At 39.5% G+C, this 72,089-nt stretch overlaps 1 protein-coding gene and 1 pseudogene across 4 annotated transcripts; both read left to right on the top strand.

Moving 5' to 3' along the window:
• Window positions 1-25,553: 25,553 nt before the first annotated feature.
• LOC104244912 (uncharacterized) lies at window positions 25,554-31,691 on the top strand (annotated as a pseudogene).
• A 5,072-nt stretch (window positions 31,692-36,763) lies between these two features.
• Window positions 36,764-43,133, top strand: LOC104244910 (pentatricopeptide repeat-containing protein At4g39530). 4 transcript variants are annotated; one of them, XM_070156709.1, is made up of 4 exons: window positions 36,764-39,585; window positions 39,881-39,981; window positions 40,962-41,081; window positions 42,498-43,133. In XM_070156709.1, exons 1-2 carry the CDS (start codon window positions 37,028-37,030, stop codon window positions 39,933-39,935), a joined length of 2,613 nt encoding a protein of 870 aa, XP_070012810.1. In that variant the 5' UTR covers window positions 36,764-37,027; the 3' UTR covers window positions 39,936-39,981; window positions 40,962-41,081; window positions 42,498-43,133. The 4 variants fall into 4 exon arrangements, with proteins under 4 accessions (XP_070012810.1, XP_070012811.1, XP_009798732.1 ...); XM_070156710.1 differs by having other exon boundaries at window positions 42,480-43,133; XM_009800430.2 differs by lacking the exons at window positions 40,962-41,081; window positions 42,498-43,133 and having other exon boundaries at window positions 36,764-39,612; window positions 39,881-39,972.
• Window positions 43,134-72,089: the final 28,956 nt, after the last annotated feature.

Genomic DNA, 72,089 nt, shown 5'->3' with positions numbered 1-72,089 from the left:
GGGTAGTGCACGCATAGGGCATTTTCAAGGTTGCTAGAGCGCTTTAGGCTACGACCAAGGGGAGGGAATTGGGTAGTAAGGATATGATGACTACGCGCTAACGTCATGTGTAGCCCCTCATTGAGGAGTGACTACCGGGCACTGCGTGGGGTGATCCTGTAGGCTAACTAACCTAGGACCCCTCTTTCCCAATTCCCGATGTCTAAGCTTTACTTTTTCTCAATATATGCAACTTGTTTTCTCCTTTTGTCTCATTACTTGAGTCATACAATGTCCAAAATATGCCTTTATTTGCAAGTATGTGTTTAAACTATTTATTTGTTAAAATGACTAATTCATATAAGTATAAGTTCGGTCGGGACCCACCGTTGTGAATCGCGAGGGATGCCTAACACCTTCCCCTCAAGGTTATATCGAGCCCTTACCCTAAGTCTCTGGTTGTGCAAACTAGTCTAAGAGTTAATCGCTCTATGTGCCCTAACGCACCATAATCCATTAGGTGGCGACTCTTCAAAAACCCAAATTCCCAAAAGGAAATGAGTTATTACCCCCATGAACGTCGGAACCCAGACTTCTCTCTCTCTCTACGGAGGGAAAAAAGGGGGCATGACAATATGGCGACTTTGCTGGGGATATTTTAGGCTCTTACCATAACGAACTTATCTTTTGTGAATTAGTCCAAGCATGCCTTATCCCGCACCCTTTCTCCTTATTTGAATTTAACTATCTATTTTCAAGCATTTATGATTTATTTATTCCTGTAACTGACTTGTCCCCGTGTTTTCTTTTTCTGTAATTGTCATTCAATTATTTAAATACTGCATTTATTATTTTTCTTACGTGAAAATACTTGACTACATGCAATTTATTGCTACATAAATCATGCTCCGCATCATATTCCACTCGTGCATATTAAATATTATAGCAACGCTTGATGGGTGGTTGCGCTCTTCCTATTTATTACCCTTAAATTCGGAAAGACTTATTTGCGGTAAAATTAGTCGATCAGCGGTGCACTCGACGGTTCCGTGACTTCCCCCTCAAGTTATCCACTTGAGGGTACCAGTCTAACCCCCCATAGTAACCTTACTCTGATTGAAATTATGCATGCATCATGGTCAAACCTAGTCGGATTAATATGTTGTACACATAATAATCCTTTAAGACGAGCCTTATCCAAAAAAGTCCACCGGGTATTTCATAATCCCAACGGACACAACCATGTTTTGTGCATTAATTTGGAGAAAAAAATGCTAATATGCTAATCATGAATGTATAAATAGTCAAGTCTTGTAGAGGAGAAAGGCCTAACCCTTTTGATTTGCAGAAAATGAGCCACGAGGTCCCCAGATTCGGTATGGTTAGCAACATCCCACCATTGCTGCTAGATTGGTGGGTGTATCTTTCCTCAAGTGACAAGAAACACATAAGAAAGTACCTATGTAACTTGCCTTCTCTACTAGACATTGAGCCAAACAAAAGATTGATCGAGACTGCCACTTTATTCTGGGATAGTGAAAGGGCTGTGTTCCGTTTCGGCAACATAGAAATGACACCACTTCTAGAAGAAATTTGAGGGCTTGCTGGATTGACTTGGGATAGCCCCGGGTTATTGGTGCCGGAGAATTGTACTGGTACAGGTTTTTTAAAGATGATGGGGCTGAAGAAAAATTCTGACTTGGTATGCCTGAAGGAATCTTACATACCCTTCGAATATCTATACGAGAGGTATGGCAATACCAAGCCTTACCGTACCTACCATGATGAGCTCTCTCTCATTTCTTTGGGCCACATCCACCGCAAAGTGTTCGTGTTCATTGTATGCTTCTTGGGCTTGATAGTGTTCCCAATGAAAAAGGAAAGAATCCACACTAGGTTGGCCATGGTCACCAAGACTTTGATGGAAGGGATTAACGTACAGACATACATCATAGTCCTCATGATCATAGCCGACATCTACAAGGCTCTGGAGCACCACCAAAGAGGGGTCCAGCATTTCGAGGGTTGTAACCTGTTGCTGCAGTTGTGGTTATTAGAACATCTTCAAAAGGGCCAGTATCGCCAAGAATTTCTGCGAAGGGCTTGGAATGACTATATTGCCTTCCACCACCCGAAGCGGATGACCTACACTCTGGACAGGTTTGCTCAGCCAGAAAGTGCCAAAGAGTGGGTAGAGTTCTTCGACAATCTGACTAAGGAGCAAGTGCAATGGATGTTTGAATGGTTCCCAACAGACGAATTCATCATCAGATCCAGGGATTTCCCACACCTCGTGTTGATCGGGTTGAGAGGGATATACCCTTATGTCCCTATCCAAGTTATGAGGCAAGCAGGCAGGAAACAGGTAGTACCAAGGGTTGCCAAGATAAGTCATTTCAGAACAGACTTTTAAGATGATGACGTCCTTTACAAGTTCCAAGCTCAGCACATATGGCACTGCAAGATCATTGTTGAAAAGAACACCATCGAGCCCGACAGGTATCATGCAGGGTGCGAACCACTCTACCCGGCATGGTTAGAAGACAATCTGAAGGGATTGGTAATTCCAAGAGCCGGTTGAGGGAATAGAATCATAGACGAAGAGGCTAAAGCTCAAGTCAAATACAACAGGCTGCGCAAAAGGGTCCACGACTCTAAGAATGAGCACCGGGAAATACATGAGAGGAATGTGAGGTTGATCGAAGAATGAAAAGAAATGGCAGTCACTTCCAACAGGAAGTTGGAATATCTGGAGCGAGAAATAGTGGAGCTGGAAGGTAAAGTCATAAAGAGGATTGAGGATTGCCAGAATGCTGAAGGAGCTGAAGGAGGACATCTGGCCAGAGCCTACTTGTTGCTGGGTCTGCGCAAGCTGGGGGACCTATATGATGGAGTTAGGAAGATCGAATCTGGGGAAGGTCCTTCTGGGACCAAATAGGCTAGGTTTATTTGCTTTCCTAAAATGTAATAAGGTCAAGTGTCAGTAGTGACTTATTTTTCTATTATCTTAGTGTCATTTGGGATTCGTCTATTTTTTATGTTATGAAATGAAACATTTATTGGCATTTAAGTTCTCCAAATCTATTTGTCGCTAGGCCTACCTCGGGCACAACGAGGCTCCTAAATTAAGACACGAATTTACATTTCCGCAATATGTGTTTAAATACTGCAAACATTTCAAAATCCTCATTGACTTGCTACCTTTTGTTTTTCCTTATTTTGATTATTCCCATCCCCGTAGGTTGGTTCACTCATACTGGCCTCATCAGCGTATCATACCAGATCTAGAGGCCATCTACCTCCTCCTCCTCCAATCAATACAAAAGACAGAGGAAAAGCAAAAATGGACGATTTAAGTGGTATCCAAAAGGAGAATGTTGAGAACGCAGAAATTTTAGATGGACGGAGTACTCCGGCACCAAACGACCTAGTCTTGAGATTGGAACAAAAGATACTGGAACTGCGAGGAGAACTTGAGTAGGTTTGCAACTTGGCAAACTTGTCACTCACTCTGAATGTCCTTGACATCAACAAACAGAACACAAAGAACCCAGCACCTCCCCAAAACATACCACAACCCATTCTCGATCCTCAAAACTCCACCAATAACCATCATTACAACCAAGTCCCTGGCACCCATCAAAGCAACCGTATATATATAGAAGTTGTGCCTCACTCTACCCAACCAATCTCCTATACACCGGAATCCTCCAAGAAGGACCTACTCATTAAGAACATGGCTGAAGAACTCAAGAAGTTGATGAGCCGAGTTTAGGGTGTTGAAGGCAACAAAGGAATAGAAGGTTTGAACTATGAAGACCTATGCATACAGCCAGATGTAGAACTTCCAGAGGGGTACAAACCTCCCAAGTTCGAGATGTTCGATGGTACAGGTGATCCCAGGGTTCATCTGAGGACCTACTATGACAAGCTTGTTGGGGTAGGGAAAGACGAAAAGATCCGAATGAAACTATTTATGAGGAGTCTTACTGGGATGCTTTGTCCTGGTACATCAACCAAGATCCCAAGAAATGGTCCAATTGGGTGAGTATGGCGTCAGATTTCATGGACCGATTCAGGTTCAATACAGAGAATGCACCGGATGTTTTCTACATTCAGAATCTTAAGAAGAAACCTACTGAGACTTTTCACGAGTATGCTAATCGTTGGAGGTCGGAAGCGGCCAAGGTCAAGCCATCTTTGGACAAGGAACAGATGAACAAGTTCTTCGTCAGAGTATAGGATCCGCAATATTATGAAAGGTTGATGGTTATCGAAAATCATAAATTCTCTGATATTATCAAACTTGGAGAAAGAATCAAAGAAGGAAACAAGAACGGGATGGTAACGAATTTTGAGGCACTACAGGCCACAGATAAGCATTAGAATCAGGTGGCATATCGAAGAAGAGAGATGTTGGGGCAGTAATAGTGGCTCAGGGCCCGAAATCTCCACTTACATATCAAACATCTCCGCCTACATATCAAACACCTCCACCCACATATCAAACACCTCCACCCACATACCAAGCACCACCGCCCACATTTCAACCCTCATCTCCCAGATATTCCCAACCAGCCGCTGTCCATCACACCTATAACTCTCAACCGTCTCATTTCCAATCACCCCCAACTCGTCAAAATTATCCAAGACCATGACCAAACTTTGACCGCAAGCCACCCAGACAATATATTGCCATTGTTGAGCCCATTGACTAGTTGTATGAAAGGCTAAAAGCCGTAGGTTACGTTACTCTTATTCTCGCTGTAGCATTAGAAAATCCATCCCAATGGGTCAATCCAAACAAAACTTGTGCGTACCATTTCGGTATGGAGGGGCACACCACTGATGAGTGCCGAACATTGAAGGATAGATCCAAATGTAATCAACAACAAGTTCATACAGGCCAACGAAGCCAAACCTAATGTCCGCAACAACCCCCTCCCTGATCATAGAGGTGGTGGAGTATATGTGATAGAGACGAACGAAGAATGGGACCCTGAGAGGTCGATTGGGCTTATCGAGAATGCAATAACTTTAAAGTTGCAGTCGCACTTACTCCTATTGTGGCACAAACTTAGTCACCAATCGAGGTTGAGGTAGCTACACCGGTTCCATTTGAGGTAGAGGTGGCTCCACCTGCAATCACCCTGCTCCATTTGAAGTAGAAGTGGTCACACCTTTCACTGTGATAGTATCAACCACACCTCCATTCTACTCAAAAGCAATACCCTGGGGTAGAAAAATCTGATGTTGCACAAGGAATGATAAGGACTGGAAGAGTTTATACACCTGAACACTTGGGAGGATCGAGTAAGGATGCCACTACCAGGCAGCCTGTCATTGAGACAGGGCCAGATGACCTGTGGAGGAAAGTACAAGCAAAGGAGTATTCTGTCATTGATCATTTGAACAAAACCCCTGCTCAGATATCTATCCTATCATTGTTGCAAAACTCAGAGGCACATAAGAACGCTTTAATGAAGGTGTTGAGCGAGGCTTATGTACCCAATAACATCACTGGCGGAGAAATGGCCAATATGGTGGTACAAGTACTGGAAAGTCATAAGATCATCTTCCATGAAGATGAGCTGCCACCTGAGGGGTTGAATCACAATCTAGCATTGCATATTACAGTGCAATTTGAAGATAAATTCATTGCCAGGGTCTTGGTTGACGGAGGTTCAAGCCTCAATATTTGTCCGTTGGACACTTTGAAAAAGTTGGACAAAGGTTTTCATGAAATACGGGTAGGAAGGATGAACATGAAAGCTTTCGATGAGTCCCAAAGGGCCACAATCGGGGAAATCAACCTTTGCTTGCAGATAGGGCCAACTTGGTTCGACGTCGAGTTTCAGGTGCTTGACATACCAGCCTTATATAATCTTCTATTGGGCCGACCATGGATCCATGTCGCTGGAGCCGTGCCATCTACACTACATCAAGCCGTGAATTCGAATGGAATTGTCAAGAGGTGATCATTCACGGAGATGGGAGTCACCCTATTTACACTAGTCAAACCATCCCATCTATTGGACATAGAAGAAGGCTAGGAGGGGAAACCTATCATCACATTGAACGGGTCAATGCCATCGAGAAGGATAAATGGTGGAGTAGTAAAATAGAAAGCATATTGGCATGGTCTGGATATGAACCCAGCAAAGGGTTGGGGATGAACCTCCAAGGTATCACTAAACCGATACAGCTGAAAGGTCATGGTACCACCTTTGGGCTCGGATATCAGTACACATGGCAAGAATACAATGATTGGTCGCCTCTATGGCGCGGACCGTATTACCCTATCGAGCAACAGTGCCATGCTTAGAACATGCTTTTCACCAAGCTGATACGATATGGGGGACTGCAGAAGAGGAAGCATTAGCTGGGTTAAAGAATTTGTTCTTGGAGGATGAAGACATGGACTGCAGTGCCATAATTGAGAAAGGGGAGGAGGAAGAAGGCCTCACTATTCAGACCGTAATGAAGGGAGTTGTTCTCATGAGCTGGACTACCACACCATCCCGAGCCCGCCGAGTCCCTGGGTAGCTTGGTAGATTTTTACTTCAATAGCCATCCTAGGCATTTAAGATTTCCAGTAATTTCGTTTTAAGATTTACTTGTTCAAAATAAATGCTCGATTCATCGAGCCGTACTCGTCTGTATGATTTTTCGATTTTAATCAAATGCAGTTGCTCTTTATTATTCATTACTATTTTTTACACTTTTTCTTTCTACAACGTTATTATTACTTTTCCTGATGAACCGGTGATTGTGACATATAATGAGGCAATGCAACATGAGAATAGCAATTCAAATGAAGAGGATGAAATACCCGAGGAAATTGTCAGGGAGGTTGAAAACTTTGAGAGTAAGCCTAAGTCCAATCTGGACGAAATTAAAGCAATAAATTTGGGGGACACCGAGACCGTCAAAGAGACTCGTATCAGCATTCACTTGTCACCAACAGAGAAGGAAGAATACATCCGTTTTCCAAAGAAATATGAGGACATTTTTGGATGGTCATATGATGACATAATCGGCTTAAGCACGTCTATAGTGGCTCACAAGTTGCCTACTAATCCCATGTGTCCGCCAGTAAAATAGAAACTCCAAAAGTTCAAATCAAATATGAGCCTGAAAATCAAGGAGGAAGTTACCAAGCAGATCAAAGCCAAAGTTCTCAGGGTGGTTGAGTATCCAACTTGGTTAGCTAACATCGTGCCGGTTCCGAAGAAGGATGGGAAAGTCAAAGTATGTGTTGACTATCGAGATTTAAACAAAGCAAGTCCCAAGGACAACATCCCACTGCCAAATACACATCCTGATCGATAATTGCGCCAAGCATAAACTCCAATCCTTTGTAGATTGCTTCGCAGGTTATCACCAGATTTGGATGGATGAAGAAGATGCAGAGAAAACAGCTTTCATTACACCTTGGGGGTATATTGCTACAAGTTGATGCCATTTGGTCTAAAGAATGCTGGGGCTACTTACATGAGAGCCATGACAACCATCTTCCATGATATGATACACAAGAAGATAGAGGTGTATGTAAATTACATCATTATTAAATCCAAGAGGGTTGCAGATCACATAACGGACTTGAGAAAGTTCTTTGACAGGTTAAGGAGGTACAACTTGAAGCTGAACCCCGCAAAATGTGCATTCGGGGTTCCCGCAGGAAAGTTACTAGGATTCATTGTCAGTTGTCGAGGGATCGAACTAGATCCATCCAAAGTCAAGGCTATTTAGGAGTTACCGCCACCTATGAGCAAAAGGATATGATGAGCTTTCTAGGGCATCTCAACTATATCAGTCGCTTCATAGCACAGTCCACAGTCATATGTGAACCCATTTCAAGATGATAAGGAAAGATGCCGAAACAAGCCGGACAGAGGATTGTCAAAGGGCCTTCGACAAAATCAAAGAGTACTTGTCCACACCACCAATTCTGGTCCCGCCGAAACTAGGACGGCCTTTGTTACTCTATATATTTGTTTTGGAAAGAGCTTTTGGATGTGTTCTGGGGCAATATGACGAGATAGAGAAGAAGGAGCAAACCATATATTACTTGAGTAAGAAGTTCACACCTTATGAAGCACGGTACTCTCTGCTGGAACGTACTTGTTGTGCTTTGACCTGGACAACTCAAAAATTGAGGAATTACTTTTGTGCCTAGATTACATACCTCATATCCAGGATGGATCCTCTGGAGTACATATTTCAGAAACCCATACCGACTGAGAAATTAGCCAAGTGGCAGATACTGTTGAGTGAGTTCGACATCGTCTAGGTAACTCAAAAGGCGGTCAAAGGACAAGCATTGGCAGATCATCTTGCTGAAAATCCGGTGGGAGGAGAATATGAACCCTTGAAAACTTATTTTCCTGACGAAGAAGTATTTTTTGTAAGAGAAGACATTACCGAATCATATAATGGTTGGAGGATGTTCTTTGACGGAGCTGTAAATTTCAAATGAGTGGGCATTGGAGCAGTTTTGGTGTCAGAAATGGGTCAACATTATCCGGTATCTGCTAAACTCAGATTTCCCTACACCAACAGCATGGCAGAGTATAAAGCCTGCGTACTAGGGCTCAACATGTCAATCGACATAAACATTCAGGAGCTATTGGTAATCGGCGATTCAGATCTGCTTGTGCACCAGGTACAAGGAGAATGGGCCAACAAAAATTCCAAGATATTGCCATATCTGCACCATGTGCAGGAATTAAGAAAGTGGTTCACAAAGATAGAGTTCCGACATGTGCCCAGAATTTAGAACAAGTTTACCGATGCATTGGACACTTTATTATCCATGATACAACATCCAGATAAGAATTACATTGATCATATCCCCGTGAGGATTCATAATCAGCCAGCATATTGTGCTCATGTTGAAGAAGAAACAGATGGAAAACCTTGGTTCCATGACATCAAGGAGTATTTGTCGAGGGGAGAATATCTGGAGCATGCAAATCACACTCAGAAACGCACACTCCAAAGATTGTCCAATCACTTCTTCTACCGTGACGGAAATCTGTATAAAAGAACTCCCGATTTGGGATTGCTAAGATGTGTCGACGCAAAAGAAGCTTCTAAACTGCTTGAGGATGTGCATGCCAGAACCTGTGGCCAGCACATGAATGGTTGTCTTGGCTAAGAAGATACTCAGGGCCGGCTATTTTTGGATGATCATGGAGACAGACTGCATCGAGTTTGTCCGCAAATGCTTTCAATGCTAGGTGCATGCCGATATGATAAAAGTGTCACCAAACGAGCTCAATGCAACAAGCTCACCTTGGCTATTCGCCGCCTGGGGAATGGATGTTATTGGTCCTATTGAGCCCACTGTTTCAAATGGATACAGGTTTATTCTGGTAGTCGTTGATTACTTCACAAAATGGGTAGAGACTGCATCTTACAAAGCTGTAACCAAGAAAGTCATCACAGATTTTGTTAAAGGTCGTATTTTTTGCCGATTTGGAGTTCCCGAGTCTATTATTACTGATAATGCCGCCAATCTCAATAGTGATTTGATGAAAGCCATGTGTGAAACTTTCAAAATCAAGCACAAGAATTCCACAGCCTATAGACCTCAAATGAATAGAACTGTAGAAGCCGCCAACAAAAACATCAAGAAGATACTAAGGAAGATGGTAGAGAACCACAAACAATGGCACGAGAAGCTACCTTTTGCTTTATTGGGATACCGCACTACAGTTCGCACATCAATCGGGGCAACTCCCTACATGTTGGTTTATGGTACCGAGGCTGTCATCCCAACCGAGGTAGAGATTCCTTCTCTAAGAATCATACAGGAAGCTGAACTCAGTGATACATAATGGATAAGGAGTCGCTACGAACAATTGGCTTTTATCGATGGATAGAGGAGGAACGCAGTGTGTCACGGTCAACTTTATCAGAACAGAATGTCCAGAGCTTTAACAAAAGGGTCAAACCAAGGCAATTTGCACCAGGACAGTTGGTGCTGAAGAAGATCTTCCCACACCAAGATGAAGCCAAAGGGAAATTCTCTCCCAACTGGCAAGGTCCTTACATGGTTCACAGGGTGTTAACAGGAGGAGAACTCATACTTGCAGAAATTGACGGAGAAATTTGGCCAAAACCAATCAATTCAGACGCAGTTAAGAGATACTATCCTTAGCTTATTTACATTTCCTCATCTAATGTAATTGAACTACGCTTGACCTGATTCCCATTTAAGAGGGGATACGTAGGCAGCCTTATGGATTCTGTCATATCATAATAAAATTTTCATTTCCCCTCCAAGATCAGAAAATGAGGCAGAATTTTGAGGAGGACCCTCAAAATTCTGGAACAACTCTAGCCAAGCCAACATGTGTCAGACGGTCATAAATCAGTTAAGAAACTGGGGCAGAATTTTGAGAAGGATTCTCAAAATTCTGAAGAAGGTGCAGCAAGGTCTATTATCCGCAAGCGGTCAAAAGATCATCTACCAAACTGGGGCAGAATTTTGAGGATTACATAAGAAAGCTGCAGTGTCTCTGAAATATGTTACAGTCACTAGTTCATCTAAAAATCACTTGATATATAAAATATTTTTAAAATGACTCTATTTTTATCAATAATTACATATTTTCGAAAACTCTATTTCCGTGATAGTCAGGTGTTACCCAGGGAAACTCGAAAAGGCCTCATAAACGGAGCAAAGCAAGGCCAGCAAACGAAGGCACGAACCAACCTCCCCTCACAAAACTTACAATTTTTCTTTGAACGCAGGCACATCTGACGTAGCGATAGCATCCGCAAATATATACATGTAACAAATTCGCTATCAATCAGGACATCAGACACCGAATATATCTCCAGCTAAGACATATACTACTCTTATTTGCTACTTGTTCTCTTCATGAGGCTAATCCTTGCCTCCACATTTGCATGAGGTTAATCCTTACCTCTATATTTGCATTAGGCTAATCCTTACCTCTATATTTGCATGAGGCTAATCCTTGCCTACAGATTTGCATGAGGCTAACCCTTGCCTCCATATTTGCATGAGGCTAATCATTGCCTCCGTACTTGCATGAGGCTAATCCTTGCCTCCATACTTGCATGAGGCTCATCCTTGCCTCCGTATTTGCATGAGGCTAATCCTTGCCTCAATATTTGCATGAGGATAATCCTTGCCTCCATATTTGCATGAGGCTAATTCTTGCCTCCATATTTACATGAGGCTAATCCTTGTCTCCGTACTTGCATGAGGCTAATCCTTGCCTCCATATTTTCATGAGGCTAATCTTTGCCTTCGCACCTGCATGAGGCTAATCCTTGCCTCCATATTTGCATGAGGCTAATCCTTGCCTCCATATTTGCATGAGGCTAATCCTTACCTCCGTACTTGTATGAGGCTAATCCTTGACTCCATATTTGCATGAGTCTAATCCTTGCCTCTACATCTGCATGAGGCTAATCCTTGCCTCCATATTTGCATGAGGCTAATCCTTGCCTCCATATTTACATGAGGCTAGTCCTTGCCTCCATATTTGCATGAGGCTAATCCTTGTCTTCGCACCTGCATGAGGCTAATCCTTGCCTCCATATTTGCATGAGGCTAATCCTTGCCTCCATATTTGCATGAGGCTAATCCTTGCCTCCGTACTTGTATGAGGCTAATCCTTGCCTCCATATTTGCATGAGGCTAATCCTTGCCTCTACATCTGCATGAGGCTAATCCTTGCCTCCATATTTGCATGAGGCTAATCATTGCCTCCATATTTACATGAGGCTAGTCCTTGCCTCCATATTTGCATGAGGCTAATCCTTGTCTTCGTACTTGCATGAGGCTAATCCCTTCCTCCATATCTGCATGAGGTTAATCCTCGCCTCCATATTTGCATGAGGCTAATCCTTGCCTCCCTATTTGCATGAGGCTAATCCCTGCCTCCATATCTGCATGAGGTTAATCCTTGCCTCCATATTTGCATGAGGCTAATACCTGCCTCCCTATTTGCATGAGGCTAATCCATGCCTCCATATCTGCATGAGGCTAATCCCTGCCTCCATATCTGCATGAGGCTAATCCTTTCCTCCTTATTTGCATGAGGCTAATCCTTGCCTTTATATTTGCATGAGGCTAATCCCTACCTCCTCATCTGCATGAGGCTAATCCTTGCCTCCATATTTTCATTAGGTTAATCCCTGCCTCCATACCTATATGAGCCTAATCCCTGCCTCCGTATCCGCATGAGGCTAATCCCTGCCTCCACATTTGCATAGGACTAAGCATTATCCCTCTTTGCACAAATATTGCTCTTTTCTAGTACTATCTATTTGCTTTTCTATCGGGCTAAGCTCAACCCTCCATTTCACAAGACTCAGCCCTGTCTTGTTAACATTACATTATTGCATATCATGGGCTGAAATATCAGCAATCTATCCAAGGGCGTCATAGTCTAAAAGGCATCATCCTCATAGCCTGAAAACAACATGTCATGGCGTGAGGATCCCTCAAATTTGCATATCATTATTCAAAGGCATCATGGTTCGGATGAACCATCTACATGGCCCGTGAACATCATTTCATGGCCTGCGAATCCCTCAATAAACGATCCATGGCCCAGGACATCATGGTCCAAGGACGTCATCCTTAATCGTCCGAAGACAACCTTCATGGTCCAAAGGGAATCCACATCATGTTTAAATTTTCATGCAAATACATGTCGGCAGCATCTTTTCATCTGCAGGAGACCAGCAAGCAACCGCTATCCTAGCAAGAGCGACCTCGCACTAGTTCCTTCAACTGACTCAAACCTTAACCGCTCACCATAGTCGGTTTTGCATCCCGTGTCCGTTCTTGCAATGACTTCATCGGTATATTTCGCCAATGAATCCAGAACTACACATGATCTGATTCCTCTAAGACCAGGGATGTACGCAACTCAAGGCTAGAGTCTGGCCTCTATCTTTCAAAACATCCCGTCTAGTCAAAATTGGTCATCACTTCTTTACCCGAAAACTCTTTCATCCTTTCCGGGTAAAGAGGGGCAGCTGTTGATACCCAATTTTTCCTCATATGTTTTAATATATATATATATATACTTTCAAAATAGATTATATGCAGTTATAAGCATGCATAAGCATTTTTATAATTTTTTAATAATTTTTGAACGCTCCAAATTGATTTATTTCTTTCCTTTTTATTTATAAAATTTCCAATAATTATCCTTCAAATTATTTTTGTGGTGATTTATTCATTTAAATTCTTTATTTATGCCAAAATATTGTTTAAATATTTTAGTGCATTTTTTAATTGCATTTACATTTTTAGGCTAAATTGCATATCTTTGCAATAATATTCCTACTAATGCATAATTACATTATTGATGCATAAAATAATCTTTCAATTTTTTAAAAATGTTAAACAACTATTTTAAATTATTTTAGTACACAAAAATATTTTTGGAAGTTATTTATTATTTTTAATAAATTATATAACTTTTAAAAATGGCTATTTAAAATCTAGCCTATTTTTATTTTCAATTTCAGCCCCAACCTAACCCAATTACCAGCTCAATTTCAATTAAATTACCCAGCCCAAACCTCATCTACCCGATCCGTCCCCCAAAACCTTTTAATCTCGGTCGTTGCTCATAAAGATCAACGGCCACAAACGACCATTCCTAAAATAAAGCCAAAAGACCCCCCAAACCCTATCATTTCATACTACCCGCCGCCCTGAAACCCCTCTCTGCTCTCAAACGCTCTCAAAACCTAACCCTAATAATCTCATTGACCCTCGATTATGGCCATTTTCGATGATTTCTCACCACCTCTCATGCCTCCAATGGCCTCCCTCACGTTAATCTTGCCATCTCCAGGGCCCTCAAGGGACCAGGGCTAGTTGGCTTGCATCTATGGTTCCTCTCTCGCCTGTTTCAGGCATTCCAGTGTGATTCCGAGTAAGATCGTTCTATATTGACTACGATATATGGTTTTCTAAGCAGGTTTCTTCACATCTGTATGGTTCTCTTCGAAACCCTAATTTTTTTTCTAAACCTCTTAGATCTGTACAGATCTAAGATAATTTGGGTTTGTTTCATGTGAGTTTTACAATAACCTTAAGATTTTTTACAAGAATCGTATGATTTTCAAGCGATCTTCATTTTTTCTTAAACTAGAGTTTCCGAAATTTCTTTTTACAAATTGTTTGATGACTTTTTGTGTTTAATCTTCTGCTTCTCATATATTTTGACTGATTTTGTAAGTCTGCTACAACTTTAACCCGTTTATATTGAAAGCCCTAATTCTTTTTGATGTTCTTCGTCTGGTTTCTGAGTACTAGTATATCGATTGGTTCTTACTTTGGGTTCTTGTGATTTTTCGTGACTTTCTTGCCCTAATATGCTTCTACTTAATTTCTTAGTTTGACCTTTCACTGATTCTATGTGTTTGTGTTCGTCCTGACTATTCATGTTAGGACCTGTAACATTCTCCTTGAATCAATGTCGTTCTAACTATTTGTTTTGTTAAAGTTATGTGGTACCCTGACTATTCATGTTCTACCTTATTTTATATGTTAAACATGCTGACTCTTTCATGACTTTCTCCTTGATTATTTTGAATTCCTTACTTCTTGGTTTGATTTGAACACTTTCCCTTAAACTTTCGATTCTTACCTCTCTACTCGATTTGATTGAATTGCTTGCCTTGATTAATTTTCCTTTGCCTTGTTTGTATTTTGGTGATTCTTACTAATTTGTTTTCTTAATTAAAACTTTTGTTCATTTACCCCTAATTACCTACTCTATACTAAACCTTACTTGATTCTTTTCCTTATATACTTAGCATGCTTTTACCGTTGATTTAAATTGTCCCTTGATTAAGGGAAAGACTTGTTGATTTACATATGACTTCCCTGATTGCTACTTAATTGATCTATTACCTTATTTGTTAAGCTTTTGATTACTATATAAACCCCCTCTTATTTTAATTTCTGGACAACGAACACTAGTTCATCTACACTATTATACTCTCAAAAGCTCTCTACTCTCTCCTATTGCTTGCAATTCTTATTAGCCCAGCCGGCTGTAAGCCAAGGCTGGCTACTGGCATCATCTCTACTCTGTATTCTGTATACTCTCCTCAACTAGTATGTTCTGATTCAATTCACATTCCAAGTAGTTCATCAATTTGTGATTCCAGTTCTATGTGTTATTCTACTTAATATGCAATCAGCATGCCTAGATTACTGTATCACAAAGCATGTTTAAGCTCATAGCTATTATACTGTTTGGCATGCCAATCCTGCTTTAAATAATTGGTTCACTAGCATGTCCAAGCTACAATGTGTGCTTATGATTTCACCCTGCATGACCAAATCCTGCCTGTTCTATATATGATTAGTATTTCTAAAACCTTGAATGTTTCATGAAGTGTTTGTCTAGTCCAGTTTGTTCTATTTCACTAATGAGATCCTATTTGTGTCTTAAACCTACTTGTAACTACAATCTATGTATCTGATTGCCATCACTAAGGTGCATTCTAGGTGTTCTCCCTACCTCTTTCCCTTGTGTGAGGCCTGTTCTGAAACTGTATGTTCTCCGACTTGCTTTTTGATTGTTGTAAAAATGCTCTTCATGTTTTCTCAAACTATTCCTACTCTAACTATGTTCTGATTTTCATAAAATTCTTTTTATTACTAAGACCTTCTTTCTCTGTTTACCAAACTCTTTCAAAGTCATTATGCACTCTCATATTACTCTTAGAATACTAGGTTCTGCCCTTCTGATAGGCGTACTGCCTTGAGGCCCTTTGAAGTCTCTCTGAACTCTGGCATGTCAAAGCTGGCCTTTCCCTACTGTACCTAAATCAGTTATTATTTGAGAAAAGGTCTAGGTGTGAGCACTGCCCGGGATCCTTGAGGTCCTTAGAGAACTCTGACACACCTATACATAATATTGTCTATGGAACTTTGGCATTTGAGGCTATTGGAGGTTTGGAAGTCATTTGGGCCTACTGTAGGCTCCCTATAGATTAACTCCTGTTTATTTATGCATTTTTATTTAATTCATTGGTTTGTAATAATTATTGTAAACATCATTGGGGTGATTAGTAAAAAAAAGGGTGGTAGTTATATATATGTTGGGTAAACTGGGTAGATATCATGCCTATAGGGTTATGTTAATTTCAAACGTGTTGGCCATGTTTGTTGTACTGCCACAATATTAGAAACCATGCCTATAGGATCTAGATAGTTTTAATAATAGATATCATGCATATAAGGTTAAAATTAGCTTTATATTCAGATATCATGCCTATAGAGATAAAGTAATTAAAGTTCAGTTTTCGTTACAACATGTATTCACATATGTCTTCTTAAATATCATGCCTATAAGTTCAAGAGTCAGTTTTAATAACTAGATACCATGCCTATAGGGATTAAACTCAACTCTAATAGAAATCATGCCTATAGAACTTAAAATTAGTTTAGTTAAACAAATCAGTTAATTCATGTTTGAATTGGTTTAATTAACTGTCTATTTCTTTAAATGAGTTTTCAAACACTGCCTTAATCAATACCGCTAGAAAACATGTCTATAGGATCTCAAGTTGTCCGCTTAAAAATTGCTCGTTGTTTTACTACATTCCTAATAGATATCATGTTTTTTAGGACATCACTATTATGCCTAGGCAAGCCTGTAGGGCGATTAAAACTCTGTAAATATAAAATTGCGCTTTGATATTGAAAACTGCTCACATTTACAGGTCTGAAATCATTAGGCAAGCCAATAGGTCTTTGACGCTTGGTCCTAATCCATGATGTATACTGCCTGCTCACCTAGATATCATGTTCTAAGTTTTGTTAAATATCTGAAACACTTGGTTGAGACGTGCATTTATTTGTTCTGCTTGTGGAGGTAAAAAAAGTGAGCCATTACTTGTTCCTTCTTTATGTGCAGTCCTAACTGTTTTGATTGGAGCTTAGACTTTTCTCCTTTAAATAACTTAGGAGGGTCTAGAACTGTCCAAAAGTAGAGGTCCTAAAATACCTCCAGGGCCACGAGGAAGGGACGGATAGTGCACGCATAGGGCATTTTCAAGGTTGCTAGAGTGCTTTAGGCTACGACCAAAGGGAGGAAATTGGGTAGTAAGGATATGATGACTACGCACTAATGTCACGTGTAGCCCCTCATTGAGGAGTGACTACCGGGCATTGTATGGGGTGATCCTGTAGGCTAACCAACCTAGGACCCCTCTTTCCCAATTCCCGATGTCTAAGCTTTACTTTTTCTCAATATATGCAAATTGTTTTCTCCTTTTGTCTCATTACTTGAGTCATACAATGTCCAAAACATGCCTTTATTTGCAAGTATGTTTTTAAACTATTTTTTGTTAAAAGGACTAATTCATATAAGTATAATTTCAGTTGGGATCCACCATTGTGGACCGCGAGAGATGCCTAACACCTTCCCCTCAAGGTTATTTCGAGCCCTTACCCTAAATCTCTTGTCATGCAAACTAGTCTAAGAGTTAATCGCTCTAGGTGCCCTAACGCACCATAATCCATTAGGTGGCTACTCTTCAAAAAGCCAAATTCACAGAAGGAAATGAGTTATTACCCCCATGAACGTCGGAACCCGGACTTCTCTCTCTCCGTGGAGGGAAAAAAAGGGGCGCGACAATACCAGACGGTCAGAAGTTGATTAAAAAACTGGGGCAGAATTTTGAGAAAAATTCTTAAAATTCCGAATAATGTTCAACAAAGCTCGCAAAAAACCAATGGATCATCTACCAAACTGAGGCAGAATGTTGAGGAGGACCTTTAAAATTCTAACATGAGGAAGCTGCAATGTCTCTTAAATGTGTTACAGTCACTAGTTCATTTAAAATTACTTGATATTTCAATATGTTTCTAATAGGACTCTATTTTTATCAATAATTACATATTTTCGAAAACTCTAATTCCGTAGTAGTCAGGTGTTACCTAGGGAAACTCAAATAAGGCCTCCAGAATGGAACAAAGCAAGGCCAGCAGACAGAAGCACGAACCAACCTCCCCTCACAAAACTTACAATTTTTCTTTGAACGCTAGCACATCTGACATAACGGTAACATCCGCAAATGTATACACGTAGAAAGATCACTATCAATCGGGCCATCAGACACCGAATATATCTCCAGCTAAGAAATATGCTACTCTTATTTGCTACTCGTTCTTTGCATGGGACTAAGCCATGTCCCGCATATTTACATGAGGCTAATCCCTGCCTCCATATTTGTATGAGACTAATCCCTGCCTCCCTATCTGCATGAGGCTAATCCCTGCCTCCATACCTGCATGAGGCTAATCATTGCCTCCATATGTGCATGAGGCTAATCCATGCCTCCATACTTGCATGAGGCTAATCCTTGCCTCCATATTTGCATGAGGATGATCCTTGCCTCCATACCCGCATGAGGCTAATCCCCGCCTCCCTATCTGCATGAGGCTAATCCTTGCCTCCATACTTGCATGAGGCTACTCCCTGCCTCCATACTTGCATGAGGCTAATCCTTGCCTCCATATTTTCATGAGGCTAATCCTTGCCTCCATACTTGCATGAGGCTAATCCCTACCTCCCTATCTGCATGAGGCTAATCCCTGCCTCCATACTTGCATGAGGCTAATCCCTGCCTTCATACTTGCATAAGGCTAATCCTTGCCTCCATATTCGTATGAGGCTAATCCTTGCCTCTGTATTCTCATGAGGCTAATCCTTGCCTCCGTATTTGCATGAGGCTAATTCCTGCCTTCATACCTGCATGAGGCTAATCCCTGCCTCCATACCTGCATGACGTTAATCCTTGCCTCCATAGTTGCATGAGGCTAATCCTTGCCTCCATACTTGCATGAGGCTAATCCTTGCCTCTATATTTGCATGAGGCTAATCCTTGCCTCCATATTTGTATGAGGCTAATCCCTGCCTCCATATTTGCATGAGGCTAACCCTTGCCTCCATACTTGCACGAGGCTAGTCCTTGCCTCCCTATCTACATGAGGCTAATCTTTGCCTCCACATCCGCATGAGGCTAATCCTCACCTCCACATTTGCATAGGACTAAGCATTGTCCCTCGTTGCATAAATATTGCTCTACTCTAGTACTATCTGTTCGCTTTTCAATCGGGCTAAGCTCAGCCCTTCATTTCACAAGACTAAGCCTTGTCTTGTTAACATCATATTATTGCATCTCATGGGCTGAAATATTGCCAAACTATTGAAGGGCGTCATAGTCTAAAAGGCATCATCCTCAAAGCCGGAAGACACCATGCCATGGCCTGAGGATCTCTCAAATTTGCATATCATTATTCAAATGCGTCATGGTTCGAAGGCACCATCTTCATGGCCTGAGAACATCATTTCATGGCCTGTGAATCCCTCACCAAACAATTCATGGCCCAGGACATCATGGTATGAGGATGTTATCCTTAAACCGTCCGAAGACAACTTTCATGGTCCAAAGGAAATCTGCATCATGTTTAAATTTTTGCACAAATACATGTTCGTAGCATTTCTTTATCTACAGGTGACCAGCAAGCAACCGCTATCCTAGCAGGAGCGACCTCGCTCCCGTTCCTTCAACTATCTCAAACCTGGACCATTTGCCATATCCACTCTTTCATCCATTCCGAAATCTCGTGTCCATTCTTGTAATGGCTTCATCGGCACACTCCACCAATGAATCCAGAACTACACATGGCCTGATACATGTAAAACCAGGGATATGTAGGCAGCTCCAAGACCAGAGTCCAGCCTCTATCTTTCAAGACATCCCATCTGGTCAAAATTGGCCATCATTTCTTTACCCGAAAACTCTTTCATCCTTCCCAAGTAAAGAGGGAGAGTTGTTGATACCCAATTTTTCCCACAATATTTTCAAAACTATGCTTGTGCATCAATTAGTATTTTTCATACAATTTCTACCTTTTTAAAAATATTTTAACTAATTTCTCCCAACATTTATTTTATAAAAACAATCATTAATTGCATCATAAATAGTTTTATAATAATTTTGTGGCTTAATTTTATTATTTGCATTTGTACCAAGTTTCAATTATTGCACAAATAGCCACATTTGTATTTTTAGAATGCAACTATAATTACTTTGCAATTATAGCCTATGCATGCATTATTACATTATTTTATCGGAAAATAACCTTTTATATTTTTAAAATATTACGTAAGTATTTTAAAATATTTCCAGGCATAAAAATCATATTTTACAACCTATTAGTTATTTTTAAAAAAAAATTTATCAATTGAATAGGGTATTTAACAAATGTCCCCCTTATCTTCAAATTTAGCCTAAATACCTAGCCCAATTTTAACCCCCAATTTCAAATTAGACCAAGCCCAAAGTCTACCCAGCCCAAACCCCTTATCTATCCGACCCACTTCTTGCCAAATCTTGGACGTTGATAATTTTGATCAACGGTCCAGATTCCCCCTTTCCTAAATTAAACTTAATGACCTCCCCCAAACCATTCATTTCCTCTCCTCTCTTACGCCGACATCTGATCCCCTCTTCTCTCAAATGCTCTCAAGTCCTAACCCTAACTCACCCTCATCGTCGTTTATCTACTGCCGTTCATGGTGTTTCCCCACCACCATCAGACCTCTAATGGCCTCTCCTATGTTGGTATTTCTATCTCTAAGGTCCTCGAGGGACCAGGGTTAGTCCACTTACACTTATGGCCCTTTCTCGCCTGTTCCAGGTTGTTCCGATTCGATTTCGAGTAAGATCTTCCTATGTCGCCTTAGATTTATGAGTTTCTTAGCCTACTTCTTCATCTCTGTGTTGTTCTTCTCGAAATCCAAATTTTGGCCTTTGAACTTCTCATATCTGTGCAAGATCTAAGATGGATCGAACCTATTTCACATGAGTTTTACAAGAACCTCCTGATTTTTGAATGATTTTCCATTTTTCTAAACTAGGGTTTCCCAAAAATTTCTTTCTCCAAAACATTTGATAATTTTGAGTGTTTAATATTCTATTTCTTATGTGTTTTAACCTATTTCGTAAAGGTTTGCTTTAACCCTAACTAGTTTATGCAAAAAACCCCAAATGTTTCGACATTTTGTTTGGTTTCTGAGTTACTTGTGTACTAACTTTGTCCTATGCTTTTGTTCCTGTGATTTTTCGATGTCTTGTGATTTTTTATCCTAATGTGCCTCTACTAAGGTTCTTGGTTCGACTTTTCTACTGATTCTATATGTCAATATTCATTTTGTCCATTCATGGTAAACCTTTATTTTTCTCCTTAAATCAGTGTTGTTTTGAATTCTTGATTTATCAATTTGTCTCGTTAAGACCTGACTATTCCTTTCTTGCCTTATTTTGTGTATGATACTTCCTGACTCTTTACATGATTTTCTCCTTAATTAAACCCTTGACTATTTCTGAAATTCTTTATTTTGGTGTGATTTGAACGTCTTTCCTTAATAAGGCCTCTGATTCTAACTTCTCTACTCAGTCTGATTGAACTGCTTGCCTTAATTAGCTCCTGTCATTACCGTTGACTGATTTTCCTTAATTAATGGAGAAGACTATGCTGAATCTTTGTGTGATTGATTCTGAAATTCCCAAATTGCTGATTATTGATTACTTTTCCTTATTTGCTCTAGTCTTGAACTACTATATAAACTCTCTTTATTTTAACTTCTCACACACGAACATCAGTTCAAAAACTACTACTTTTACACTCTGAAAAGCTCTTTCTACTCTCTCTCTCTCTGCTACTTGTGATCTTTGTTATTCTAGCCGGCTGCAAGCCAAGGCTAGAAATTGTGCAACATCTATCTTACATCTTGTGTTTTCTTTCTCTAACTGGTATGCTTCTAATTAAATTTTAGAATCCAAACCTATGTGTTTATTTACTGCCTTAGTTCATCAATCCTGAGTTCATTCCTGCTTCTGTTTATAGCTTACCTAGCACGTCAAATACTGCCTTATTCAAATATGTAATTAGCATGTCTCCACCTTACTTGTCTGTTCATTGTCCTGTTTAACATGTCTTGCATGTGTAACTAGCCTGTTTGATTGACTACTGTTCATCTAGCATGCCTAAACTCTGCTTTTTATGTAATCAGTATGCCTACACTTGTTAATACTTGCATAGCATATTCATCTAAGTCCTTTCCTATTCTGCCTTACTCCTGCTAAGTTATCTAGTCTCCCTAGGGTAACTATAGTTGTGTTGTTTATATGTTTTCAACATGTTTCTGATGTGACCTTTGCTTCATGTTTCAATGACCTGCATTATCTAACCTATTTAGTTCTGTAGAACCCCTTAAGAACTCTATGCACCATGTTGTTTAGGTGTTCTATTAAGGTGTATTCTATGTGTTCCCAACCCCTTTTTCCTTGTGTGGAAGCTGTTTGCCTAAGTATTTTCTAAAGTTGTTTGTTCTATGACTTTTGTTCTGATTGCAAATTGTTTTTCATACTTTCCTCAAACTGTTTTATCACTAAGTCAATACTGATTTTCAGAAATTCTTTTCACTCCTAAGACCTTTCTTTATACTGTTTATCAAACTTTTTCAAACCATTATGCACTCTCACTTACTTTTAACTTACTAAGTCCTGCCCCTCTGGTATATGTACTGCTTAGAGACCCTTGAGATCTCTCTGAACTCTGACATATCAGGGTTGGCACTTCCACACTGCACATAAATCAGTTCTTATTTGAGAAAGGTCTGAGTGTGAGCACTGCCCGGGATCCTTGATGTCCTTAGGAAGCTCTAACACACCTAGACATGAAATTGGCTATGAAACTTTGGGCATTTGAGACTATTGAAGGCTGGGAAATTGCTTTGGGCCTGCTTCAGGCTCCCTATAGCTTAATTTCTATTCTGTTTATGTAATATTGATTCAATCATTGGTCTGTAATAATTAATTGTAAAAAAATATTGGGGTGACTAGTGAAAGGGAGGGTAGTTGTATACTGTGGGTAAAGTTGGGTAGATAACATGCCTATAGGGTCCATTTCGATTCAAATATGTTTTGTTAGATGACATGCCTATAGGGGTTCAAATGCGTTTGTTAGATAATATGCCTATAGGATCTATTTTGGTTCAAATAAATTCTGCTTGCTTTACTTTTTACATAATTAGAAGTCATGCCTATAGGATCTAAATCAGCTTTAATTATAGAAATCATGCCTATGGGATCTAAATAAGCTTTAATTATAGAAATCATGCCTATAGGATCTAAAATCAGTTTTAGTTAGATTTAAAATCAGTTAACTTTAACTCATGCCTGTAAGTTCTGAATCAGATTATCTGACCTACTCGATTCTTTAATAGTCCTCAACACTGCGTTAAGTAGTATTACTAAAAAGCATGCCTATAGGATCCAAATTGACCGTTTAAAATTGTTTACTGATTTACTGCATTTCTGATTAATGATTAGATACCATTTTCATAGAATATCACTATTACACGTCTAGGCAAGCCTGTAGGGCGACTAAAATTCTACAAACTGTAAAACTACGCCTTGTTATTTGTGACTGCTTGTGTTCAACAGGTTAAAATCAGTATGCAAACGGATTAAATTCTTTTACACTTTGGTCTAAATTCAATACTGCATATTCTCTACTCACCTATATATCATGTTCTAAGGCTTTCTCTTAAATACCTGAAACTGTGTTTAAGATGTGCACTTGCTTGCTCTATTTGTGGAGGTAAAACTTAAGCCTTTAATTGTTCTCTTTAGTCCAGTCCTAATTGTTTTGATTGTCGCCTAGATTTTTCTCCTTTAAGAACCTTAGGATAGTCTAGAACTACCTAAATTAGAGGTCTTAAATACCTCAGGGCCACAAGGAAGGGACGAGTAGTGCACGCATATGATATCTTTTAAGGTTGCTAGAACGCTTTAGGCTATGACCAAGGGGAGTGAATTGGGTAGTAAGGATATGATGACTGCGCGCTAATGTCACGTGTAGCCCCTCATTGAGGAGTGATTACTGGGCATTGCATGGGTGTGATCATGTAGGCTAACCAACCTAGGACCCCTCTTTCCGAATTCCTATGTGTTTTAAATGAACTTCCTTTTTCTTTACGTATATATAGGCAAGTTGTTCAAACCTCTCTCTTGCTTCCCTTATATGAATCGTACATGCGTTTAGAATGTGAAAACATACTTTTATTTGCGAATATGTGTTGAAATTGTTTACTTGTAAAAGGAATAATTCACATAGTTTAAGTTCGGCCGGGACCCACCATTGTGGATCGCGAGGGGTGCCTAACACCTTCCCCTCAAGGTTATTTCGAGCCCTTACCCTAATCTCTGGTAATGCAAACTAGTTCATGAGTTAATCGCTCTAGGTGACCTAACGCACCGTCATCCGTTAGGTGGCGACTCTTCAAATACCCAATTCCCAAAAGAAAACGAGTTGTTCGCCCATGAATGTCGAAACCCAAACTTCCCCGTTAAAAAAAGGGAAAAAGGCGGCGCGACACCCTCAAAATATAGGTGAATTCCATCTCTATAATCGCCTCTTCACGTTCTCCAAAACTCAAATAATTAAAAAAAAATAAGCAAATTCCGAATTGGACAACTTAAATCCCTGACAGCGATTCCATAATCACGACCTCCTAATCACGCGATCGTGATGCATAAATCAGCACTACCTCCAGTCCAATCTACATGAACGCGAAAGACACATCGCAATCGCGATGTCCAACTGACCATTTCTCTATGCGAACACGGACAAGCTCACGCGACCGTGGTCTCTTCATCGTGACCACGAATAATAAAACTTGTCCTTCCAACTTCTATGCGATCGTGGCACATGCCTCGCGATCACGATTCACTTCGCTGACACCAGAAACTAGCAATCCCAAAATGGCACAAAATGATTCAAAACCACCTTGAAAGTCACTCGAGTCCCCTAGGACCTCGTTCAACTATACTAACTAGTCATGTACCTTCCATGACATATCCAAAGTCTCAAAAAACAAATAACAACATTAAAACTAAGAATCAAAGATCAATTCAATTATGGAACTCTCTTAAGTTCATGAAATTCAACTTTTGATTAGAAGCGCTGAATCAACTCTGAACCGTCCATGGCCCGAACCAAACACACGTACAAGTCTAAAATTATCATACGAACCTACTGGAACCTTCAAATCACCAATCCGAGTCGTCTACACAAAAGTCAAACCTTAATCAACTATTCCAACTTAAAGTTTTCCAATTAAGAATTACTCTTCCAAATCGCTCCTGAACCTCTCAGAAATCAAAATCAACCATGCTCGCAAGTCATAATACATCTTATGAAGCTACATAAGGTCTCAAATCAAAGAACGGAATGTTAGAACTCAAAACGACCGGTCGGATCGTCATAGAACTCTATTAGTCTTAGGTTGTGGACCAAAAGTGTAGTAATTTTTTTGTATATATTAAAAACTATTTATTTTAAGTAATATGAATGAAGGACCAATGAAATGTCTTTTCACTCTATACATTAAGGGCCACTTTGATTTTTTCCCCTAGTTGTTTCAAGTATTTTTGTGAATATTCAGATTTAAAATATATCTTTCAAACGATAAGTAACTCCAAAACGGTCAGATTGAAAATATGTCACGACTGCTGAAGCTCTTCGCTTGAGCCACCATATACCAGAAGCATTACAGGACGAAGGCAGCTGTTCTGGTTCTTCCGACTCCTCTAGTCTTCAGTTTCAGCCCCTTCACCACAGTCCACAAATGGCGATAAGAGAGCCCTCATCACTGCTTCTCTTTCTATTAACACTTTCAGCATTTTCTCTCATCCGAATCTCGCAGTGACACCAATCACGTGTACTCCCCCTGCGCCGATGCGAAGGTGCAGAGAGCCGATGGGTTCAGCTTTGGCATCGCATTTGCTCCAAGAAATTCATTCTTCATCAACAGCAGCAGCTCAGTCCAATTATCTCCTTGCGATCGTAGGCTCTCTCTTTCATCAGCCAACTCTCAGCTCGCTCTCTTCCGCCCTAAAGTTGATGAAATCTCCCTCCTCACCATCAACACTTCCAATTTCTTCCCGGTATCCCTCTCTTTATTTACCTTTTTCAAACTTTGTATATTTAGGGAAAATTGAGGGGGTGCTTTGGCAGATATGGGTAGATCTGAAATGGGTTTGTTTGGATTTTGAACGGACTAAAAACTTACTGGCATTGGGTGTTTAAACTAACTCAATGAAAATATGGCACATGTTTTCAGATACACTATTATCACTAAATCATTGTTAACTAATATACATTCTTACTTTAATTGTTCATCTAAACATGGTTAATTAGTATGGTTTGACGTAAACAGCGACTGCGTATAAGTTTGACAGGTTATTAAGATTTGAATATCGGGTTCCTATAAGCTTTCGAATAGGAAAAGTGCTATAACCATTTAGTTTACTTAGATCATAACATGCCAATTTTAACTATACCTTGGTGTCTTTTTCTTCTAATACCAGAAATACATTGGGAAGTTATTAATGGTGCTACTAGCTGGAAACATTAAATGTTGAAAAATCATCATATTTATCACGTTACAATAACAGATTTGTGGTGTTATAAATAGACTGCAAAACTATATTTTAATTTTTCTATAATTGGTGATATCCTAAAAGTAATGTTAAAATTTTATTGATTTCGAAACCCACTGGGTGCAAACAATTTCTGAGGGTCATCGGACTGGGTAAAACCTGAATTAACCGTGGTGCACTTGCGGGAAACTCCTTGCCGAGGGCCTGTACACCCCCGGGATTAGTCGGGGCTCTAAGAGACTCGGACACCCAGTGCAAATCAAAAAAAAAAAATGTTAAAATTTTATTGATAGTACTGCCTTCTGTGGTAATGTTACAAAATGTTCTAAATTATAGATCAGTGAAGAATATGTTTTTCGCTCATAAACCATATATGCCTCCGTCAAGTGTTATCAAATGCGCGCTTAAGCCCTAAAGCGAGGCTCAAAACATGTTGAGCGCTTCGCCTCGCTTAGCGGGCTTTTCAGTATTGTCATCAAGGCTTTAAGACATACTTTTCCTTGCCAATGAGCGTAATCCTGAAGAGGTGATACTAAACAATTGATATTTTACTTTATCGTAAATTTTCTTCAATTTCTTTGTCCTTATATTTGGTATTGATGCTGATTGATATTAGTCTTGGACTACACATACACATTTGTAGTTTTTCTCCATTTGCGCCTTTTTTCATTAAAGCCCACGCTTTATTTGCGCTTTGCGCTTAAAGCCCTAATAGACCTTAGAGCTTTTGCGCTTTTCGCCTTTGATAACAAGGCCGTCAACCAATGTACATAATTATAGATACAAATATTGTATATGACTATATTCTTATTTGGATTTATAAGCAACTACAGCTTGCCTTTATATAAATTCTCAAGAAAACATGATGAGAACTGGATAGGAAAATACTTTGAACCAAAAAGAAGAAAAGATAAAATAGACACACAAACTAAACAAGAACTTCTTTAGTTAAGAGGAAAAATGATGAAATGTGGTAGACTAGAAGTACTTTACCTTACTCAAAGACAAACTTGATACCAGAACCTTAAATGCTACCTCTTGATAGCATGAGTTATTTGAAGATACTAAACAGAAAGATTACAGTTTGGCTTTGCCAAAGTGCAACATGTCAATTTTCTTGAAGCATTCAACACATTCATGTTTTAGTGTCACCATTGGGTTTGTTTAAGAGTTAACAAGTTTCTCATCTTTCATGCGAATTAGCATTTATGGTCCCTCTAGCTGTGAAAGTACTTGGAGAATTCTTTGGTGAAGTCTTGTAGGCACATCTATGGCCCCTCCTTTTTTTTTGGGGGGTGTGCAAAGGTTTGTATATGCAATGCTTAAAATTTTGTGTTTTTCTTCAAAAATGTACTTCCATTAGAAATGAAGAAAATGCCATCATCCCCGTAGTGGTTTTACTCTTTGAATTAATCTCATTTGGTTTCTTAATACATTTGTTAGAAACACATTGCAGAGATTGGTAAAAATGGGACTTATGTCCATGAGTAATGCTCGACTTTATAAAATACACTTTTAGTTGTGGAAAATACTAGGAGAATTGTTTGGTGTCTGTAAGCACCATATGTTTTTCTTGGGTGCAAAGGTTTAGTTATATATGTTTGAACTTTGAGCTTTTGTTTCAAAGTCTACATATATTTAGTTGCAAAAATTATTAGGAAATTAGTTGGAGCTTGGTGAAGTCTTAATTCAAACCATTGTGTTCTTTTGTTTTGGTGCTAGGTATGTTAACATAACGTTTGAATTTCAAGCTTCTGTTTAAAAAATTACATCTTTTAGAAGTGTGGACAATGCCAACACACCTTAGTAGTATGATGTTTTAATACATTTGTTTGAAGCATGTTGTAGAAATTGACACGCACCATGTCAAGACCAAATTGAGAAGAACATTGGGAGCCATTGTTATGATATATTCAAACTATCATGCATGATAAAACAATAGTCCCTCCATCCCAATTTATGTGAAGGTGTTTGACTAGGCATAGTGTTTAAGAAACAAAGGATGACTTTTGAAATTTGTGATCTAAAACAAACCATAGAAATTTGTGTGGCTAGAAATCATCTTATTAAGGGTAAAAAGGAAAATTTTAAAGTTGAATTATTACTATACATAGAAAGGTGTCATTCTTTTTTGTACTGACTAAAAAGGAAAAAGTGTCATGGAATGAAGGGAATAGTTGTTTTATTCCATGACAGATAAAAGGTAATGTATGAAATTTGGATGGGTGAACCTTAAAATATATCCATAATGTGGAACTTTTGAAGGGCTTAATTCCGCAAGTTGAGGCAAAAGACACTCCTTGGGCATTCACCAGAATGTAAAAGTTGTATATTGGGCCAGAGATCACCATGGAGCACAAATGACCAAACTCTCCGAAACGAATTCCTTGTATCACAATAGCAAAAGCCCGAGATCACCATATATGAAATTTCACTTCTCCTTCATTTGGTGGTTCTTGTTCATCCACAATTTTGTTGTATTCTACTTCTTTTTAATTCTGTTTGAGGTGGAATTGGTTGATTCTTCTGAAAAGTCAATTTTTAAACAATGTAGCTCAGAATCTATTGCTCTTTAATTGCAGCTAACCCAAGACGGTCTCCTGGACATATCTAGCTCTTATGCCTGAATAATAGCTAACTTTTTGCTGCTAGTTACGTTAGATTATCCTACTCTTGCCTGCCAGTCTGGCCTAGTAATATACTCCTTGATTGCCTTATGACTCCAGTCCTTGTGTAAATCTGAATAAAGTGGAGTTTTAGGGTTCAGTAAGATGTGAAAGTTAAAAAGTGGACGTAGTTCAGAAATTTAAACTAATTTGTCTTTGAGATGAAGGATTGAATTTAGTAGTGAAGGCATCCTTTATTTGGATAATAAATGATTTCTGAAGCTAGTGCGACATGTTTAACAAACTGTCTTTCTTGAAAGTCTTCTATTCTAATTAGATGTCATGTTGCTGGTGGGAGGTAGCAGGTATCCCGTGGAATTAATCGATGTGCTCACAAGCTGGTCCAGACGTGACCTGACAACTGTGGAAGCTTAGGAAAGAGAGTCGGAAGAGAATGGAGTAAGTTGAATATGTCTGTAAGATGGAATATGAAAATCAAACTACTATAAAAATGAATTTGTATTACTCTAGAATTCAAGAAGATGGAAGAGTTTATGAAAAGGAGTGGAGTAAATCAGGATGACGAAAAAAATAAAAGAGAAAATACAAAAGGCTTAAATTGGTATTATTTGGAGAGGGGAAATGGAGGAGTAGCTTTCAGTAGTCATTTCCTTCGTTTCTTTTTTTCATTTTTCTTTTTAACAAGCGATAATTTCGTTAACAGAGAGTATACTAGGGGCATGCACACGATCCACAAGTATTACCTTCCTCTTTTGTTCCAAAAAGAAGGCTATAGTATGAGAGGGATGAGATATTTTTTGCCATGTTACTCTCCTTTAAAGGTGTTCTTTTGGTTTCCAAGGTAAGGTGGTTGGGATATTGGGAGTGTGAATCGTTTCCATTAATAATGGTGTCTGGGCTAGCTTGCTTGCATTTTGACTATTCACTGGCTACCTGCTACCTCCCACCACCATAGGTACTTGGTAACTCTGCCGCACCGGCACCAAGGTTTAAGCAGATTAGAAGAAATCACCTAACATTTTGTTGCCTATGCTAGGTTTGAGCTCTAATTCTCATGATTTTCATCCGACTTCATTGACCGTTAGGCTATACCTTGGGTTGCATTGGGAGTATGATTCATTTCAAATCTCCCGCCCCGACTCCTCTCCAAAAAAAGCTACACTTATTTGTTTGCTTTATTGTCAGTTAGACGTCAGTAATTTGCAATTGTTAGTGCAGCTCAAGTTCCCCATAGCTTCTATAATGCTGACGTAAATATTTAAATTCAACCTATTTCTTGCAGAATATGTTAGACTATTTTCTTGAACCTTCCCTATGTACATGAAATGTTGTTTACTGTGATAGATTCCTCGAAGTTCTTTTTGATCGAGTATTTCTCCTTCCTTTTTATACTTTTACATTTAACAAATTATAATCTTAACATGATTATGAAAGCTGCTTTATTTATTTGGTTCAGCTTTGGCTCTCAACTGCCCTTTCTTCCTGCACCTCTTTTTGCAGACTTAACCTTCTTTTCAATTTTCCATTGTTTTCCCTCTTATGGAGGTTATAGGGGAGAAGGGTGGGCTCGAGTGGGTTGTGGAGGTGGCCATTGGTGCTTTAATTGGCTATTCTTCCCTGAGTTGAGGTTTTCTCTGCCGCATCACTTTTTCTCTTACCTCTGTGGCAAAGCAAATTGTGTTTATTAACTTGTCATGAGCTTTTAATTGTACTAAATTCACTGTCTTTGTAGATTCAGTGACATTCGTAGATTATTACTCGTATGTTTCATTTAGCATGTTTGGTATATAGAGGGTTTATACTTCAATACATTTATGCATCCTCTGATCTGTATTGCTTCTACTGCACAACAGGATTCTTATGGAGGATACATGGTAGCGTTTGCTGGTCGAAAGTATGCTGCAAGGTCTTTGCCAGCTTTTGTTGCTAATAGCACATTCACTGTAACAAGTTTTACCCTGGTGAGCAAACAAGCATTCTGCAATTTCTTGGCAGCACGCTGGTCAAATTTTGTGTTAAAGAAATTTACCATGAATCCTGATATTTTTGATACAGGTACTCGAATTCAAAAAGGGTAGGCTGGAGAACTTATACTGGAAAAGAGATGGCTGTGCATCATGCTCAGGCAGCTCCAACTTTGTGTGCCTCAACAATCAGGATTGTGCCATCAGGACTAATAACTGCAAGAACAGAGGTGGCAGTGTTGACTGTAGCCTTGGGATACAACTTACCTTTTCTGGCACAGATAAGCATGAAACGGTCTTCAATTCATGGTATGAGGTGAAGAATCTCCGTCAATACTCCCTCTACGGCCTTTATTCCAATCTGAGAAATTCTCTCACAAGTCAATACAACAAATTTTTCTGATTGTAGCCGATGTTTGTTTGTAAAGTACATATTTTTACTTCTTGAGAATGCCTTCTTCTTTCTGACTTGATCATTCGCGGTGTTTTCTATATCTTGATGGCTTTGTAATTTTTATTTACTTGAATCCATCTGGACATCTTATTTCAACAGAATTTCTCTTCCCTATTTTGCTAATTTTGGCCGTGGTGGAGCAGCTCGTAATTGAGATTTTACCTTCAAATACACGATTAAGGATTCAGATGGTGAATTGTCCCCCTAGTTTGTGGATTTTCTTTTTCTTGTTTCTTCCACAGTTTTGACCAACTGTTGGATTACATGCTTTTTTGTGAGTGCTTGATCTGCCTCTTTGTTTTTCCTTGTAATTTCTTTTCGTTTTTCAGTTATCACCAAAAGCAGTAGTATTGGTTTAGCTGAAGGAATGGTTTCACCATTTCTTTTCTTATTTTTCCTTTGCACTTATTAAAGGATACAATATAATCTGTGGAGTACAGGGCTTTTGTCACACTTGAGCTCAGATCAAGTTTGTGCAGCAGAGAAAGAAAGCAGAAATGAAATGAGAAAAGAGGACCAAGAGAGAAGAGAAGAGAGCACAAGAGGAGAATTTTAAATAATTTTACAAGCCATCATCTTATACATTCGTGACAAACCATCCCCTTCTAGAACCTTGAGTCTGCGGAGTAGGACTGAAAAGTATGAACTCTGCCACATCGGAAGACTAACCAAACAAGCACAACCTTGTATCGTAAGATGGCACACGTAAATGAAGTATAAATGTGGACGTAGTCTTTGAGAATGACGACACTCTGCATTTCTTTGGAAGAGCAACTGTGATGTGCTTGACGGATATACTGCCTTCTTGAAGGGCATACTTACCAACATCATGAACATGGGCAGAGCTAGAATATGAGTTATAGGTTCGGTCGAATTTATTAACTTTGATCCAAACCTTATATTTACTTTAAATATACTAGAATATCGATCCTGGTTAAGCGAAGTGCATCAAGGACGTGGTTAAGCGAGGTGCATCAAGGACGAGGTAGGCAGAGTGTTAACGGGAGATGCTCAAATTAAGCGGAAATGACAAACTTACTTTCATAAACTGCTGAATGACGAAGGGGACAGAGATATTGTGCTAGGGGAATTGGAGCACTCCGAGAGTCACCTAGATTTTAGCTACTGTAGGCGCATTAGAGTCGAGGAGGTCGTGGGGGCTATGCGTAAGATGCACAGGGGCAGAGCGACCAGGCCCGGCGAGATTCCGATAGAATTTTGGAGGTTGGTGGGTAGAGCATGATTGGAGTGGCTAACAGGGCTGTTTAATATTATTTTCAGGATGAAAAAAATGCCAAAAGAATGGAGGTGCAGTACGATATCCAGAATTATAACAACTATATGGGTATCAAGTTACAAAGTCATACCATGAAAGTTTGGGACAGGGTAGTAGAAGTGAGGGTGAGGAGGTCGGTGTCGATATCCGATAAGCAGTTTGGGTTCATGCCTGGTCGTTCTACTATGGAAACTATCCATCTTATAAGGAGGTTGGTTGAACTATACAGAGATAGGAAGAAGGATTTGCAAGCATTTGACAAGATTCCTAGGGAAGTTCTTTGGAGAGGCCTGGAGATGAAAGGTTTTTTGGTTGCTTATATTAGGTTGATTAAGGACATATATGATGGAGCTAAGACTCAGTTTAGGACAATGGGGGGCGACTCGGAGCATTTTACGGTTGTTACGGGTTTACACCAAGGATCTGCACTCAGCCCGTTCTTATTTGCACCGGCGATGGACGCACTGACACACCATATTCAAGGTGAGGTGCCATGGTGTATATTATTCGCTGATGATATTGTTCTGATCGATGAGACGCGAGGTAGTGTTAACGAGAGGTTGGAGGTTTGGAGACAAACCTTTGAGTCTAAATGTTTTAAGTTGAGTGGGACTAAGACAGAATACGTGGAGTGCAAGTTCCGCGGCGTTTCAGGAGAAGCAAACATGGATGTGAGGCTTGACTCTCAAGTCATCCCCAAGAAAGGGAGCTTCAAGTACCGGGAGTCAGTTATCTAGGAGGATGAGGAGATTGATGAGGATGTTACGCACCGTATAGGAGTGAAGTGGATGAAATGGAAGCTAGCATTTAGCGTCTTGTGTGACAGGAAGGTACCTCCGAAACTTGAAGGTAAGTTCTATATAGCGGTGGTTAGACCGACCATATTATATGGTGCAGAGTATTGGCCAGTCAAGAATTCTCATATCTAGAAGATGAAAGTTGCAGAAATGAGGATGTTGAGATGGATATACGGGCACACTAGGCTGGATAAGATTAGGAATGAAGATATCCGGGCGAAGATGGGCGTGGCTCCCATCAAAGACAAGATGGGGGAAGCTAGACTTAGGTGGTTCGGGCACGTGCGGAGGAGAAGCATGGATGCCCCAGAAAGGAGGTGTGAACGGCTGGCCTTGACAGGTATGAGGAAAGGTAGAGGGCGGCCAAAGAAATATTACGGGGAAGTGATCAGACAGGACCTGGTGCGGCTTCAAATTTCCGAGGATATGGTCCTTGATAGGAAGTTGTGGAGGTCGAGCATTAAGGTTGTAGGTTAGGAGGTAGGAGGCTAGCCTATGTTTTGTCATACGCTGCTAGCGACTTCAGTTATGTCCATATTAATTCTTTAGGGTTGCAGGCTAGGTCGAAGGAGGCTAGCTTGATAGTGTAGTGTCTTAGGATGCTAGTGGCTCTTGTTGTATCCATATTACTCCATTGTATCTATAGTACTGTGCCATTGTCATTATTTATTGTTATTGCTTTTCTCTTTATTTTCTGGTTATTACGTTGTCTTGTATTATCTTTCTTGCTTCCTCTGCTATTACTGCTCCACCGTCTCTTTTCATCTTCTTGAACCGGGGGTCTATCAGAAACAATCTCTCTACTCCTCTGGAGTAGGGATAAGGTCTACGTACATACTACCGTCTCCAAACCGTATTTGTGGGATTCCACTAGGTTGTTGTTAGAATATCGATCCTATAAGCTTCAAAGGCTTCACTTTTAAATTCATGAATTGCTCGTAAAAGTAAGCATATAAGAATAATCTGCCTTCTTCAAAAAACAAATCAACTTTCTTGAGAAAGAAACCTTTTCCTCAAAGTTGGAGAACAATAATACTACTGGACGAAGTTTTTCCCCCTCTTGCGGATGCATAATCTATTTGAGCACTTAAAAATTCAGCAGTTTCCAAACAACTTAGAGGCTCAAGTTGACAAAATAGCTTATCCTTTGCAAGGTTCATCGATAATCCTCTAGGAGCATGTTTAAGGAAATTAATGCTCAAAGGTATTTTGTTGGATGATCTTGGTACTTTTTGGGTCGGCTATTAGAGTTTAATTATATTTTAAATTGTATGAGTAAAATAGTCACTTATTAATGCGAAAATATAATTCTAGACAAAAATATCCTATCTAACACAAATAATAACTTCAGGAACGACAACTTAACTTTGAATATTTATAAGTTCAAAATCGAGTAATTGTTTCTGAAGTTTGAATGATCTGAAGCAGTAGCTCTCAATTATTAAGTATAATGTAAATTCAAAAACCATGAACTATTATTAGATTTTCTTGATATTTGCACTAGTAAGAGTTCAAAAACCAGTAATCTTTTTTGGATTTTGTATTTAAAGGTTAAAATTTACTGAATTATCATGTGAATTCAAAAATCATGAATTATTCTAGGGTTTTCTTTGATTTGACACTAATCAAGGTTCAACATCAGTAGTTTTTCCTAAATTTGATTTAAAATACTAAAGTAATAAGCTTATCAACTAAAGAAAAATATATAAATTGAAGAGAAAAAAAGATTAGGATTATGATTTTCTCAATTATCAGGATGAATGCTTAATGTGTCCAATATAATCACACCGATCTATTATCCATTGATCGTGGGTTCTCCTATTACCGCAATTATCTCTCGATCAAAAGTAGTAATTTTCTAGAATTATTCTCTCGAACTAACCCTGGCTAACAATTCAAGTGACTCACAAAGATCGTGCCAAAGTTTCATTATCTCTAATCCCACTTTTAAATCCAAGTAATTAATCTCTAAACTTACTCAGAAGTGACACTGTTCCACAACAACCTAATCAAGTATTCTTTTTCAAGCAACACATAATAAATAGGCACAGTTAATTGATGGTCATTCAAAGCAGAACGTAGTTGAATAAATAGATTATAAAAACGACTAATGATAAATAAGCATGATCAATAATTCACCCACTAATTGATTCCATCAAAACCCGAGAAGAAAAGTTTAGCTACTCATACTATTGCTCAAAAACACATAAACCATTATCAGACCAATATCCATAGAAATAATGATAGAAAAGTAGAGAAAGCTCTTCGATTCGTCTTGTGGAATGGACTTGAGAATCTTCTAGGCTCAATTTTGCTTCAACAATGGTGTTCATTGCCTTATCAGGCCAAGAATGTGGCTGAAATAAGGTTGAGCCAATTGACTAAGGTGCCCCTCAAGATAAAACGCATGCAAATTTGCCCTTGTGCTTTGCACAGGTTCTAGTTGAATTTTCCAGATTTTCCCGTGCTTTTTGAAGTTATTTCACTGCCATGGTCACAATTTTCCTTTCGTTTCTTTAGTAATTGCTTTTTAGCTTCATTATTGCTCAAATCACCTTTATTTTTCGCTCTTGGCTTCCTACGTAACAAACTTCAAATATTAAGCTCAATTGGTCATATTTCAATATACAAAAAACCTAAAAATATACCGAAGTAGGGGTAAAATATATCAGATTACATGTAAATCTAGCATATTATCAATATACTTTTCTTAAATATTTGATTCATTTGATTAAAAATGACATATATAAAAGTATAATAGAAAATGTTTTTTTTATTTACAATAGATAAAGTTATTTTTTTTTTTCATTTTTGACTTTGGCCTTCTTAAAGACTCAAGGAGAATAGCTATGGAGAAGGGCCTTTATGTCATTTGCTTTATTTATCCCGGGATCGCTGATCGGGATAAAAAAAATACTAAAATTGCAGTGTAACTAATTTTAGAATTGCTTATATCCGAAATAAAAATCCAACCGAATATGCGATTAAATAATTCCATTGGAATTATTTTTTCATTATCCCATGAACTACTCGACCCCTTAGAATGCTCTGAAATACAAAAAAAAAAAAAAAAGCTCAAGAAAATACTGGAATACTGGTTATAAGTTGGTTTAAAATGAACTTATCAGTAATATAGGGACAAAAAATATAATAACAACGTATGATTTAGGGATCTAAATTGCTATTTTCCCTAAAAACAATTCTTCCAAAACGAATTCCGAAACCAAATGCCGAGTGCACAAAGCCACAAAGGTGCAAGTCGAAAACAGAACCTTAATGCAAAGAGGAATCAATATGGAATTATTTGGCCGTTAGTTTCTTTCAACCAAAAAAATTAGTTTGGAACTTCTTCATCTTGCATTTCCAGTTTTCCTTGTAGAAAATGCATGTTTCCCCGTGCAATGAGAAAACTGTGTCGGATAAGCTGCACGTTCAACTCATCTTGTCCAAAACCCCTCAACGAAAATAGTGCTCAATCTCTTATCAGACGCTTCACAGTCTCATCATCATCTCCACTTGAAGAACACTATCCTAGTATTCCTCGTACCAGAAGAACCCAACGGCACTATTTAAGCGAGCTATTATTCTCGCTAGCTAACTCCGCATTACACTACAACGTAGTCCATAGTCAAGTGATTGTTTCTGGGTTTCAAAGCAATACTTTCCTTAACAACATCTTCATTCGGGCGTATTCGAAAGCCGGATGTTTGGAATATGCCCGTACTTTGTTCGACAAAATGCCTAAAAGGGATATAATCACTTGGTCTTCAGTGATTACTATGTATACCCAAAGTGGGTATTATGAGGAGGCCTTATTGGTCTTCTCTGACTTTATAAGTAGTTATGAGGAGGACCCGAATGAGTTTCTCTTGGCTAGTGTTGTTAGCTGTTGTGGACGGTTAGGTAGTGCCGTGAAAGGTGCTCAATTGCACTGTTTTGTGCTTAAAGCTGGTTTTGATCAGTTTGTGTATGTTGGTACGTCTTTAATCGATTTTTACTCCAAGGGTGGAGATGTAGGTGCGGCAAGACTAATTTTTAATGATTTGTCCGTGAAGAATACGGCCACTTGGACCGCAATAATTGCAGCGTGTGCAAATGCGGGAAAGAGTGGACTTTCCTTGCAGCTATTGAGAAATATGTTGGAGACTGATGTTGTTCCTGATAATTATATGGTTTCAAGTATCTTGGGTGCTTGTTCGTCGCTTGAGTATCTTGAAGGAGGAAAGGAAATGCATGCATATGTGCTTAGACGAGGCGCAAAGATGGATGTTACAGTGACTGATGTTCTTATTGATTTCTATATGAAGTGTGGTAAGGTTAAGACTGCAAGGAAAGTGTTTGATCAAATGGAGGTTATTGACGCTATTTCTTGGACAACAATGATCTCTGGGTACATGCAGAATTCTTCTGACTGGGAAGCCATAAGCATGTTTAGAGATATGAACAGTTTGGGTTGGAGTCTAGATAGATTTGCTTGCAGTAGTGTACTTATCTCTTGTGGCTCGCTTGAAACTTTAGATCTGGGAAGACAAGTGCATGCTTATACCGTGAAAGCTAATGTTGATTCTGATGGCTTTGTGAAGAATAGCTTGATCGATATGTACTCAAAATGTGATTCATTTGGTGATGCAAGGAAGGCTTTTGACTGTATGGTTAATCATGATGTAATATCTTATAACACCCTTATTGAAGCTTGTTTAACGCAGGATAGGCTGTATGAAGCTTTTGAACTATTTGCTGAAATGAGAGATAATCTGATTCTTCCAAGTCTTTTGACTTTTGTTAGCCTGCTTGGTGCGTCAGCTTCACTCTTTTCCTTGGCGTTGAGTACGCAGCTTCATGCTCTCACCATAAAATTTGGTTTTTTGGCTGGCATGTTTGTTCGTAGCATCCTAATAGATGTTTACTCAAAATGTTCATCTGTTAAAGATGCAAGGCAAGTATTTAATGAGATGAATGAGAAGGATATTGCTGTATGGAATTCTATGTTGTTTGGGTATATACAACAGTGTGAAAATGAAGAGGCTCTAAAGCTCTTCCTAAAATTGCAGCATTGTTTGCAAAAGCCAAATACGTTGACTTTTGTTGCCCTCATTGCTTCTTCTAGTAACCTCGTAAGTCTCCTCCACGGTCTCCAGTTTCATAACCAGATTGTAAAAGTCGGCCTAGATTTTGATCCACATGTTACAAATGCACTGGTTGATATGTACTCCAAGTGTGGAAGCTTGGACGAAGCACAGAGGATGTTTGATTCAGCTCTCCAGAGAGATATCGCATGTTGGAATTCTATGATATCCACTTATGCACAGCATGGAGAAGCAAAAGAAGCTATTAATATGTTTGAGAAAATGATAAATGATGGACATAAGCCTAACAATGTCACTTTTGTTGGAGTGCTTTCAGCATGTAGCCATGTAGGGCTTGTTGAAGAAGGATTGCATCACTTCTATTCCATGTCCAGGTATGGTATTGAACCAGAAACAGAGCATTATGTTTGCATTGTTTCTCTCTTGGGCCGGGCTGGTAAACTGGTTGAAGCAATGCAATTCATTGAACAAATGCCCATTCCACCAGCTGCCATTGTGTGGAGGAGTTTGCTTAGTGCGTGTAGAGAAGCTGGTCATATAGACCTGGGAAAATATGCAGCATCGATGGCGATATCTATTGATCCAAAAGACAGTGGATCATATATCCTACTTTCAAATATTTTTGCGTCTAAAGGCATGTGGATCAATGTTAAAAAGTTAAGAGAGAAAATGGATAGCAACGGCGTGTTGAAAGAAACAGGGTGTAGTTGGATAGAAATAAATAATGAGGTGCATTTGTTTATTGCAAGGGACCAAAGTCATCGCCAAACTGATTTGATTTATTCATTTATGGAACTTCTGGTTCGGCATATGAAAGGGATGGAGTATGATCCTGAGGATACTACCTTCTCAAATGAGTAACCTCTCTTTGTCAGCTTTGCTGTGTATGTGAAGAGTCTTTGGTTGAATCTTATTGAGTAATTTTCTAATGGGTTTTCCCTATTTTCTTTTTGGTTTTAGTTTTCCCACTGCGTTTTCTTCTGTTGCAATGATCTACCATCCATCATTACGAAATGCCTCTTCTTTGTTTGTACTTTTCTCTAAGAATAATGACATATGGCATCATCATCTCTTCATCATTCTTCCAGAAGTTTGGATTTCGGATTTAGAGATTCTTTCTGTACTCATTACATTTTCTTATTCATGTGTCAGATATGCTATTTTCAAGAACATAAGTGAGCAAGGTGGTCGTAGATGCCCAAAATGACAATTAGAAGCAAGACATTATGTTAGGGTTCTGTTGCTGTCGAAAGGTGAGGCACTTAAGTGTTCCAATGTAATAATTGAATTTAATACATCTCAGCTTCCGATAAATCGAAATCATGGATGTTAGGAATTATAATTGTTAAGCTTTCTTAAGTTCCTTATTCTGGAAATAAATAAAATTTTGTAACTTTATCAAAAAGTTTATTACGGGAAGTATTATCACTAAACTTTTTGGTGTTCACTAAATCTCGTATTAATTCTAGAAACTGTACAGTCAAGTTTTGCACCGAACCTTCTCTGCTCAGAGAGTTTCGAATCAAGCAGGCAGAAAGTATGTGCGGTCACCAGCCCCTGATTTACATGAGTTTACTTCACCCAACGTGTCACATACTCTTATTTTCTGTCAGACACTAACAGGAGTATAAACTCTGTTAACCTTTAAAAGAGACGAGCTACTTAGAGCCTGTCCTTAAAAGTAGCTGCCTTTTCTTTTAAGCCATACTTGGACTTTCAAGTAGGTATACATTCTTTCCTTAGTCTTTAAAATTGGTCAGTCCAAAACTTCGGAAGATAAAAACTGCTTTTATGTTGATCATGCGTTATATCGTTTTCTAGTTTTTAATCTCTCTCTCTCTCTCTCTCTCTCTCTTCTCTCTCTCTCTCTCTCTCTCTCTCTCTCTCTCTCTATCTCTCTAATTTTTTAGTGTTTAAGTTGATGGAAGTACGTTAATGGTTAGCCAATTCTGCAAACAGCAGCCAGTGTCATACTAAGATTAACTTCCTGATATAACTGGTGTGAACCATTTCCCAGTCGGTCTCATTTTGGTTTTACTGGATGCTACAGTTTTGGCTTGCTAATTTTTTTTAAGTTCCTTGGCCTATATCTCAGAATTTGCTAAAAAAAGAAGTGCCAATATACATGTTGATTAGGATATTGCAGTGCTTTCCAATCTGTATGTCTCTGAGCATGCATATATATATATGACTGGTCATACTTGGAGTAATCATGTTTTCTTTTATTTGGCAGTTTTCTTTGTTTGGCAGTGCAACTTTTGCTAGTCAGTTCAGCAACAACACTTAAACTGTGGACCAAAATGAACTGTTGCAACAATGCATCAGCTCTGAATGGAAGATATTGAAGAATCAGGTGTGACTGTTTCCTCATTATTCTTTCTATGTGGAGCTTATCATATTCCAGATGTTTGGCGAAACTATCTGGCTTTTGAGTAAATTTTCATCTTCATTTGATGATATACTGCACTTGTTTGGAGTTGGACTAGGAAGCAAATATAATCAGAATACTTTTTTGTTTATTTATTTTGAGAAATAACTGGATTTCATTTGATATGCCCTAAGGTGTAAAAAGTATGTAATATATATAATGTTGTAATATATGGGTGTATATAATGTTCTTATTCTTCTCTATCCCTACCCAACTGTCTCTATGAAAAGGTCTTTCTTCTTTATATCAAAAGAATATTTAAGCTAAAGGTATCTCGTCACTCCCCACATCCCATTCTATATTAGATATCATCTTCTATTCCTCTCACTCCAGATTGTCTAAAAGAGGCCTAATGATGCTATTCTGAATGTTGCTTCTTTTTCTTCCAACTCGCCTGTCTCCACTACTCTTCTCGGAGTATCCCACTAATATTACATATCGAGAAAAGTAAACTCCATAGTAGGATAGCAATGATAAAAATGGTTTCTCTTCACCGCACTCCCTACACATACAATAAAAACTGACGACAATCCTCCTCCATCAACTACTAGAATTGCATTTCATACCACCCACCAAGTGATTCAAGCTACTATGGTGCCATTGTACTCCATATTCTATTCTATACCTCTTTCTTACCACATCTTCGTGATATAAGCAAGGAAAAACGAAAACAATATTAGCAATAGAAAAGAGAAAAAGAAGATTGAAATTAGACATAAACTTGATTATAATAGCCAATAAATGTTAAAGAGAACCAAATACCTTCTATTATAGAGTCAAAATAGCACCTAATTTTATGAAACCCTAAAGAGGAATGATCTGTCAAAAGGAATGATTCTTCAAACAAGCTCCATTGTAGTTTTCAAGCAACAAAGGCATAGCCAATTCTTACAAGAGCGTTCTAATATCATCAAAGTCTAAAAAGCTAAAGACCCTAACAAAAACTATATATACTAAGGGTTACATAAGACATAAGTAATTACCTAAAATGGCCCTTAGACCACAATTTCAATAAAATAAATTAAATGGGCTGGTGTGGCAGTCGCCCTATGCTGTCCAGTGATGGTGTGTGATCGTCATTCGCCTTGGGGCAGCCCACTTTGCTTTTTGATGCTTGTTCCTTGGAGCCTCGGTCTTGGTCTTCCTTCTTGAATTCCACTTTGTGCTGTGAAAACTGCAAAAGCAAATTACCTATTGATGTTGGGCATATTTATTTATGTTCTAAAAACTGCAAAAGCATCCTATTTTTACTGTCCTTTGAGTGTTTTTTGTGTTAAATATGCCCAACTATGCTTAATTGTTTGCTTTTGTGGGCTTATGAAGTTATTAACGGCAATCCAGGAACAATTTGGACCAAAATGGATAAAAATGAGGTTCCGGGGAAGTTTCATATTATCGCCCGCAAAGGACCTGGAGCACAAACAGCTTACACTATGGCACGAGTATAGTGTGGAGCACGAATTTTGAAGCCTGGCCAGCATAGTCTCGGTTCATCATGTGAATATCGGGTAAAGGGAGGCCCCATGCCAATTTCAATTCACACTATAGCATGATTGGCGCGAGCAGCAGCATCTTTGGATGACCTCGAGAAAAAGCGATTACAGGACCATTGGGTTTAAAGCGCAAGTACCTTGTGAAGGTCATTTACACCCTCGCCTTAGTCGAGCAATAATGCAAGTATGGCGTGAAGAACGAATTACGGGGAAAAAGTTTTGAGTGTGTTATGGTCAAAATGGGATTTTTACCCAATTTAAAAGCTCCTAGCCCAGCAGAGAGAAGAATGCAGAGGAAGCAAGAGGCGATTTGGAGCTTAACTTGGTTGTAGAGTTCTTTCTTTTTCCTTCCATCTAATGATTTCTATATTATTTTAGGAACTATTTGTGATTGTTATTATGGCTACGTGTGCTTGGACTCCTAATTTCTAGGGTTATGGGATCCTGACATGAATGTTGAAGTTTGATGTTTTCTTGAGGCTAATTATTTGATTTCTTAATCACCAATACGACATTATAGATGCATCTTGATTTTAACTTGAAAAAAGGATCTTTTAATTGCAATAAGATTGAATAGGACAAGTTCATGAACCTAGGCATTAAGACATGATTCACAAATAGGATAGAAATATATTCTCTCCGTCCACTTTTACTTGTTACGTTTCGCTTTTCGAGAGTCAAATTACATTAACTTTGGCTAACGTTTTAACATGTATTTATTCACCGTATTGATATGAGAAATTATAAATTATAGTACTTTTCGTATAGTTTCTGAATATCTAAATTTTAATTTTAAAATGTTAAGAAAATCTAGTGCAATTTAGTTTAAAGAATGAGTCAAATTGACTCTCGAAAAGTGAAAAGTGACAAATAAAAATGAACAGGGGAATACTACCTATGTGTCTTGCTTAATAATTAATTACATGATTTTTTTATGCTGTTCTTAATACATCTACTCTCATAGAAACATAGGGTTTAAATTACTAAAATAGGTGAATAGAGATTAAAAGATTTCTCTGAGTATAACTAAACATGTAGATTGAGAATCTCACGAAAATGTCAAAAAGAGGTCCAAATTTACCAACCTCTAGCCATTAGTCACAAACTTACCGAAATTAGTCAAGCGCCTATAAAAATTAAAAACCCAGATAAATAAGGATTCATTCTCGCCGAGAATCATGCACAAAGATCTCCTTCCATATTTTTAAGCGTGATCAGTAACATTAGATGTAAGATGGAAAGAAAATTTAATGGATGAAGTAGCAAACAAGGTGATGAAACAAAAAAAAAAAACAAATACAACATTCCAATAACCTAAGCAAAAGGGGACCTTTTTAATGGGCAAAATTGAATTTCATGAAACAAATAGATGAGTCACTATACAAATTTTTTGAGAATGATTGGAGGTGATTTAGACTGGTTTTGACTTAAAACTCGTAGTTGAAATCGAGTTTAAAAATTTCTCTATGACATATGAATCAAACATGTATTTCACATACAGGTATACATGGATATACATTATATACATATTTGATATACATGTGATACATAAAAGATACATGTGCGATACATAGTGAGATACACATATCACCTTCTTCGATGTTCATCTTGTGTACTTCGAATTTGACTTAAATTTCAATTCAAAATGCCTAAAATCTCCATCAAATCATCCCAAAATTGGAATTCACATTCCTTAAGATGTACCCAATCTATTCCATCAATAACCACTCGAAATAAATTTCAATTTTGAAAACCCAAATTTTTGAATTCAAAATTAAGCAATCTTCAATAGTTGCCATGCGTTTTCAGTTTAATTCTCGGGGTAGGCCTGAGGCAGAGTCGTTTGATGCAGTTATTACAAGTACTATCTTAGTCTATCATAGAGATGCCTCGGTGTTCTTTGATCCAGGTTCTACATATTCTTATATGTGTTTATATTTTGCATTGCATTGGAGAATGCCTCGTAATTCTCTTGATATTCTTGTTTCTATATTTATACCCATTGGGGATTATAATGGTAGATTGAGTGTATTGCTCTTGTGTGGTTACCATTAATGGTTTTGATAACGTAGATGACCTCTTATTGTTGGATATGGTGGATTTCGAGGTTATTCTTGGTATGAATTAGTTGTCCCCGTATCATGCTATCTTTGATTATCACGCCAAGACTGTAACCTTAGCTATGATAGGCTTGCCTAGATTAAAGTGGAGAGGGACCCTTGGCAATTCTACGAGTAGGGTGGTATCATTCTTAAAGGCTCAACGCATGGTTGAGAAGGGGTAACAAGCATATCTGAATTACATTTTAGCTTCTAGTACAAAGGTTCCTTATATGGACTCAGTACCGGTAGTAAAGGAGTTCCCTAGACGTATTTCTTGCAGATTTATCGGGCATACCACCCGACAGGGATATTGACTTTTGCATTGATTTGGTTTCGAGCACGTAGCCCAATTCTATTCCACCATACCATATGGATCCAACTGAGTTGAAGGAATTGAAAGATCAGTTATAGGTTTTGCGTAAGGATTAATTAGACAGAGTGTTTCTCCCTGGGGTGAATCAGTGTTATTTGTAAATAAGAAGGGTGGTTCTATGAGGATGTGCATTGATTATCAATAGCTGAATAAGGTTAATATCAAGAACAAGTATCCATTTCCTTGTATTGAGATTTGTTAGATCAGCTTTAGGGTGCGAAGGTGTTCTCCAATATTGATTTGAGATCTTGCTATTATCAGGTGAAAATTAGGGCATTAAATGTCCCTAAGACAACTTTTAGGACTCCCTATGGTCATTATGAGTTCTTGGTGATGTCATTTGGTTTTACTAATGCTCCAGTGACTTTCATGGATTTTATGAACCATGTGTTCAAACCGCATTTGGATTCTTTTGTGACTGTGTTCATTGATTGTATTCTAGTTAACTCTAGTAGTAAAGATAATCATGAACAATACTTGCGGAGATTTTGAAGGATTGTTAGCTTTATGCCAAGTTTTGAAGTGTGAGTTTTTGTTGTACTCAGTTGCATTCCTGGGTCATGTTGTGTCTAGTGATGGTATTAAAGTTGATCCTAAGAAGATTGAGGCAGTTTAGAATTCGCCTATACCCACTTCAGCTATTGAGATCTGTAGTTTCTTGGGTTTGGCGAGCTACTATTGCTGCTTTGTTGAGGGGTTCTCATTTTTTAAAGCTCCATTGACCAAGTTGACTCAGATGGTTTGATGAGTGTAAGGAGAGACATCAGAATCTCAAGGTTGCTTTGACTACAACTTCAGTATTGGTGTGCCAACGAGTTCAAGGCCTTATATTGTTATGCTTTGAACGTTGGGCTTAGTACATTTTTGATACAGGATGGTAGGGTGATTGCCTATGCATCTTGTCAATTAAATACCCATGGGAAGAATTAGCATGTGCATGATTTAGAGTTGGCAGCTGTTGTACACACACTCAAAATTTAGAGTCACTACTTTTATGGCATGTAATGTGAGGTTTATATTGATAATCGGAGTCTCCAATACTTGTGCAAGCAAATTTATTTGAATTTGAGGCAGTGAAGGTGGTTGGAATTGTTGAAAGACTATAATATCACTATCTTGTATCATCAGGACAAGACAAATATGGTAACTGGCGCCTTGAGTAGAAAGGAGGAGGCTATGGGTAGCTTAACATTAATACCAGCAGTAGAGTGGCCATTGGTTATGGATGTTCAGGCCTTTGCTAACAAGATTGTGAGATTGGACATTTCTGAGCCTAGTAGGGTTCTTGCTTGTGTTGTGGCGTAGTTGTCTTTGTTAGAGCAGATCAAAGCTTTCCTTTATGATAATCCTTATTTATTGGTGTTTAAAGAGACGGTGTAGCAGGGTGGATCAAAGAAGGTTATGATTGTAGATGATGGTGTTATGCGGCTTCAAAGTCGGATTTGTGTTCCAAATATTGATAGTTTGAGAGAGTTGATTCTTGAGGAGGCTCATAGCTCACGGTATTTTATTCATCCAGATGTCACAAAGTTGTACTGTGACTTGAAGTAGCATTACTAGTGGTAGAAGATAAAGACGGATATTGTTGGGTGTGTTTCACGATATTTGAATTTCAAGTAGGTGAAGTATGAATATTAGAAACTAGGTGGTTGGACATAGAGGTTGGTTATACCGGAGTGGAAGTGGGAGCACATTACTATGCCACAGACTTTGAGAAAGTTTGATGTTGTTTGGGCTATTGTGGAAAAATTGACCAAATCCGCATATTTTATTCCGGTGATGTCTTCTTACACTTCTGAGAGGTTAGCTAAAATCCACATTAGAGAGATTTTTTGTTTGCATGATGGGCGTATTTTCTATCATTTAAGACAGTTTACACAGTTTACTTTGCACTTTCGGAGAGCTGTTCAACGAGAATTGGGCACGTAGGTGGAGCTCACCACTGCATTTCACCCACATACGGATGGCCATTCGGACAGGACTATCCAGATCCTTGAGGACATGTTTAGGGCCTATGTTATTGATTATGGAGGCCAGTGGGACCAATTCCTACAATTAGCGGAGTTTGCCCACAACAACTACTAGTCTAACATTCATATGGCACTGTATGAGGCTTTATACGGTAAGCAATATTGTTCTCATACTGGTTGGTTTGAGCCTTGTGAGACTAGGATGTTGAATACAGACTTGGTTCGTGATGCCTTAGATAAGGTGAAGTTGTTTCAGGATTATCTTCTAACAACTCATAGTAGGCAGAAGGGTTATGCGAGTATGAGGGTCTGTGATGTGGCTTTTATAGAGGGCGAGAATGTACTTTTGAAAGTTTCACCTATGATGGCGATAATGAGATATGAGAAGAAAGGCAAGTTGATCCCCAAGGTTTATTGGTCCGTTTAAGGTGTTAGAGAAAGTTGAGGAGGTTGCTTATAGGCTTGAATTGCTTCCTAGCCTTACAGGGGTACATCTGGTATTTCATATTTTTATGCTTCGAAAGTATCATGAAGATAAGTTGCATGTATTGATGAGAATTTGACTTATAAAGTAGGTTGGTAGGTTCAAAAATTGAGATCTAAAGATATTTCTTCTATGAAAGTGCTTTAGAAAGGGCTACTAATTGAGGAGGCTACTTGGGAGTTCAATCAAACATGAGGAGTATATATCCGTATCTTTTTGCCATTTCAGGTACATTCCTATGTTTGTTCGAGAGCGAACATCTCTTTTAAAGGTGTAGAATGTAACAATACGATATGTAATTTTACATTCTATCTTTTCATTTCGTGCTTTGAGACTTCGAATAGCCTTATTTGATAATTTATGACTTGCGTGCGTGGTCCGTTTTGATTTTCAGAAAGTTTAAATGTGATTTTTTTAAAAATAAAACTTGATTTTGAAACTTAAAAGTTATTAGAGTTGACCACTGTCAACAATCTTGGTATATGACTTTGGATCGACGTTTTGATGATTCCGATAGGTGTGTATGATGATTTTGGACTTGTACGCATGTTTGGTTAGTTCCTAAGGCCCTTTTGGGCACTTATTGTGGAAAGTTGAAGAAATGAGTTTATTAACTTTGAAACCTCTGAGTTTTGATGGTTTATTCTTGATGTTATTTTGATGTTTTAAGCTTACATGTGAGTTTGTGTGAGATTATATATTTGTATGGATGCTTGGAATGTGGCCCAAGGGGCTCAGGTGAGTTTCGAATTGGTTTCAGGCTAATTTTGCTAAGTTTAGGATATTTGGTGATACAGATATCACATTTGTGATGGTCTACTCGCTAATGCGAGTTTCACATTTGCGAATAAAGACTAGCATTTGCAATGGGGGAATGGGAAGGCCAGTTTCGCAATTGCGAAGCTGGTGTTGCATTTACGACCATCGCAATTGCGAGGAGGATATCACAATTTCAACCTCTGAGTCTTTGAGGCCGCTTCGCATTTGCGACCATAAGGGTCGCAATTGCAAGCTACACAATTGCAAAAAAGAGTTCACAATTGCGACATCTACAACTAGGTACAAATAGGAGATTTTAGGATTAGCTCATTTTATTCTATTTTGAAGCCTAGACTTCACCTAAAGGAGATTTTGGAGAGCAATTTCTTCCTTACTTAAGGGTTAATAACTTTAACTTATTTTTGATTAATTCCCATTGCTTTGCATAGATTATCTGTCATGATATAATTTTCACCATAGTATGTGATGGCACCTAACCCTGCTGTTAGGCAAGCCAATGATAAACCACCAATACAATCATTCATTCATATCACTTTTAAAATAAATAATCTCTTTAATAAAGCAAAATTTAGTTTTGAAACCATGGAAAGATACTTTCATTTCTATTATGTCAAGAAGTGTGAACGAAAATACTTTCATTTCCATTATGTCAAGAAATGTGAACGAAACATAAAGCATAATGAAATATGTATGAAGTACAACCATAGAAATCTACTAATAATCTCCAAAATCTGATGTCACAAGTGCATGAGCATCTAGTAGAATATAAAAAATCACAATAACTACCGTTTGGAATAAAACAGAAATAAATAAATACAGCGGGAAGGAGACTTCGAGTGCTGCGGGTCGAAGCATGGAAACAACTCACCACTAAGTCTCACGCAAATGAGGCTACGCGCCCGAGTGACCACATGAAGTACATGTCTTAGTACCTGCACAATTAGTGCAGAAGTGTAGTATGGGTACGTAAATCAACTCGTATCTAGTAAGTATCTAGTTTAACGTCGAAGAAGTAGTAACGATGGATCGACGTCGACACTTACTAGTAGTCCAATGACAATGTACATAAAGTAGACAGGTATGAAATACATCAAGTAACAACGCAATAGATAGTTATAAATAATATGAATCTCAAGTAAGAATAATTGCAAAATCATCAAATACCATAACTACCACCAAGAAAACAAGGACAACAAATATTAAGTACAATGTCAAATCTCTATCCAGGAAAACTCATATGTATGCTGACTCCCTATCGTATATTAAGTACGAGTCTATCGATGCAAAGAACGCGATCCCATAAGAATAGTATTACATAATATCGCTGAGGCGAAATGGCCCGATTCCATAATGGTATTTCATAACAATGCCGAGGCAAACAACTCGATCCCATAATGATATCTCATAATACTGCCGAGGCGAACATCCTTATCCCATAAGAATATTCAACACCGTTGCCGAGGTGGCCTGATCCTATAAGAATATTGAAACTTTCTCACTCGTGAAGATATGTGCGAGTCGAGAAGACATGGGATTACCGATCACATGAACATAACACGAGGATAGGAATGCAATAGAAAAACATAATTATTACCATTCATCAAATATCCCACAAAATTCAAAGTAAAGAGGCTCGGTCGATACATAAACTAGTCTCAATCTCAGTTATAAATTCAAGTAATTAAACAACAAGTTTAATTCAAGTAGTATATTTAAGGCATGGTGTAGGCCTAAATATACCTAAAAAAGACATAATCTAATTACGCACGGAATCTCATCACCTCGTACATATGTAGCACCCATAACACATAACACACTACAATTAAAATACCTACCGGGATAATTCCCTCTTATGAGATCAGACAAGAGCCTCACCATGCTTCCAAGTCCACTACACGGCTCCCACACCTCTATAATCACCTCAAATCGATGCCGAACAAACTGAAACTAGTAAAAGGACATACAAACCAATCAATATATGCTCAAAAACTCATAATTTAACTATTAGAGTCAATTCCCAACCCCACTCGAAAAGTCAACCTAGGGCTCACATGCCTGGATTCCGGAAATGTTCGAAGAAAAATGTTACCATGGCATTACGAACTAACATATATAATTTATACTCAATTACATAATCAATTTCATGGTCAAATCCTATTTTTACCAAATTCTAATTGTTTCACCAAAATCCCTAAATTCTATTAATTTTCATGTTAAAATCCATACCTAACCCATGTATTTAATTCATGATAGATAGAAATCATTTACCTTACAATACTTGATGAAAATCCCCCTCCAAAGAGCTCCCAAATCACTCAAGCCAAGAGAAAAATGAGGGAAATAATCCTAAGTCCCGTATTAAAATCACATACTACCCAGGGGTTCTTCATTGCGATTGCGGAAGAAGTCTCGTGATCGCGAAGAACAAACTGGCCCTTCCCAAAAGTTGCTCATTGTATTCGCAAAACCAAGGTCGCATTCACGATGCACACAACCTAACTAACACTCCATATTCGCGGTCAACCCAGCTGCATTCATGAAGGCTAACGCCTTCCTACCCCTGCAAATCCTCTTACGCAATCGTAAATTCCTTCACGCGATCACGAAGGCCAACTTCCTTCCTGGCCCAAACTAGTAACCCATCGAGTTCGCGACTTTAGACCCGTGAACACGAAATACTACCAAGCCACCCTCCATGATCGCGATGCCCTCTACATGATCACATTGAACAATTCCCTTTTAGCCCCACATAGCTCTCTGTGATCGCGATGCCATCTCTGCGATCGCGATTCACACCAGACACCAACAAAATTTGCCAACTTCAACCTTGTTGCGGGTGGTCTGAAACTTACCTGAGCCACCCGAGGCCTTGTCCAAGTATTTTAACAAGTCCATAAACATGCTACAGACCTAGTCGAAGTCTCGGGACACATAAAATAATATTGAAACCAAGAATTGCACTTTAAAACCAAATTAATCAACTTCTAAACTTCAAACTTCTTCCAACTTACTCCGAACGTGACAAATCATACTTAGACAACTCGGAATGACACCAAATTTTACACACAGGTCCAATATGACAATACAAACCTACTCCTAGGCTCGAAATGCCAAACAAGATCCGATAACACCAAAGTCTACTTCAAGTCAAACGTAGAAAACTCTTAAACCTTCAAAAGGCCAACTTCGGACAATAACGACCCAAATCTATTATAGGTCGTGATGGCGCCCATCACCATTGCTAGGCAAGCCAATAGTAAACAATCTAGTGATTTCCCATTTTTAATAAGTTTGCTAAGTAAATAACTCTCCTTAATTTAAAAATTTAATAAATAGCAGGTTTAAGATAATTAAAAGGAGAGTAGCTGAGTGAAATCATACCATAAAGATAAAACCAAAACCGCAAGTCTACTAGTGTGTGTGCCAAGACCTGGTATCACAAGTGTATGGGATACTAGTAGAATATACAAAAGATTACTGCTCTACTGTCTGAAATGAAACATACAGAACAATAAATAAAAGAAAGACTCCTGCTGCTGCAGAACAGTTCGGAAGGGAAGCTCACTGTGTAGTCTTGTAACAGGGATCAAGTATGTGCGCCAGACTGATATCCAAATGCACCTACCTCAGATCCTGCACATTTAAGTGCAGAAGTGCAGCGTGAGTACATAAACAACATGTACCTAGTAAGTATCCAGTATAACCTCAAAGAAGTAGTGACGAGGGGTCAACTTTGACACTTACTATGGGCTAACAATAAGATGTCAAAATAATAACTAAGCATGAATTATATTTCAGAAAACTCAAGTTTGCCTGAATTATAAATATAGCAGAAAACTCAATAACAGGAAAAGTAAACACTTTTTCCGCTAAGAATATATCTCAAGTTTGCCTTTCATCATTTAGCAAATTTATATTTCAAGTCAATGAACAAAATCAAATTATAATTGGTTCCAAAGATTTATCACACGCAATTCATGTCGAGGTCGTACGACTCAATCCAACATAATATTTAAACTGTGCACTATCGAGGATCGAACGACACGAACCATAGATGCATCTATATGCTACTGAGGCATTCGGCCTGCTCCACAATAGAAAATATTTCAAAGAAAACACAAATTCTCAATAACGATCAAGTGTCTCATTCACAACTTCAAGTGAGTGAAATTTAACCTTTTACAATTCTTTTATCAATTTTTCAATATGACTTAGGCAATTAAGTTAACAAGTATGGTGCAAACATTTCAAGTATAGCATGATATGGGTCCTAGACTACCCGGACAATAGCAGAATTAGTAGCTACATACGGACTCTCGTCACCTCGTACGTACGTAGCCCCCCACAAATAGGAGCACATATTAATTAATTCACCTATTGCCGCACCCCCTCTTTTCCCTCCGCGGAGAGAAGGCCTGGGTTTTGATATTACACGGGGGGTAATAACTCATTTCCTTTTGGGAATTTGGGTTTTGAAGAGTCGCCACCTAACGAATTATGGTGCGTTAGGGCACCTAGAGCGATTAACTACTGGATTGATTTGCATTACCAGAGATTTAGGGTAAGGGCTCGAAATAACCTTGAGGGGAAGGTGTTTGGTACCCCTCTCGGTCCACAATGGTGGGTCCTATCCAAACTTATACTTATGAATTAGTCCTTTAATAAATAGTTTTAAAAACACAATTTTACAAATAAGATCAAGTTTTGGACATGACTCAGATAATGGTATAAAGGAAAGACTTAAACAAATTGTATACACATGGAAAGTAAAGGGAATTTGGCAAGGAGGGGTCCTAGGTCGGTTAGCCTATAGGATCACCCCATACAATGCCCGCTAAACACTCCTCTATGAGGGGCTACACATGACATTTGCGTGTATTCATCATATCCCATATCTACCCTTTCCCACCCCCTTAGCAGTTATTAAAGCGAGTGTTGGTTAGCGATCTCTATTGCGTGCTGCTACCCGTCCCTTCTTAGTGGTCCTAGAGGAATTTAGGACCTCTACTTATAGGCAGTTCTAGATAGACACCTAAGGTTTAAAGGAGAAAATACTAAGGCGGCAAGCAAGAACACATAGGATTTCAACAGATAAAAGCATGAAATAGCATATAAGAGGCTCAGGTTCACCTTCACAGATAATGCATGTAAACAACATGACTCAAACACAAATAAGAGCAATATTGTTCAACAGTATCCTAAGACATGCTGTCTAGGCAAATATTAGAACACATGAGATATGCAGTCTTTATTTTGTAACCTAGAAGCAGGGCCTTAATCATTTCGGCTACTGATTTTAAGCTCGTTAATCATTAGGCAGTACACAAAAAGGTAGTTTCTAGTTTTATAAGAGTTGAATACCTAAGCCTTGGCTAGGCGTGGGATAGTGCACAATCATTACAAGAACCATTAGAAGTTTAGAAGTCGTTTTTTCCTAAGAGCATGCTATTCTAGGTGTTACAAAGATACTGGGTTATTACTAATTTGTATAAAGCAGGATGAGACTGTTTATATTCCTTTTCATGCATTAGTAGTTTAACTAGGCGTAGCTGAGTGAAGATGAATGAGAACCTAAGCATGGTATCTAATATGCACACATAAGGTATAGAGTGATTGATATGCGAGATTCCTAAAGCAGGATTTCTAAATGCACAACATGATTGCAGAATTTCCTAAGAGCAGAATTTCTAAACGCATAAAGGTTACAATATCATACTGTCAAGTGTGCAGGAGCAACAATTTTATGTTAGTGCTGTTATTTAGCCTAGATCAGGTTTTCTAAGTGATGAAACAATGGCAAGCGAGATGCTGAAACAGTAAACCTAAGAACATGATATCTAATGCATGGCATGCTTGGAATATATTTGTCCTAAACATGGATTCTAATACACATATGGGAAATGTAAACCTAAGGAATGGTTTCTACCTATTGATATTGATAACATATATGACTACTCTCCCCTTTTCACTAGCCAAACCCCAATATTCATTTACAACAAATTATTAAAGACCAATACTGCATGAATTACATAAGTAGAAAAGAAAACAAGAAGTTACATTATAGGGAGCCTGAAAATGGGCCCAAATGATTTCCCCAAGCCTCTAACAGCCTCAAATGCCAAATTCCATAGACAATATCATTGTTTAGGTGCGTTAGAGCTCCCTAAGGATATCAAGGATTCCGGGCAGTGCTCATACCTAGAATTTATAACCAGAACTGAGTAAGTGCAGTGTGGAAGGGCCAACTCCAGTGCATCAGAGTTCAGAGGGATCTCATAGGGATCCCAAGGCAGTCACACACTTGAGGGGCAGAACTTAAGGATCTAAGAATGGAGTGAGAGTGCTTGACATAGTTTTGAAAAGGTTTTAGCAGGAAAACAGTGTAAAAAGATACTTAGTTGAAATAATTTTGTAAACAAGAGAGTTGTTTAGTAAAACAACTTTTGAAAACAGTGGTGTAATTAAACAAACAACAGGTCAGTCAAACAAGTTCAGCAACACTAAACTTCACACACGGGAATGGTAACTGGGGGAACATAGAGCACATAGTATACTGGAGTGTTTCCCGTGAAAATGGTAATAACAATTGAATTTGTAAATGACACTCTAAAAATATGTGATCTATTTTTATGCTAGTTGTTAGAACAGTTGATGCTAGGCGTATGAAGTTTAATGACGAAATACAAGTTAAAACGGGGTAGTAATCAAACCGAGGGGCTTGCTACTCGGGCTTAGGACTGATCGATGAAAGGCCTCGAGGTCGGTACCTGGCTCGAGCTTGAGCTATCGGGGGTAACCGAGAAGGGGATAACAGTTAAGATATAATTAAAGAAGGCTTTTTATAGCCAATATCAAGCAATAAATGAAGAACAAGTATGAAAGCAATAAACGGAAAGAGTAGCCTCGAGCGAGTAAGTGAGAGAGAAAAGAGGGAGAGAGAGAGAGTTATTATTGATCTTGCTTAGAGTAGTTGGAGCAACAACAACTGAGAGTTACAAAATGATGGGGATCCCCCTTATATAGGAAGGTAATCCCGTTATAGTACAAAATTCATTAACTGTAAAGTCATGGAGACGGGACGGCTGGACGTGACACCTTGGGACAGGCCCCAGATAGGTCAGCTCTGTCAGGTTACCCTCTCACATACTATAGCCATTAGTACGTAATTCCCTCTGGGGCTGGTACATGCCTACCCCCGAAGGTGGGTCTCGACCTTGGTTTCGAGCCTCGAGGAGCATGACCGCGAGACGACCTAATGACGGGGAAATCGAGCCCCCGGATTCACCGTATATAGATAGTCTTCGCGTTTCTTAGAGTGAAAGCAGTAAGAAACGATAAGAAACAATCTTGAAATTTTGCTTCTTCGATGTTCTTGCAATCGGTGATGGCTACGAGGTGCCAAGATGCAATACGCACACTGTTCCTACAGGTTTCTGCATTGACTGCGGCGGTTGGTTGCCTTTTGGCTTCCTTCAATGTGCACACGGTGCTTTTATAAATACTTCCCTCTTTCTTTCTATACCCCATCTTGTGCCAAAAAAACCGATAATAAGGTTTGTTCTTCCTTATTTCTTGTTCTCTTTCAGGAATGCAACTCTTTTTCTTCCTTCATAATCTCCCAAGGATGGCAAAAATTTCCACTTCTGCTTCTCAGGAGGTCGCGGGTTCATCCTCTTCACTTTTCTCTTAAGGCGAAGTGGCTACTTCTTCTTGCGTTGAGGAATGCATCCCGGGATCTTTTATGATGACCTTCGATTTCAAGGTCGATAGTCCTTCCTCGAAGATAGCGTGTCGCGAGCCTGTAACTCAGTATATCAGCTCGATAATGGACGTCGGGAGAGTGAGGGCTGACTATCACTGGGGGGATACCATGATTTTGGAGATTACTACTCGGGAGGAAGATATTACAGCTCATAAAGCCAGCTTTCTAAGTGTAATCACCTACCCATTTACCTTGCGACCGGTGGGGCCATCCTCGCCCCCGATCAACCCCGTGATCTTGACTTCTGCCTGAGTTATCAAGTGACTCTAGGCCAAATTCATCCTTCGTTCTAGTATATGGTTTATATGATCAGGCATTACTCGACCATGATAGAGGAGATGCCCTTCACCCTCAACCATCTGATCCGGATGTATAGTCCCCGTCTTCTCCGTGGGGGCTTAATCAAGCTTCGCTGCCGAGCCCCAAGATCCCTTTTTGCCTGCACCGAGGAGCTTAGAAATGAGGGATGGGTAAGCCGATTCGTCTGAGTGAGGATGTCTGACCTGATTCCAGTGGAAAAGATGCCATTTCCAAAGAAGTGGAACATTGGGCATAAGTAAACGTGTTGTCTTTGCTTCTTTTTGGCGATATCTCTTCAAGCATCCAACTCTGCTTTACTTGCCTTTTCAGCCGTGGCGATCTACCGTGGTGCAGTGTCGGATCTCCAGGGTTGGGTTGGCTGCTTATACTCGATTTGCCCATATACCGAACGAGTGCGGCAAGATTTATCCCAAGCTCGGTGGGAAGCCAAAGACCATGGTGAGCCCCGACCCTTGTTGCATCCGCATACTTTGACGTAGATCGCTGTTAGTAGCGTTCTTCATCCTTTGCATTTAACCTCTGCATTTATGTAGGTCTGGGGGAAATCCCTTTGATGAAGGAGGCACCACCGTTGGAAGGGACGCCTGGTGTTTGGCGAGAAGAAGAAAAGGTAGGGGAGTCTACTGGTTGGGCCTCCGGAGCTCAATAGGGTTAAGGTGGAACATCTAAGGTTTACCCAGTAGTACTGACCTCCAAGATGATGGGAAACCCTCGAGCTGAAGGTGAGGGAGAAAATAGCTTCTCAACGGCCTCCGAAGAGCATGTCGACTCGACCGACCCTCGAGCCGTGGGGATAGATGCTCCCGGACCGAAGTCTGATGCCACTGTGGCCCAAATTTATGGTGGCGAGGAAATGGATGGAGTATCGAGCACTACCCCCGAGTTGGCAGGTGGCTAAAATTCTTCCCGATCTAGGACGCCCTTGGTGGGCAGTTCGGAGGGGCCTGAATCTGGGGTCTAGGGTGAATAAAGGACTAAGATTTTGGCTGATCCTGTTAACCCTTTGGTTGTTGTTGATTCTCCTCAGGGAGAGATCCTTCCGTCTCACGAAGTGCAAGACGTCCCGCATGAAGAGACTTCTGAAATAGGAGCACTAGTCAAAGGCGGAGATGCACTCGGGAGGTCACCGACCATTCTCGAGGGCGGTCCAAAGGTTGATGCTTCATTCATTTTCGGTGAGATGGGCAGACTTTACGAGCAGGTAATGTTTGCTAACCTTGTCCACCGCTCTGGGCTGTTCCGGTCTTCGTTTTTCTAACTTGTCTTTTTACGTGGCTTCAGGATAAAGTTCTTTAAAACCAGGATTTCACCCAGTGTCAGGATGAGGTGAGTTGTCGCGAGCGTGAGAAAGCATATCTTATCAAGTAGGTTAATCATCCACCATTTTTACTATTATTCGAGCCCTTGTGAGATTCTACCACTTTTAACTTCTCGGACCTAATTTGTGCAGTTTGAGAAGGGGAACGCCCTGCTAAGAGGGGAGCTTCAGGCCAGAGATAATGAAATTTCCGAGCTTAGTTGGTACGTAAACGAAATAGCTTCCGAAAGGGACAACCTCCAGAGGAAGGTAACCTTGATCGAGCGTTAACTCTAGGATACGAAGGAAGATAGTGACAAGTACAAGGTTCTCCATTCCGAACTGGTGGCTGCATTGTTTCGAATCAAAGCCGAGGCCGAGGCGCTTGTATCCTCGCATGGGGGGGGGAGCTGTTGTCACAAATTCTTGTGTTGAGAAGGCATTTGAGGGGGTTCGTAATTGCCCGGGTGCAACCCTTGGAGATCCATTGAGGATGCTGGTTTGGCAATAAATTAGGATCTTTGTTGATTTTCCTGTCAATTTTCTTGTCGATCTTTCTGTTTGTATTTAGTACTTTCATACTGGCATATGTATAAAGTGAATCCTACAGCTTTGTTTCCTCTATTCCCCTCTGTGCACGGAATTCAACAATAATTGGCAAGAAACCTTAGACCTGGGATAAGGCCCCGTGGCTCGTTAGGCAAGCTCGGGGGCTTTCATGTGCCTGGTCGATGCGACCTTTAATGTAAACTACCGTCAGAGCTCTTATAATTTTGCTCAACTGTTTTGGGTTCAGTCTTCTAGTCGGGCTTTGACTTGAGCTCAATCGACCCTCAAGTTTTATGTTTGCATGGGCTGGCGACAATGGCTCTTATGCCTTGGGCCGAAACGACCTTTTATGTATGTGGCCCTGAGGCTCATGAAGCTGGCGATGATAGATCTTATGCTCTTGCCCTTAAGCATGTATAGTTAACTATTTTGGATCCGGTCTTCGAATTGGGTTACGACTCAGGCACACTTTGACCCTCAAGCTTTTAGATTTTTAAGTTGGCGACAGTGGCTCTTACGCTTTTGGTCGTTGTGACTGTTTAGTATTTGGCCCTGAGGCTCGTTTGGCTGGCGACAATGGCTCTTACGCTTTTGCCTTTAGGCATATGTAGGCTTTGTTATCCTCTCATTAAGGACTTTTTGAAGTATTTTTGCCTGACCCATCATTGGTTCGGGAAGAACCTCGATTTCAAGTCGTTATCGGCGATGTTCGAGCACCTCAGAAGTTTAGCTCGTACGCTGAGTAGCTCGAAGCTTTTGCGATTTGGAGATGACATGGTCGTAGCTTGTTTGACTGTCGAGGGTAGCCTGTTTTAACTGGTTCTTTTTGAAGTAGATTCAAAGTAATGGCGTGTGATTTTGTTAGTGATGGTTGGGCGTCCCCGAGTCGCATTAATTTGGCTTATGCAACCATTTTGACCGTAGTCATATGTGTTTAGCCGGAGCCGTTTTTGGATCCGAGTGTCATCGTTTAGACGTCTCCATCGAGGGTATGCCTTTTTGGGAGTCTTACAAATGCGACACATAGCCTAAACTTCGGGATTGAGTTTTATGCCAATAGTAAGGTCTTACAAAATTTCCATGCCTGTTGAGGTCTTACAGTTTTTTCATGCCTGTTGAGGTCTTATAGTTTTTTTTGTTGTGTAAAATAGATCTGGCTGGACCGAGTTTTCCCGCTCGGGGTCTTACGGACTCAGGTTTTTTAGTAAATGGCAATTGAGGACAGTCTCCGAGTCATCGATTTTGCTTAGGCTCGAAGCCCATTACTCGTGAGCTCGAAATTGCCTTGTTGGGGCCTTATGAACATGGAGTTCCAACCCTAAGGTCATGTGGGTGCCACATTGTTGATGCTAAGTCTCCGAGTATTACGGGACGTACTCGATGGAGGGATCCTTGCCTTGAGCATGCTGGATTTTCTTTGGAGTACGAGATGCTTTTGGCTAAAGATATTCTTTGATTGCTTGGCATAAATACATGTCGTTGTGTTGTTTTAAGCCCAGCTTATGCCGACATGGTTCGTTCGACCATTTGGCCCGGTACATCATTTCTTATTGGAACCCCATTTGTCGTTTCCTGGTACAGGGTTGATTGCAAAGAAAACCCGGTAGGTTTGTTGAGTCCTTCTTAGGTGGTGCGTGGATGTTCTCGTTCGTTTGAACATGGGTCCTTGGGGAACATCAGTTCCCCCAGTAATCATGTGGACGTCATGTCGGAGAACCTTCCCTTCCGCCCGGGTTGAGTTTGGTGGTGTACCAACATCTGGAGCAGTCATGTCCTTCTCTCTATTGTTTTCAAGGTTCTGGTTCCCCATTTTGCTCACCGAGCTAGGCGCTCTGTCTTGAAATCAAAGATCTTGGACAAAAAAAGTGTGAAAGATAACTTGCGTTTGCGTAATGAAACCAACAAGAAAATAATCACTATTATTTTTAGCCCCACGGTGGGCGCTAAACTATTTACCGTGAAAATGATATTAACAATTGAATTTGTAAATGGGACTCTAAAAATACGTGATCTATTTTTATGCTAGTTGTTAGAGCAGTTGATGCTAGGCGTATGAAGTTTAATGACGAAATACAAGTTAAAATGTGGCAGTAATCAAACCAAGGGGCTTGCTATCCGGGCTTCAGACTGATCGATGAAAGGCCTCGATGTCGGTACCCGGCTTGAGCTCGAGCCATCGGGGTAACCGAGAAGGTGATAACAGTTAAGATATAATTAAAGAAGGTTCTTTATGGCCAATATCAAGCAATAAATGAAGAATAAGTATGAAAGCAATAAACAGAAAGATTAGCCTTGAGCGAGTAAGTTAGAGAGAAAAGAGAGAGAGAGAGAGTTATTATTGATCTTGTGTAGAGTAGTTGGAGCAACAATAGCCGAGAGTTACAAAATGATGGGGATCCCCCTTATATAGGAAGGGAATCCCGTTATAGTACAAAATGCATTAACTGTAAATGTATGGAGACAGGATGGCTGGACGTGACACCTTGGGACAGGCTCCGGATAGGTCAGCTTTGTCAGGTTTAGCCGTGTGCCTTGGGAATTCTCCTCTCGCATACTATAGCCGTTAGTACGTAATGCCCTCCGGGGCTAGTACATTCCCACCCCCGAGGGTGGGTCTCGACCTTGGTTTTGAGCCTCGAGGAGCATGACCGCGAGACGACCTAATGGCGGGGAAATCGAGCCCCCGGATTCACCGTATACATGAAGCATAGTAGTTCTTGTGGGGGTTTAAGGGATTAGGGGATAGCTATTGGTACCAACATAGTAGGAATTTTAGAAACATTCATAGAATCAACAATTTAAAGTGGCAGATTAGCTTGCATATATAACAAGTAGACAAACATTCAAAATAGGGTAGAGTCATGTTGAGATAGACTACTAGGAGGGGGGGGTAGAACATGTACTGAAGGGCCCTAAGAAGGTTAGACTAGCATGTTGTATGAAGCAGTAATGTAAACATATTAATTGCATGTTGAACAACAGAACCATAGATAGAAACAAATTAGAAACATGATAAATTGAAGCAATAAAAGAAACATATTGGTTTTGGGACTTGAATTGAAATCAGAACATACCAGTAGAGAGATAGTAAACACAAAGTGAGCAATAGGAGAGCACAATAGTAAGCCTTGGCTTGCAGCCGACTAACACAAAATAATAGCAAGTAACCAAAGAGAGAGAGAGAGAGAGAGCAGAAAAGTTTTGAGTGTGAGAGAGTTTTTGAACTAATGTGTTTGTGTCTTGTGTTAATGAAAGAGCAGGGTACTTATAGTTTGAAAACAGGTAGAAAATAAGGCAAGAAGCATAGTTGAGCAATAATTATGGAACTATGTACTAATCAGTGTAAGTACTTCCATTTAATTAAGGAGTTAAATAACAAATAAGGAAGGAAATCAATGTATGACCAATAAGGACAAACATCAAATACAGTAGGTATAGGGTAAACAATTAGGGCCAAGTTCAGAAAGTTCTAATTAAGGAGATAGTCGGTAAGAATCAAGTAACAATGCAGACAAGGTAAGGAAAAGTTAATTTAGTCAAACAAATCGATCATATTGAGTAGGAAGGTAAGAATTGAAGGTTTAAAGGAAAGTTTTCAAATTAAACCAAGAAACAACGAATTCAGAATCAATCAAAAAAAAGTCATGAAAAGAGTTATCATTTAGCATATAAATAAAGTAAGGCATGGATAGTCAAGAGTCGACATACAACTCTAGCAAACATGAGAGTCAAATAATACTGATTCAGTGAGAAAGAAGCAAGTCTTGATGTGAACCGTCAAGATGAACATAAGCAAATAGAATCAGTGTAAATTCAGGGTAAGAAACTCAATAGAAACATATCAAGGCAAGATAGTCTCGAGAAATCATAAAAACTCAAAAACGAGAACCGGTCAGTCATGCTGATACACAGAACCAACAAAGAACCCTAAAAATTAGGGCTTTCAACATAGATGAGTTAAAGATGTAGTAAACTCATAGAACCAGTCAAGATATGTAAGAAATAGAAGTTCAAACACAAAGAATCAGTTAAACAAGGTTTTTAAAAAGAAGTTCCAAAAACCCTAGTTTTAGAAGAAGATGAAAAACACTTGAAACCACATGATTCTTGTAAAAAACCTTAAGGACAGTGTAAAACATTCAAGACACAAACTCAGATCATCCTAGATTTGTACATATCTAGAAGGTATAGAAAAGAAATTTGGGTTTCGGAAGAACCCACATAGAGATGAAGAAACCTGTCCAAAAACTCAAAGATCGTGGCAAATATAGAGTGATTCTGCTTGGAATCACACTGGAATAGCTAGGAACAGGTAGGAGATGAACCCTAGATGCAAGTTGGCATGGCCCTGGGCCATTGAAGACCTTAGAGAAGGCAAGAATGGCATGAGAGAAGCCATTTGAGGCTTAAGATACGATGAGAGGTCACCGGAGATGACCGGAGATGGGAGGTTAGCGGTTGAAGATTAGGGTTAGATTGAGAGTGTTTTGAGAGAGGAGAGTATCTTAGGGCGGCGGATGTGGAGAAATGATTAGGGTTAGGGTGTCGTTTGGAATTAAAAAGGAAAGAACAAACGAGGGTCATTGATCTTTTAGATCAACGACCAGGATCTGATGGGTTTTGGATCGGGTAGGATGTGTTTGGGGCCTGGGTTGGGTATTTCAATTAGGAATTGGGCTGGGGTATTGGGTTGAATTTAGGGTAAAATTGAAATGCAATTTGGCTAGGTTTTAAATAGCCAATTTAACCCTATATAATTTATAATAAATAATAGGTATTTCTAAAAAATAATTTTGTGTATTAAAATGATTTAAAGTATATATTTAACATTTTTAGAAATATAGAAGATCATTTTATGCATATAAAATGTAATTGTACATTAATAGGGCTAATATTACAATTATATGCAAATTGACTTTAAAAATAAAAATGCAATTATAAAAAATGCACAAAAAATATTTAGGCAATATTTTGGTATAAATATATGATTTATATGGCTAAATTACCACAACAATAATTTGAAGGATAATTATTAGAAATTTTATAAGTAAAAAAGAGAAAAATTAAATCATTTTAAAGCCTTTAAAATTATAGAAAAATTATAAAAAACTTGTTCATGCTTATATATGCATATATATGCTATTTTGAAAGTATATATGTCTATAAAATATATAGGGAAAAATTGGGTATCAACAGCTGCCCCTCTTTACCCGGGAAGGATGACAGAGTTTTCGGGTAAAGAAATGATGGCCAATTTTGACCGAGCAGAATATTTTGAAAGACAGAGGCCAGAATCTAGTCTTTGAGTTGCCTACATATCCATACTCTTACAGTAATCAGTCCGTGTGTAGTTCTGGACTCATCTGCGGAATATGCCGATGAAATTATTGCAAGAACGGACATGCGATGCGGAAACGACTACGGTGAGTGGTTAAGGCTCGGAACAGTTGAAGGAACTGGAGCGAGATCGCTCCTGCCAGGATAGCGGTTTCTTACTGGTTACCTGTAGATAAATGATTCTACAAATATGTATTTGCGAGAATTTAAACGTGATGCAGATTCCCTTTGGACCATGAAGGTTGTCTTTGGACAGTTAAGGATGATGTCCTTAGACCATGTCGTCCTGGGCCATGAATTGTTTAGTGAGGGATTCACAGGCCGTGAAATGATTTTCTCGGTCCATGAAGATGGTGCCTCCGAACCATGACGCCTTTGGATAGATTGGTGATATTTCAGCCCATGATTTGTAATAATATGATGTTACAATACAAGGCTTAGTCTTGTGAAATAGAGGGCAGAGCTTAGCCTGATTGGAAAATAAATAGATAGTAAAATAAAGCAATATCTGTGCAAAAAGGGACAATGCTTAATCCCATGCGAATGTGGAGGCAAGTATTAGCCTTATGGAGACAAGTATTAGCCTCATGCAAATTGGGAGGTAGGGATTAGCCTCATGCAGGTATGGAGGCAAGGATTAGATTCATGCAAATTGGGAGGCAAGGATTAGCCTTATGCAGGTATGGAGGCAAGGTATAGCCTCACGCAAATAGGGAGGCAAGGATTAGCCTCATGCAAGTATGGAGACAATGATTAGCCTCATGCAAATTGGGAGGCATGGATTAGACTCATGTAAGTAGGGAGGCAATGATTAGCGTCATGCAGGTATGGAGTCATGGATGAGACTCATGCAAATAGGGAGGCAAGGGTTAGCCTCATGCGGTATAGAGGCAAGGATTAGCCTCATGCAAATTAGGAGGCAGGGATTAGCCTCATGCAAGTAAGGAGGCAAGGATTAGCCTCATGCAGGTATGGAGGCAAGGATTAGCCTCATGCAAATAGGGAGGCAAGGATTAGCTTCATGCGGTATAGAGGCAAGGATTTGCCTCATGCAAATAGGGAGGCAAAGATTAGCCTCATGCAAGTATGGATGCAAGGATTAGCCTCATGCAAATTGGGAGGTAGGTATTAGCCTCATGCAAGTATGGAGGCAAGGATTAGCCTCATGCGGTATAGAGGCAAGGATTAGCCTCATGCAAATAGGGAGGCAATGATTAGCCTCATGCAAGTATGGAGGAAAGGATTAGCCTCATGCAGAGAGCACGTAGGAAATAAGAGTAGTATATGTCTTAGATGGAGATATATTCGGTGTCTGATGGCCTGATTGATAGTAATCTCGCTACGTGCATATATTTGCGGATGTTATCGTTATGCCAGATGTGCCTGCGTTCAAAGAAAAATTGTGAGTTTTGCAAGGGGGAAGGCTAGTTTGTTCTTCTGTCGGCTGGCTTTGCTTTGCTCCGTTCTGAAAGCCTTTCGGGTTTCCCTGGGTGACACCTGACTGTTACGGAAATAGAGTTTTCTAAAAAAATATGCAATTATTCATAAAAAATAGAGTTATTTAGAAATATATTGAAACATTAAGTGATTTTTGATGAACCAGTGACTATAACATATCTCGAAGGCATTGCAGCTCTCTTATATTGGAATTTTGAGGGTCCTCCTCAAAATTCTGCCCCATTTTAGTGGATGATCTTTTGACTGTTTATGGATAATAGGCCTTGCTGAATCTTTTTCTGAATTTTGAGAGCCTTCTCAAAATTTTGCCCCAATTTCTTAACTGATTACTGACTTTCTGGCATGCGATGGCATTAGTTTTACTTGCTCCGGAATTTTGAGGGTCCTCCTGAAAATTCTGCCCCAGTTTTTGAGCTTGGGGGAAAAAGAAAATTTTATTATGATATGATCGAACCCATAATGCTGCCTACGTATCCCCTCTTAAATGGGAATCAAGTCAAGCGTAGTTCAATTACATCAGATGAGAAAAATGTAAATAATCTAGGCATAATATCTCTTGACTGCGTCTGAATTGATTGGTTTTGGCCAGACTTCTCCGTCCATTTCTGTGACTATGAGTGTTCCTCCTATTAGTACCATGTGAACCATGTACGGACCTTGCCAGTTGGGAGAGAATTTCCCTTTGTCTCCATCTTGATGCGGGAAGATTTTCTTTAATACCAGCTGCCCTGATGCGAACTGTCTTGGTTTGACTTTTTTGTTGAAAGCTGTGGACATTCTTTTCTGGTAAAGTTGATCGTGACATACTACATTCATCCTTTTTCCATTTATAAGGGCCAATTTCTCATAGCGGTTCCTTATCCATTCTGCATCGCTGAGTTCTGCTTCATGTATGATCCATAAAGAAGGGATCTATACCTCGGCCGAGATGACAGCTTCAGTACTATAAACTAGCTTGTAGGGAGTTGCCCCAGTTGATGTGCGAACTGTAGTTCGGTATCCCAACAAAGCAAAGGGTCGCTTCTCATGCCATTGCTTATGGTTTTCTACCATCTTCCTTAGTATCTTCTTGATGTTTTTGTTGGCGGCTTCTACAGCTCCATTCATCTGAGGTCTATAGCCTGTGGAATTCTTGTGCTTGATTTTGAAAGTTTCGCACACGCTTTCATCAGATCACTATTGAGATTAGTAGAATTATTAGTGACAATAGACTCGGGAACTTCGATTTGGCAAACAATACGATCCTTGACAAAGTCTACGGTGACTTTCTTGGTTACAGCTTTGTAGGATGCAACCTCTACTTATTTGCGGACATACTGAATGCAATCCCTCTCCATGGTCATCCAAAAGTAACCTGCCCTGAGTATCTTTTTAGCCAAGACGAAACCATTCATATGTGGGCCACAAGCCCCAGCATGCACATCTTCAAGTAGCTTAGAAGTTTTCTTTGTGTCAACACATCTTAGTAAGCCCAAATCAGGAGTTTCTTCTGTACAAGTTCCCTCCGCTGTGGAAGAAGTGATTTGACAATCTCCGGAGTGTGCATTTCTGAGTGTGATTTGCATTCTCCGGGTATTCTCCTTTTGATAAGTACTCTTTGATGTCATGGAACCAAGGATTTCCATCTGCTTCTTCCGCGACATGAGCACAATATTCTGACTGATTATGGATCCTCACCGGAATGGGATCAATGTAATTCTTATCTGGATGTTGTATCATAGATGACAAAGTGGCCAATGCATCGACAAACTCATTCTGAATTCTGGGCACATGTCAGAACTCTATCTTCGTGAATCTCTTTCTCAATTATTGCACATGGTGCATATAAGACAATATCTTGGAGTTCTTGGTGGCCCATTCTCCTTGTACCTGGTGCAAGATCAAATCTGAATCACCGATTACTAGCAGCACCTGAATATTCATGTCGATTGCCATGTTGAGTCCTAGTATGCAAGCCTCATACTCTGCCATGTTATTGGTGCAGGGAAATCTGAGTTTCGCAAACATCGGATAATGCTGACTATTTCTGACACCAAAACTGCTCCAATGCCTACTCCTTTGAAATTTGCAGCTCCGTCAAAGAACATCCTCCAACTGTCATATGCTTTGGTAATGTCCTCCCCTATGAATGACACTTCTTCATTAGGAAAATATGTTTTCAAAGGCTCGTATGATCCTCCCACCAAATTTTCAGCAAGATGATCTGCAAATGCTTGTCCCTTGAACCCTTTGAAGTTACATAGACAATATCGAATTCACTTAATAGTATCTGCCATTTAGCCAACTTTCCAGTAGGCATGGGTTTCTGAAATATGTACTTCAGAGGATCTATCCTGGATATGAGGTATGTAGTGTAGGCACATTAGTAATGCCTCAATTTCTGAGCAGTCCAGGTCAAAGGGCATCAAGTGCATTCAAGCAGAGAATACCTTGCTTCATAAGGTGTGAACTTCTTTCTCAAGTAATATATGGCTTGCTCCTTTCTTCTTGTCTCGTCATGTTGTCCCAAAACATATCCGAAGGCTCCATCTAATACAGATAGATAGAGTAGCAAAGGTTGTCCTGGTTCTGGTGGGACTAGAACAGGTGGTGTGGACAGGTACTCCTTGATCTTGTCAAAAGCTTTCTGACAATCTCTGTCCAACTTGTTTTAGCGTCCTTCATCAGCATCTTGAAGATGGGTTCACATATGACTGTGGATTGTGCTATGAAGCGACTGATATAGTTGAGATGTCCTAGGAAACTCATCACGTCCTTTTTGCTCTTAGGTGGAAGTAACTCCTGAATAGCCTTGAGCTTAGACGGATCCAGCTCGATCCCTCGACGACTGACGATGAATCCCAATAAGTTTCCTGTGGGAACCCCGAATGCACACTTTACTGGATTCAGTTTTAAATTGTACCTTCTTAGCCTGTCAAAGAACTTTCTCAAGTCCGCTATATGATCTGCGACCCTCTTGGATTTGATAATGACATCATTTACATACACCTCTATTTCTTTGTGGATTATGTAATGGAAGATAGTTGTCATGACTCTCACATACATGGCCCCAACATTCTTCAGGCCGAACGACATCATCTTGTAACAATATACACCCCACGGTGTGATGAAAGCTATCTTCTCTGCATCTTCTTCATCCATCCAAATCTGATGATAACCCGCAAAGCAATCTACAAAGGATCGGAGTTCATGCTTGGCGTAATTATCGATTAGGATGTGTATATTTGGTAGTGGGAAGTCGTCCTTGGGACTTGCTCTGTTTAAATCCCGATAGTCAAGACATACTCTAACCTTCCCATCCTTCTTCGGAATTGTCACAATGTTAGCTAACCAGGTTGGGTACTCAACCACCCTGAGAACTTTGGTTTTTGATTTGCTTGGTAACTTCCTCCTTGATTTTCAGGCTCATGTCTGGTTTGAACTTTCGGAGTTTCTGCTTGACTGGCGGAAATATGGGATTAGTAGGCAACTTGTGAGCCACTATGGATGTGCTCAAACCGGTCATGTCATCATATGACCACGCGAAAATGTCCTCATACTCTTTTAGGAACCGAATGTACTCTAAATTCTCTGTCGGTGACAAGTAAATGCTGATGCAAGTCTCCTTGATGGTCTCGACGTCTCCCAAATTCACTGCTTCTGTTTCGTCCAGGTTGGACCTAGGCTTGTTCTCAAAATTCTCAACTTCATTGACAATTTCCTAGGGCATCTCATCCTCTTTATCTGAATCACTGTTCTCATGTTGTGTTGCCTTATTACACATTACAGTCACTGGTTCATCAGGAAAAGTAATAATAACACTGTAGAAGGAAAAGGTATAAAAATAGTAATGAATAATGATAAAGAACAAATGCATTTGATTAAAACTGAGAAAATCGTTCAGACAAAGCTTGGCTCGATAAATCGAGCATTTATTTTGAAATAAGTAAATCTTAAAACAAAATTATAGGAAATCTTAAATGCCTAGAATGGCTATAGAAGTAAAATCTTCCAAGCTACCCAGGGACTCGGCGAGCTCAGGATGATATGGCAGTCCAGTTCCTGAGAAAAGCTCCCTTCTTCACGGGTCTGAATAGTGAGGCCTTCTTCCTCCGCCTCCTCAATTATGGCATTGCAATCCATGTCTTCATCCTCCAAGAACAAATTCTTCAACCCAGCTAGTGCTTCTTCTTCTGCGGTCCCCCATATCGTATTAGCCTGGTGAAAAGCTTGTTCCAAACGCGGTACTAGCTGCTCAAGAGGGTAATATGGTCCACGCCATGAAGGCGACCAATCCTTGTACTCTTTCCATATGTACTGGTATCCGAGCCCAAAGGTGGTGCCATGTTGTTTTAGCTGTATCAGTTTAGTGATACCTTGAAGGTTCTTTCCCAACCCTTTGCCAGGTTCATATCCAGACCATGCTAGTATGCTTTCTATTTTATTACTCCACCACTTATCCTTCTCGACAACATTGACCCGTTCAATGTGATGATAGGTTTCTCCTATGTCACATGCTGGATGAAGCAGTAATGTAAACATGTCAATTGCATGTTGAACAACAGAACCATAGATAGAAACAAATTAGAAACATGACAAATTGAAGCAGTAAAAGAAACATATTGATTTTGGGACTTGAATTGAAATTAGAACATACCAGTAGAGAGATAGTAAACACAAAGTGAGGAATAGGAGAGCACAATAGTTAGCTTTGGCTTGCAGCCGGCTAACTACGAATAATAGCAAGTAACCAAAGAGAGAGAGAGAGATAGAGCAGAAAAGTTTTGAGTGTGAGAGAGTTTATGAACTAATGTGTTAGTGTCTTGTGTTAATGAAAGAGCAGGGTACTTATAGTTTGAAAATAGGTAGAAAATAAGGCAAGAATCATAGTTCAACGATAATTATGGAACTATATACTAATCAGTGTAAATACTTCCCTTTAATTAAGGAGTTAAATAACAAATAAGGAAAGAAATCAATATACGACCAATAAGGACAGACTTCAAATATAGTAGGTATAGGGTAAACAATTAGGGCCAAGTTCAGAAAGTTCTAATTAAAGAGATAGTCGGTAAGAATCAAGTAACAATGCAGACAAGGTAAGGGAAAGTTAATTTAGGCAAGCAAATCGATTATATTGTGTAGGAAGGTAAGAATCGAAGGTTTAAAGGAAAGTTTTCAAATTAAACCAAGAAACAAGGAATTCAGAATCAATCAAAGAAAAAGTCATGAAAAGAGTTAGCATTAGCATATAAATAAAGTAAGACATGGATAGTCAAGAGTCGACATACAACTCTACAAACATGAGAGTCAAATAATACTGATTTAGTGAGAAAGAAACAAGTCTTGATGTGAATAGTCAAGATGAATGTATGCAGCGAAATTAGAGGACATAATTCCTCGCTATCAAGCCACTTCGGAAGAATGCCTCGAAACCCCGAGGACATGGAGCCGCGATCGAGTCCCCTCCCTCGGGAATCGTCGGGGACCAACTTACAGATGACGGAGGTCGAGGCTAGAGCAGAAGGGGAAGCTCCCAAGGCACACAACTAAAATTTGATAGAGCCGGCCTATCCAGAGCCTATGCTGAAGTGTCACATATTGCCATCCCATATCCATGCTTTACAATTAATACATGTTGTACTATAGCCGGTTTCCCCTCCTATATAAAGGGAACCCAGACTACTTTGTAAGGGTCTGATGTTGCTCCAACTATTTCTCCACAAGATCAATAATATCTCCCTCTGTCTTCTCTCTTTTCTCTCTAACTTCCTCGTTCTTATTGGCTCGAGACCACTCTTAGCGTCTATAATTTTCATACTTGTTCTTCATTTATTGTTTGGTATTGGCCATAAAGAGCCTTGCTTGATCATATTCTACTAATTATCCCACTCCCGACTACCCTCGATAGCTCGAGATCGATCCAGGATACCGACCTCGAGGCCATCCATCGACCAATCCGAAACTAGGACAACAAGCCTCAGTTTTGTTACTGCCCTGTTTTAGCTTGTAATTTGTCATTAAACTTCATATTCTTAGCATCATCTGCTCAAAAAACTATCATAAAAATAGATTACGTATTTTTAGAATCCCATTTACAAATTCAATTGTTGTTACCATTTTCACGGTAAACAGTTTGGCGCCCACCGTGGGGCTAAAAATAATAGTGATTATTTTCATGCTGGTTCCATTGCAAAAATTCAAGTTATCTTTCACACTTTTTCTTGTCCAAGATCTCTCGATTTCAGGTCAAAATGTCTGGCTCGGTAAACAGAATCGAGAATGACAACTTCGAAAACCATGGGAAAAACGGCGTGGCTATTCTGGCTGTCGGAACGCAACCACTCACTGGCCGATTCTAGCGGACGCAGACTCACAGGACGCAAAACAAGTCAACAAAACCTCGCACACAGATAGAAGCATACGGCATAGCGACCGACAGGAGGCTCAAAAAATCCCAGCCCGGGAAGAACAGAAAGTTAGCCTTCATGTTATTTTTGAAATGTTGCAGGCACAACAGTTGGCCATCACTCAGTTACAAAGTCATCCAAAGACTCCCAGTACAGCAGCACCGGAAACAGCTCCCCCCGCCGAACAAGTACCCGAGAGATCGAGCAATAACGGATCGGTAGCCGACCCTACCATAATAAAGATGCTTGAGGACCTCACCAAAAGGTTCGATTCAGGCGAGAAAATGATAGCAGCCAACGATAAAAAGGTCGAGACCTACAACTATAGGGTCGATTAGATCCCGGGTGCACCCCCATCCTCAAGGGAGCCAATTCGAAGAAGTTCATACAAAGGCCATTCCCCGAGGAAGCGGCCTCGAAGCCCATTCCAAAGAAGTTCAGGATGCCGGAGCTCCCTAAATACAACGATACCACTAACCTTAATGAACACGTTACTGCCTACACCTGCGGCGTAAAAGGCAACGATATAAAGAATGATGAGATCGAGTCCGTATTGCTGAAAAAATTCGGGGAAACACTCTCGAAGGGATCCATGATGTGGTTCCATTGATTCATTCG

This window comes from Nicotiana sylvestris, chromosome 9 (genome assembly GCF_000393655.2).
Source record: "Nicotiana sylvestris chromosome 9, ASM39365v2, whole genome shotgun sequence".
In the NCBI taxonomy this organism is placed as follows: domain Eukaryota; kingdom Viridiplantae; phylum Streptophyta; class Magnoliopsida; order Solanales; family Solanaceae; genus Nicotiana; species Nicotiana sylvestris.
This window is presented reverse-complemented; position numbering and strand designations above follow the sequence as displayed.

Excerpts from the sequence above, each read along its gene's own strand:
- LOC104244910 (XM_070156709.1), top strand. The coding sequence starts at position 37,028 with ATGTTTCCCCGTGCAATGAGAAAACTGTGTCGGATAAGCTGCACGTTC. Across the intron at positions 39,586-39,880 it reads GATACTACCTTCTCAAATGA|ATATGCTATTTTCAAGAACA; the intron begins GTAACCTCTCTT and ends TTCATGTGTCAG.